Source organism: Eucyclogobius newberryi, unplaced genomic scaffold, assembly GCF_026437365.1.
Source record: "Eucyclogobius newberryi isolate DKJ021-1_F unplaced genomic scaffold, fEucNew1.0.hap1 SCAF_3, whole genome shotgun sequence".
Taxonomy (NCBI): domain Eukaryota; kingdom Metazoa; phylum Chordata; class Actinopteri; order Gobiiformes; family Gobiidae; genus Eucyclogobius; species Eucyclogobius newberryi.
In genome coordinates, this window is record NW_027315945.1 from 40,427,278 (window position 1) to 40,494,529 (window position 67,252).

The window sequence follows — 67,252 nt, forward strand, 5'->3', positions numbered from 1 at the left end:
GCTCTGTGTGTTTCTCCTCCCGTGCAGCAGGAGGCGCTCTGTGTGTTTCTCCTCCCGTGCAGCAGGAGGCGCTCTGTGTGTTTCTCCTCTCGTGCAGCAGGAAGCGCTCTGTGTGTCTCTCCTCCTGCAGCAGGAGGTGCTCTGTGTGTTTCACCTCCCGTGCAACAGGAGGCGCTCTGTGTGTTTCTCCTCTCGTGCAGAGGGAGGCGCTCTGTGTGTTTCTCCTCTCGAGCAGCAGGAGGCGCTCTGTGTGTTTCTCCTCCTGCAGCAGGAGGTGCTCTATGTGTTTCTCCTCCCGTGCAGCAGGAGGCGCTCTGTGTGTTTCTCCTCTCGTGCAGAGGGAGGCGCTCTGTGTGTTTCTCCTCTCGAGCAGCAGGAGGCGCACTGTGTGTTTCTCCTCTCGTGCAGCAGGAGGCGCTCTGAGTGTTTCTCCTCCCGCGCAGCAGGAGGCGCTCTGTGTGTTTCTCCTCCTTCAGCAGGGGGCGCTCTGTGCGATTCTCCTCCCAAGCAACAGGTGGCGCTCTGTGTGTTTCTCCTCCCGTGCAGCAGGAGGCGCTCTGTGCGTTTCTCCTCCCGTGCAGAAGGAGGCGCTTGTGTGTTTCTCCTCTCGTGCAGCAGGAAGCGCTCTGTGTGTCTCTCCTCCTGCAGCAGGAGGTGCTCTGTGTGTTTCACCTCCCGTGCAACAGGAGGCGCTCTGTGTTTTTCTCCTCCTGCAGCAGGAGGTGCTCTATGTGTTTCTCCTCCCGTGCAGCAGGAGGCGCTCTGTGTGTTTCTCCTCCTGCAGCAGCAGGAGGCGCTCTGTATGTTTATCCTCCTGCAGCAGGAGGAGCTCTGTGTGTTTCTCCTCCTGCAGCAGCAGGAGGTGCTCTGTGTGTTTCTCCTCCTGCAGCAGGAGGCGCTCTGTGTGTTTCTCCTCCTGCAGCAGCAGGAGGCGCTCTGTGTGTTTCTCCTCCTCCTGCAGCAGGAGGCGCTCTGTGTTTATCCTCCTGCAGCAGCAGGAGGCGCTCTGTGTGTTTATCCTCCTGCAGCAGCAGGAGGCGCTCTGTGTGTTTCTCCTCCCGTGCAGCAGGAGGCGCTCTGTGTGTTTCTCCTGCAACAGCAGGAGGCGCTCTGTGTGTTTCTCCTCCTGCAGCAGCAGGAGGCGCTCTGTGAGTTTCTCCTCCCGAGCAGCAGGAGACGCTCTGTGTGTTTTTCCTCCTGCAGCAGGAGGCGCTCTGTGTGTTTCTCCTCCCGAGCAGCAGGAGGCGCTCTGTGTGTTTCTCCTCCCGTGCAGCAGGAGGCGCTCTGTGTGTTTCTCCTCATGTGCAGCAGGAGGCGCTCTGTGTGTTTCTCCTCCCGTACAGCAGGAGGCGCTATGTGTGTTTCTCCTCCTGCAGCAGCAGGAGGCGCTCTGTGTGTTTCTCCTACTGCAGCAGCAGGAGGCGCTCTGTGTGTTTATCCTCCTGCAGCAGCAGGAGGCGCTCTGTGTGTTTCTCCTCCTGCAGCAGGAGGCGCTCTATGTGTTTCTCCTCCAGTGTAGCAGGAGGCGCTCTGTGTGTTTCTCCTCCGGCGCAGCAGGAGGTGCTCTGTGTGTTTCACCTCCCGTGCAACAGGAGGCGCTCTGTGTTTTTCTCCTCCTGCAGCAGGAGGTGCTCTATTTGTTTCTCCTCCCGTGCAGCAGGAGGCCCTCTGTGTGTTTCTCCTCTCGTGCAGCAGGAGGCGCTCTGTGTGTTTCTCCTCTCTAGCAGCAGGAGGCGCTCTGTGTGTTTCTCCTCTCGTGCAGCAGGAGGCACTCTGAGTGTTTCTCCTCCCGCGCAGCAGGAGTCGCTCTGTGTGTTTCTCCTCCTTCAGCAGGGGGCGCTCTGTGCGATTCTCCTCCCAAGCAACAGGTGGCGCTCTGTGTGTTTCTCCTCCCGTGCAGCAGGAGGCGCTCTGTGCGTTTCTCCTCCCGTGCAGCAGGAGGCGCTTGTGTGTTTCTCCTCTCGTGCAGCAGGAAGCGCTCTGTGTGTCTCTCCTCCTGCAGCAGGAGGTGCTCTGTGTGTTTCACCTCCCGTGCAACAGGAGGCGCTCTGTGTTTTTCTCCTCCTGCAGCAGGAGGTGCTCTATGTTTTTCTCCTCCCGTGCAGCAGGAGGCGCTCTGTGTGTTTCTCCTCTCGTGCAGCAGGAGGCGCTCTGTGTGTTTCTCCTCTCATGCAGCAGGAGGCGCTCTGAGTGTTTCTCCTCCCGTGCAGCAGGTGGCGCTCTGTGTGTTTCTCCTCCCGTGCAGCAGGAGGCGCTCTGTGTGTTTGTCCTCTCGTGCAGCAGGAGGCGCTCTGTGTGTTTCTCCTCCCGTGCAACAGGAGGCGCTCTGTGTGTTTCTCATCTCTTGCAGCAGGAGGCGCTCTGTGTGTTTCTCCTCTCGTGCAGCAGGAGGCGCTCTCAGTGTTTCTCCTCCCGCGCAGCAGGAGGCGCTCTGTGTGTTTCTCCTCCTTCAGCAGGGGGCGCTCTGTGCGATTCTCCTCACAAGCAACAGGTGGCGCTCTGTGTGTTTCTCCTCCCGTGCAGCAGGAGGCGCTCTGTGTGTTTCTCCTCCCGTGCAGCAGGAGGCGCTCTGTGTGTTTCTCCTCCCGTGCAGCAGGAGGCGCTCTGTGTGTTTCTCCTCTCGTGCAGCAGGAAGCGCTCTGTGTGTCTCTCCTCCTGCAGCAGGAGGTGCTCTGTGTGTTTCACCTCCCTTGCAACAGGAGGCGCTCTGTGTGTTTCTCCTCTCGTGCAGAGGGAGGCGCTCTGTGTGTTTCTCCTCTCGAGCAGCAGGAGGCGCTCTGTGTGTTTCTCCTCCTGCAGCAGGAGGTGCTCTATGTGTTTCTCCTCCCGTGCAGCAGGAGGCGCTCTGTGTGTTTCTCCTCTCGTGCAGAGGGAGGCGCTCTGTGTGTTTCTCCTCTCGAGCAGCAGGAGGCGCACTGTGTGTTTCTCCTCTCGTGCAGCAGGAGGCGCTCTGAGTGTTTCTCCTCCCGCGCAGCAGGAGGCGCTCTGTGTGTTTCTCCTCCTTCAGCAGGGGGCGCTCTGTGCGATTCTCCTCCCAAGCAACAGGTGGCGCTCTGTGTGTTTCTCCTCCCGTGCAGCAGGAGGCGCTCTGTGCGTTTCTCCTCCCGTGCAGCAGGAGGCGCTTGTGTGTTTCTCCTCTCGTGCAGCAGGAAGCGCTCTGTGTGTCTCTCCTCCTGCAGCAGGAGGTGCTCTGTGTGTTTCACCTCCCGTGCAACAGGAGGCGCTCTGTGTTTTTCTCCTCCTGCAGCAGGAGGTGCTCTATGTGTTTCTCCTCCCGTGCAGCAGGAGGCGCTCTGTGTGTTTCTCCTCCTGCAGTAGCAGGAGGCGCTCTGTATGTTTATCCTCCTGCAGCAGGAGGCGCTCTGTGTGTTTCTCCTCCTGCAGCAGCAGGAGGTGCTCTGTGTGTTTCTCCTCCTGCAGCAGGAGGCGCTCTGTGTGTTTCTCCTCCTGCAGCAGCAGGAGGCGCTCTGTGTGTTTCTCCTCCTCCTGCAGCAGGAGGCGCTCTGTGTTTATCCTCCTGCAGCAGCAGGAGGCGCTCTGTGTGTTTATCCTCCTGCAGCAGCAGGAGGCGCTCTGTGTGTTTCTCCTCCCGTGCAGCAGGAGGCGCTCTGTGTGTTTCTCCTGCAACAGCAGGAGGCGCTCTGTGTGTTTCTCCTCCTGCAGCAGCAGGAGGCGCTCTGTGAGTTTCTCCTCCCGAGCAGCAGGAGACGCTCTGTGTGTTTTTCCTCCTGCAGCAGGAGGCGCTCTGTGTGTTTCTCCTCCCGAGCAGCAGGAGGCGCTCTGTGTGTTTCTCCTCCCGTGCAGCAGGAGGCGCTCTGTGTGTTTCTCCTCATGTGCAGCAGGAGGCGCTCTGTGTGTTTCTCCTCCCGTACAGCAGGAGGCGCTATGTGTGTTTCTCCTCCTGCAGCAGCAGGAGGCGCTCTGTGTGTTTCTCCTACTGCAGCAGCAGGAGGCGCTCTGTGTGTTTATCCTCCTGCAGCAGCAGGAGGCGCTCTGTGTGTTTCTCCTCCCGTGCAGCAGGAGGCACTCTGTCTGTTTCTCCTCCCTTGCAGCAGGAGGCGCTCTGTGTGTTTCTCCTCCCGTGCAGCAGGAGGCGCGCTGTGTTTTTCTCTTCCCGTGCAGCAGGAGGCGCTCTGTGTGTTTCTCCTCTCGAGCAGCAGGAGGCGCACTGTGTGTTTCTCCTCTCGTGCAGCAGGAGGCGCTCTGAGTGTTTCTCCTCCCGCGCAGCAGGAGGCGCTCTGTGTGTTTCTCCTCCTTCAGCAGGGGGCGCTCTGTGCGATTCTCCTCCCAAGCAACAGGTGGCGCTCTGTGTGTTTCTCCTCCCGTGCAGCAGGAGGCGCTCTGTGCGTTTCTCCTCCCGTGCAGCAGGAGGCGCTTGTGTGTTTCTCCTCTCGTGCAGCAGGAAGCGCTCTGTGTGTCTCTCCTCCTGCAGCAGGAGGTGCTCTGTGTGTTTCACCTCCCGTGCAACAGGAGGCGCTCTGTGTTTTTCTCCTCCTGCAGCAGGAGGTGCTCTATGTGTTTCTCCTCCCGTGCAGCAGGAGGAGCTCTGTGTGTTTCTCCTCTCGTGCAGCAGGAGGCGCTCTGTGTGTTTCTCCTCTCATGCAGCAGGAGGCGCTCTGAGTGTTTCTCCTCCCGTGCAGCAGGTGGCGCTCTGTGTGTTTCTCCTCCCGTGCAGCAGGGGGCACGCTGTGTGTTTCTCCTCCCGTGCAGCAGGAGGCGCTCTGTGTGTTTCTCATCTCTTGCAGCAGGAGGCGCTCTCTGTGTTTCTCCTCTCGTGCAGCAGGAGGCGCTCTCAGTGTTTCTCCTCCCGCGCAGCAGGAGGCGCTCTGTGTGTTTCTCCTCCTTCAGCAGGGGGCGCTCTGTGCGATTCTCCTCACAAGCAACAGGTGGCGCTCTGTGTGTTTCTCCTCCCGTGCAGCAGGAGGCGCTCTGTGCGTTTCTCCTCCCGAGCAGCAGGAGGCGCTCTGTGTGTTTCTCCTCCCGTGCAGCAGGAGGCGCTCTGTGTGTTTCTCCTCTCGTGCAGCAGGAAGCGCTCTGTGTGTCTCTCCTCCTGCAGCAGGAGGTGCTCTGTGTGTTTCACCTCCCGTGCAACAGGAGGCGCTCTGTGTGTTTCTCCTCCTGCAGCAGGAGGTGCTCTATGTGTTTCTCCTCCCGTGCAGCAGGAGGCGCTCTGTGTGTTTCTCCTCTCGTGCAGCAGGAGGCGCTCTGTGTTTTTCTCCTCCTGCAGCAGGAGGTTCTCTATGTGTTTCTCCTCCCGTGCAGCAGGAGGCGCTCTGTGTGTTTCTCCTCTCTTGCAGCAGGAGGTGCTCTGTGTGTTTCTCCTCCTGCGCAGCAGGAGACGCTCTGTGTGTTTCTCCTCCTTCAGCAGGGGGCGCTCTGTGTGTTTCTCCTCCTGCAGCAGGAGGCGCTCTGTGTGTTTCTCCTCCTGCAGCAGCAGGAGGCGCTCTGTATGTTTATCCTCCTGCAGCAGGAGGCGCTCTGTGTGTTTCTCCTCCTGCAGCAGCAGGAGGTGCTCTGTGTGTTTCTCCTCCTGCAGCAGGAGGCGCTCTGTGTGTTTCTCCTCCTGCAGCAGCAGGAGGCGCTCTGTGTGTTTCTCCTCCTCCTGCAGCAGGAGGCGCTCTGTGTTTATCCTCCTGCAGCAGCAGGAGGCGCTCTGTGTGTTTATCCTCCTGCAGCAGCAGGAGGCGCTCTGTGTGTTTCTCCTCCCGTGCAGCAGGAGGCGCTCTGTGTGTTTCTCCTGCAACAGCAGGAGGCGCTCTGTGTGTTTCTCCTCCTGCAGCAGCAGGAGGCGCTCTGTGAGTTTCTCCTCCCGAGCAGCAGGAGACGCTCTGTGTGTTTTTCCTCCTGCAGCAGGAGGCGCTCTGTGTGTTTCTCCTCCCGAGCAGCAGGAGGCGCTCTGTGTGTTTCTCCTCCCGTGCAGCAGGAGGCGCTCTGTGTGTTTCTCCTCATGTGCAGCAGGAGGCGCTCTGTGTGTTTCTCCTCCCGTACAGCAGGAGGCGCTATGTGTGTTTCTCCTCCTGCAGCAGCAGGAGGCGCTCTGTGTGTTTCTCCTACTGCAGCAGCAGGAGGCGCTCTGTGTGTTTCTCCTCCCGAGCAGCGGGAGGCGCTCTGTGTGTTTCTCCTCCCGTGCAGCAGGAGGCACTCTGTGTGTTTCTCCTCTCATGCAGCAGGAGGCGCTCTGAGTGTTTCTCCTCCCGTGCAGCAGGTGGCGCTCTGTGTGTTTCTCCTCTCGTGCAGCAGGAGGCGCTCTGTGTGTTTCTCCTCTCATGCAGCAGGAGGCGCTCTGAGTGTTTCTCCTCCCGTGCAGCAGGTGGCGCTCTGTGTGTTTCTCCTCCCGTGCAGCAGGGGGCACGCTGTGTGTTTCTCCTCCCGTGCAGCAGGAGGCGCTCTGTGTGTTTCTCATCTCTTGCAGCAGGAGGCGCTCTCTGTGTTTCTCCTCTCGTGCAGCAGGAGGCGCTCTCAGTGTTTCTCCTCCCGCGCAGCAGGAGGCGCTCTGTGTGTTTCTCCTCCTTCAGCAGGGGGCGCTCTGTGCGATTCTCCTCACAAGCAACAGGTGGCGCTCTGTGTGTTTCTCCTCCCGTGCAGCAGGAGGCGCTCTGTGCGTTTCTCCTCCCGAGCAGCAGGAGGCGCTCTGTGTGTTTCTCCTCCCGTGCAGCAGGAGGCGCTCTGTGTGTTTCTCCTCTCGTGCAGCAGGAAGCGCTCTGTGTGTCTCTCCTCCTGCAGCAGGAGGTGCTCTGTGTGTTTCACCTCCCGTGCAACAGGAGGCGCTCTGTGTGTTTCTCCTCCTGCAGCAGGAGGTGCTCTATGTGTTTCTCCTCCCGTGCAGCAGGAGGCGCTCTGTGTGTTTCTCCTCTCGTGCAGCAGGAGGCGCTCTGTGTTTTTCTCCTCCTGCAGCAGGAGGTTCTCTATGTGTTTCTCCTCCCGTGCAGCAGGAGGCGCTCTGTGTGTTTCTCCTCTCTTGCAGCAGGAGGTGCTCTGTGTGTTTCTCCTCCTGCGCAGCAGGAGACGCTCTGTGTGTTTCTCCTCCTTCAGCAGGGGGCGCTCTGTGTGTTTCTCCTCCTGCAGCAGGAGGCGCTCTGTGTGTTTCTCCTCCTGCAGCAGCAGGAGGCGCTCTGTATGTTTATCCTCCTGCAGCAGGAGGCGCTCTGTGTGTTTCTCCTCCTGCAGCAGCAGGAGGTGCTCTGTGTGTTTCTCCTCCTGCAGCAGGAGGCGCTCTGTGTGTTTCTCCTCCTGCAGCAGCAGGAGGCGCTCTGTGTGTTTCTCCTCCTCCTGCAGCAGGAGGCGCTCTGTGTTTATCCTCCTGCAGCAGCAGGAGGCGCTCTGTGTGTTTATCCTCCTGCAGCAGCAGGAGGCGCTCTGTGTGTTTCTCCTCCCGTGCAGCAGGAGGCGCTCTGTGTGTTTCTCCTGCAACAGCAGGAGGCGCTCTGTGTGTTTCTCCTCCTGCAGCAGCAGGAGGCGCTCTGTGAGTTTCTCCTCCCGAGCAGCAGGAGACGCTCTGTGTGTTTTTCCTCCTGCAGCAGGAGGCGCTCTGTGTGTTTCTCCTCCCGAGCAGCAGGAGGCGCTCTGTGTGTTTCTCCTCCCGTGCAGCAGGAGGCGCTCTGTGTGTTTCTCCTCATGTGCAGCAGGAGGCGCTCTGTGTGTTTCTCCTCCCGTACAGCAGGAGGCGCTATGTGTGTTTCTCCTCCTGCAGCAGCAGGAGGCGCTCTGTGTGTTTCTCCTACTGCAGCAGCAGGAGGCGCTCTGTGTGTTTCTCCTCCCGAGCAGCGGGAGGCGCTCTGTGTGTTTCTCCTCCCGTGCAGCAGGAGGCACTCTGTCTGTTTCTCCTCCCTTGCAGCAGGAGGCGCTCTGTTTGTTTCTCCTCCCGTGCAGCAGGAGGCGCGCTGTGTTTTTCTCTTCCCGTGCAGCAGGAGGCGCTCTGTGTGTTTCTCCTCCCGAGCAGCAGGAGGCGCTCTGTGTGTTTCTCCTCATGCAGCAGGAGGCGCTCTGTGTGTTTCTCCTCCCGCGCATCAGGAGGCGCTCTGTGTGTTTCTCCTCCCGTGCAGCAGGATGCGCTCTGTGTGTTTCTCCTCCCGTGCAGCAGGATGCGCTCTGTGTGTTTCTCCTCCCGTGCAGCAGGATGCGCTCTGTGTGTTTCTCCTCCTGCAGCAGGAGGCGCTCTATGTGTTTCTCCTCCAGTGTAGCAGGAGGCGCTCTGTGTGTTTCTCCTCCGGCGCAGCAGGAGGTGCTCTGTGTGTTTCACCTCCCGTGCAACAGGAGGCACTCTGTGTTTTTCTCCTCCTGCAGCAGGAGGTGCTCTATTTGTTTCTCCTCCCGTGCAGCAGGAGGCCCTCTGTGTGTTTCTCCTCTCGTGCAGCAGGAGGCGCTCTGTGTGTTTCTCCTCTCTAGCAGCAGGAGGCGCTCTGTGTGTTTCTCCTCTCGTGCAGCAGGAGGCACTCTGAGTGTTTCTCCTCCCGCGCAGCAGGAGTCGCTCTGTGTGTTTCTCCTCCTTCAGCAGGGGACGCTCTGTGCGATTCTCCTCCCAAGCAACAGGTGGCGCTCTGTGTGTTTCTCCTCCCGTGCAGCAGGAGGCGCTCTGTGCGTTTCTCCTCCCGCGCAGCAGGAGGCGCTTGTGTGTTTCTCCTCTCGTGCAGCAGGAAGCGCTCTGTGTGTCTCTCCTCCTGCAGCAGGAGGTGCTCTGTGTGTTTCACCTCCCGTGCAACAGGAGGCACTCTGTGTTTTTCTCCTCCTGCAGCAGGAGGTGCTCTATGTGTTTCTCCTCCCGTGCAGCAGGAGGCGCTCTGTGTGTTTCTCCTCTCGTGCAGCAGGAGGCGCTCTGTGTGTTTCTCCTCTCATGCAGCAGGAGGCGCTCTGAGTGTTTCTCCTCCCGTGCAGCAGGTGGCGCTCTGTGTGTTTCTCCTCCCGTGCAGCAGGAGGCGCTCTGTGTGTTTGTCCTCTCGTGCAGCAGGAGGCGCTCTGTGTGTTTCTCCTCCCGTGCAACAGGAGGCGCTCTGTGTGTTTCTCATCTCTTGCAGCAGGAGGCGCTCTGTGTGTTTCTCCTCTCGTGCAGCAGGAGGCGCTCTCAGTGTTTCTCCTCCCGCGCAGCAGGAGGCGCTCTGTGTGTTTCTCCTCCTTCAGCAGGGGGCGCTCTGTGCGATTCTCCTCACAAGCAACAGGTGGCGCTCTGTGTGTTTCTCCTCCCGTGCAGCAGGAGGCGCTCTGTGTGTTTCTCCTCCCATGCAGCAGGAGGCGCTCTGTGTGTTTCTCCTCCCGTGCAGCAGGAGGCGCTCTGTGTGTTTCTCCTCTCGTGCAGCAGGAAGCGCTCTGTGTGTCTCTCCTCCTGCAGCAGGAGGTGCTCTGTGTGTTTCACCTCCCGTGCAACAGGAGGCGCTCTGTGTGTTTCTCCTCCTGCAGCAGGAGGTGCTCTATGTGTTTCTCCTCCCGTGCAGCAGGAGGCGCTCTGTGTGTTTCTCCTCTCGTGCAGAGGGAGGCGCTCTGTGTTTTTCTCCTCCTGCAGCAGGAGGTTCTCTATGTGTTTCTCCTCTCTTGCAGCAGGAGGTGCTCTGTGTGTTTCTCCTCCTTCAGCAGGGGGCGCTCTGTGCGATTCTCCTCCCAAGCAACAGATTGTGCTCTGTGTGTTTCTCCTCCCGTGCAGCAGGAGGCGCTCTGTGCGTTTCTCCTCCCGAGCAGCAGGAGGCGCTCTGTGTGTTTCTCCTCTCGTGCAGCAGGAAGCGCTCTGTGTGTCTCTCCTCCTGCAGCAGGAGGCGCTCTGTGTGTCTCTCCTCCTGCAGCAGGAGGTGCTCTGTGTGTTTCACCTCCCGTGCAGCAGGAGGCGCTCTGAGGGTTTCTCCTCTCGTGCAGCAGGAAGCGCTCTGTGTGTTTCTCCTCTCATGCAGCAGGAGGCGCTCTGTGTGTTTCTCCTCCTGCAGCAGCAGGAGGCGCTCTGTGTGTTTCTCCTCTCATGCAGCAGGAGGCGCTCTGTGTGTTTCTCCTCCTGCAGCAGCAGAAGGCGCTCTGTGTGTTTCTCCTCTCATGCAGCAGGAGGCGCTCTGTGTGTTTCTCCTCCTGCAGCAGGAGGCGCTCTGTGTGTTTCTCCTCCCGCGCAGCAGGAGGTGCTCTGTGTGTCTCTCCTCCCGTGCAGCACGAGGCGCTCTGTGTGTTTCTCCTCCCGCGCAGCAGGAGGTGCTCTGTGTGTTTCACTTCCCGTGCAACAGGAGGCGCTCTGTGTTTTTCTCCTCCTGCAGCAGGAGGTGCTCTATGTGTTTCTCCTCCCATGCAGCAGGAGGCGCTCTGTGTGTTTCTCCTCTTGTGCAGCAGGAGGCGCTCTGTGTGTTTCTCCACCCATGCAGCAGGAGGCGCTCTGTGCGTTTCTCCTCCCATGCAGCAGGAGGCGCTCTGTGTGTTTCTCCTCCCGTGCAGCAGGAGGCGCTCTGTGTGTTTCTCCTCTCGTGCAGCAGGAAGCGCTCTGTGTCTCTCCTCCTGCAGCAGGAGGTGCTCTGTGTGTTTCACCTCCCGTGCAACAGGAGGCGCTCTGTGTGTTTCTCCTCCTGCAGCAGGAGGTGCTCTATGTGTTTCTCCTCCCGTGCAACAGGAGGCGCTCTGTGTGTTTCTCATCTCTTGCAGCAGGAGGCGCTCTGTGTGTTTCTCCTCTCGTGCAGCAGGAGGCGCTCTCAGTGTTTCTCCTCCCGCGCAGCAGGAGGCGCTCTGTGTGTTTCTCCTCCTTCAGCAGGGGGCGCTCTGTGCGATTCTCCTCACAAGCAACAGGTGGCGCTCTGTGTGTTTCTCCTCCCGTGCAGCAGGAGGCGCTCTGTGTGTTTCTCCTCCCGTGCAGCAGGAGGCGCTCTGTGTGTTTCTCCTCCCGTGCAGCAGGAGGCGCTCTGTGTGTTTCTCCTCTCGTGCAGCAGGAAGCGCTCTGTGTGTCTCTCCTCCTGCAGCAGGAGGTGCTCTGTGTGTTTCACCTCCCGTGCAACAGGAGGCGCTCTGTGTGTTTCTCCTCCTGCAGCAGGAGGTGCTCTATGTGTTTCTCCTCCCGTGCAGCAGGAGGCGCTCTGTGTGTTTCTCCTCTCGTGCAGAGGGAGGCGCTCTGTGTTTTTCTCCTCCTGCAGCAGGAGGTTCTCTATGTGTTTCTCCTCCCGTGCAGCAGGAGGCGCTCTGTGTGTTTCTCCTCTCTTGCAGCAGGAGGTGCTCTGAGTGTTTCTCCTCCTGCGCAGCAGGAGGCGCTCTGTGTGTTTCTCCTCCTTCAGCAGGGGGCGCTCTGTGCGATTCTCCTCCCAAGCAACAGATTGTGCTCTGTGTGTTTCTCCTCCCGTGCAGCAGGAGGCGCTCTGTGCGTTTCTCCTCCCGAGCAGCAGGAGGCGCTCTGTGTGTTTCTCCTCTCGTGCAGCAGGAAGCGCTCTGTGTGTCTCTCCTCCTGCAGCAGGAGGCGCTCTGTGTGTCTCTCCTCCTGCAGCAGGAGGTGCTCTGTGTGTTTCACCTCCCGTGCAGCAGGAGGCGCTCTGAGGGTTTCTCCTCTCGTGCAGCAGGAAGCGCTCTGTGTGTTTCTCCTCTCATGCAGCAGGAGGCGCTCTGTGTGTTTCTCCTCCTGCAGCAGCAGGAGGCGCTCTGTGTGTTTCTCCTTTCATGCAGCAGGAGGCGCTCTGTGTGTTTCTCCTCCTGCAGCAGCAGAAGGCGCTCTGTGTGTTTCTCCTCTCATGCAGCAGGAGGCGCTCTGTGTGTTTCTCCTCCTGCAGCAGGAGGCGCTCTGTGTGTTTCTCCTCCCGCGCAGCAGGAGGTGCTCTGTGTGTTTCACTTCCCGTGCAACAGGAGGCGCTCTGTGTTTTTCTCCTCCTGCAGCAGGAGGTGCTCTATGTGTTTCTCCTCCCATGCAGCAGGAGGCGCTCTGTGTGTTTCTCCTCTTGTGCAGCAGGAGGCGCTCTGTGTGTTTCTCCACCCATGCAGCAGGAGGCGCTCTGTGCGTTTCTCCTCCCATGCAGCAGGAGGCGCTCTGTGTGTTTCTCCTCCCGTGCAGCAGGAGGCGCACTGTGTGTTTCTCCTCTCGTGCAGCAGGAAGCGCTCTGTGTCTCTCCTCCTGCAGCAGGAGGTGCTCTATGTGTTTCTCCTCCCGTGCAGCAGGAGGCGCTCTGTGTGTTTCTCTTCTCGTGCAGCAGGAGAAGCTCTGTTTGTTTCTCCTCCCGCGCAGCAGGAGGTGCACTATGTGTTTCTCCTCCCGTGCAGCACGAGGCGCTCTGTGTGTTTCTCCTCCCGCGCAGCAGGAGGTGCTCTGTGTGTTTCACCTCCCGTGCAACAGGAGGCGCTCTGTGTTTTTCTCCTCCTGCAGCAGGAGGTGCTTTTTTTGTTTCTCCTCCCGTGCAGCAGGAGGCGCTCTGTGTGTTTCTCCTCTCGTGCAGCACGAGGCGCTCTGTGTGTTTCTCCTCTTGAGCAGCAGTAGGCGCTCTGTGCGTTTTTCCTCCCGTGCAGCAGGAGGCGCTCTGTGCGTTTTTCCTCCCGTGCAGCAGGAGGCGCTCTGTGTGTTTCTCCTCCTGCAGCAGGAGGCTCTCTGTGTGTTTCTCCTCCTGCAGCAGCAGGAGGTGCTCTGTGTGTTTCTCCTCCTGCAGCAGGAGGCGCTCTGTGTGTTTCTCCTCCTCCTGCAGCAGGAGGCGCTCTCTGTGTTTATCCTCCTGCAGCAGCAGCAGGCGCTCTGTGTGTTTATCCTCCTGCAGCAGCAGGAGGCGCTCTGTGTGTTTCTCCTCCCGTGCAGCAGGAGGCGCTCTGTGTGTTTCTCCTGCAACAGCAGGAGGCGCTCTGTGTGTTTCTCCTCCTGCAGCAGCAGAAGGCGCTCTGTGAGTATCTCCTCCCGAGCAGCAGGGGACGCTCTGTGTGTTTTTCCTCCTGCAGCAGGAGGTGCTCTGTGTGTTTCTCCTCCCGAGCAGCAGGAGGCGCTCTGTGTGTTTCTCCTCCTGCAGCAGGAGGCGCTCTGTGTGTTTCTCCTCCTGCAGCAGGAGGCGCTCTGTGTGTTTCTCCTCCTGCAGCAGCAGGAGGCGCTCTGTGTGTTTCTCCTCCTGCAGCAGGAGGCGCTCTGTGTGTTTCTCCTCCTGCAGCAGCAGGAGGTGCTCTGTGTGTTTCTCCTCCTGCAGCAGGAGGCGCTCTGTGTGTTTCTCCTCCTGCAGCAGCAGGAGGCGCTCTGTGTGTTTCTCCTCCTCCTGCAGCAGGAGGCGCTATCTGTGTTTATCCTCCTGCAGCAGCAGGAGGCGCTCTGTGTGTTTATCCTCCTGCAGCAGCAGGAGGCGCTCTGTGTGTTTCTCCTCCTGCAGCAGCAGGAGGTGCTCTGTGTGTTTCTCCTCCTGCAGCAGGAGGCGCTCTGTGTGTTTCTCCTCCTGCAGCAGCAGGAGGCGCTCTGTGTGTTTCTCCTCCTCCTGCAGCAGGAGGCGCTCTCTGTGTTTATCCTCCTGCAGCAGCAGGAGGCGCTCTGTGTGTTTATCCTCCTGCAGCAGCAGGAGGCGCTCTGTGTGTTTCTCCTCCCGTGCAGCAGGAGGCGCTCTGTGTGTTTCTCTTCCCGTGCAGCAGGAGGCGCTCTGTGTGTTTCTCCTCCCGTGCAGCAGGGGGCGCGCTCCTCCTCTCTCCGCCTCCTCCAGGACAGTTGGAGGAGAACATGGCCGCGGCCTCCGGCTTCAGGCGCCGCTTTTTGCGGAATAAAAGTCACATTTTATCTTTTTGCGGAAGAAATTCAGCCCGAGACGCGAGAGTCACAGAGATTCTGAACCACAAGCTCTGCCTCGAGCTGGTCAGGTACTAAACCAGGACTAAACCCGGACTAAACCAGGACTAAACCATGACTAAACCATGACTAAACCATGACTAAACCATGACTAAACCATGACTAAACCAGGACTAAACCATGACTAAACCAGGACTAAACCCGGACTAAACCCGGACTAAACCAGGACTAAACCAGGACTAAACCAGGACTAAACCAGGACTAAACCAGGACTAAACCAGGACTAAACCAGGTCCAAACCAGGTCCAAACCAGGTCCAAACCAGGTCTAAACCAGGACTAAACCAGGTCTAAACCAGGTCTAAACCAGGTCTAAACCAGGACTAAACCAGGTCTAAACCAGGACTAAACCAGGACTAAACCAGGTCTAAACCAGGTCTAAACCAGGACTAAACCAGGACTAAACCAGGTCTAAACCAGGTCTAAACCAGGACTAAACCAGGACTAAACCAGGACTAAACCAGGACTAAACCATGACTAAACCCGGACTAAACCCGGACTAAACCATGACTAAACCATGACTAAACCATGACTAAACCATGACTAAACCAGGACTAAACCATGACTAAACCCGGACTAAACCCGGACTAAACCAGGACTAAACCAGGACTAAACCCGGACTAAACCATGACTAAACCATGACTAAACCATGACTAAACCATGACTAAACCAGGACTAAACCCGGACTAAACCCGGTCCAAACCAGGTCCAAACCAGGTCCAAACCAGGTCCAAACCAGGTCTAAACCAGGACTAAACCAGGTCTAAACCAGGTCTAAACCAGGACTAAACCAGGACTAAACCAGGTCTAAACCAGGACTAAACCAGGACTAAACCAGGACTAAACCAGGTCTAAACCAGGTCTAAACCAGGTCTAAACCAGGACTAAACCAGGACTAAACCAGGACTAAACCAGGACTAAACCAGGTCTAAACCAGGTCTAAACCAGGACTAAACCAGGTCTAAACCAGGACTAAACCAGGTCTAAACCAGGTCTAAACCAGGTCTAAACCAGGTCTAAACTAGGACTAAACCAGGTCTAAACCAGGTCTAAACCAGGTCTAAACCAGGACTAAACCAGGTCTAAACCAGGTCTAAACTAGGACTAAACCAGGTCTATCTCTTGCTCTGGTCCAGGTCCAGAGACTATGAGGGCTTCGTGTGTTCTCTGCTGCTCCCGGATGAAGCTCGGCGCTCGTCTCTGGCTCTGAGGGCCTTTAATGTGGAGCTGGCTCAGGTACCAACAAACTCCACCACCGGGACTCTGACCTCTGACCTTTGACCTCTGACTTCCTCTTGTTTCCCTCTTTTGAAGGTGAAGGACTCCATTTCCCAGAAGACCATTGGCCTGATGCGGATGCAGTTCTGGAAAACGGCCATCGAAGAGATTTATCGCGACGAGCCTCCGAACCAACCGGTCAGCGCCGAACTGTGGAGGGTGAGTCTGACCGGAGGGTCACGGGTTCGACTCCCCCCTGACCTCCAGAGGGTGACTGGTTCAACTCCCCCCTGACCTCCAGAGGGTCACGGGTTCAACTCCCCCATGACCACCAGAGGGTGACTGGTTCAACTCCCCCCTGACCTCCAGAGGGTCACGGGTTCGACTCCCCCATGACCACCAGAGGGTCACGATTTCGACTCCCCCCTGACCTCCAGAGGGTCACGGGTTCGACTCCCCCCTGACCTCCACCAGAGGGTGACGGGTTCATCTCCCCCCTGACCTCCACCAGAGGGTGACGGGTTCATCTCCCCCCTGACCTCCGCCAGAGGGTGACGGGTTCGACTCCCCCCTGACCTCCACCAGAGGGTGACGGGTTCATCTCCCCCCTGACCTCCACCAGAGGGTGACGGGTTCGACTCCCCCCTGACCTCCAGAGGGTCACGGGTTCGACTCCCCCCTGACCTCCACCAGAGGGTGACGGGTTCATCTCCCCCCTGACCTCCACCAGAGGGTGACGGGTTCATCTCCCCCCTGACCTCCGCCAGAGGGTGACGGGTTCGACTCCCCCCTGACCTCCACCAGAGGGTGACGGGTTCATCTCCCCCCTGACCTCCACCAGAGGGTGACGGGTTCGACTCCCCCCTGACCTCCAGAGGGTCACGGGTTCGACTCCCCCCTGACCTCCACCAGAGGGTGACGGGTTCATCTCCCCCCTGACCTCCACCAGAGGGTGACGGGTTCGACTCCCCCCTGACCTCCACCAGAGGGTGACGGGTTCGACTCCCCCCTGACCTCCACCAGAGGGTGACGGGTTCGACTCCCCCCTGACCTCCACCAGAGGGTGACGGGTTCGACTCCCCCCTGACCTCCAGAGGGTCACGGGTTCGACTCCCCCCTGACCTCCACCAGAGGGTGACGGGTTCATCTCCCCCCTGACCTCCACCAGAGGGTGACGGGTTCGACTCCCCCCTGACCTCCACCAGAGGGTGACGGGTTCGACTCCCCCCTGACCTCCACCAGAGGGTGACGGGTTCGACTCCCCCCTGACCTCCAGCTGCACAGTGAGCGTCACACGGTTCTTCTGCTTCTGTTTCAGGCCGTGAGGAAACATCTGCTCACAAAGCGCTGGCTGCTGCGGATCGTCGCAGAGAGAGTGAGATAAAACGTCTCTAAATCGCACGTGTGTCTTGTTCTTCTGCATAACTGAGCGAGGCTGCTGTTCAGGAGAAGGACCTGGAGGACCGAGCGTACAGGAGCCTGCTGGAGCTGGAGTCGTACGCTGAGAACACGCAGTCGTCTCTGCTCTACCTGCTGCTGGAGGCGCTCGGTCAGACACTCTGCTCTTCACGTGTTCCACAGCCTCAGAACCTCCATCTTCTGTGAGAGGAACATCTCAGGAGCGGGACGTTCTGCAGCGTGTCGTGTTTTCTACACAAATAAGGAGTTTTCTGTGTAAAAACGGCCCAAGTGTCACATATTTGGGCCGTTTACTGTAAAACATGGACAGAGCAGCTTTAAATGTCTTAATTTGTCCATTTATTAGACCCCAAACCATTTACAGAGCAGATTTTGGACCTGGTTTGGACCTGGTTTAGACCTGGTTTAGACCTGGTTTAGTCCTGGTTTGGATCTGGTTTAGATCTGGTTTAGATCTGGTTTAGATCTGGTTTAGATCTGGTTTAGTCCTGGTTTAGTACTGGTTTAGATCTTGTTTGGACCTGGTTTGGACCTGGTTTAGTACTGGTTTAGTCCCTGTTTAGTCCCTGTTTAGTCCTGGTTTAGACCTGGTTTAGATCTGGTTTAGATCTGGTTTAGACCTGGTTTAGTCCTGGTTTAGATCTGGTTTAGATCTTGTTTGGACCTGGTTTAGACCTGGTTTAGTCCTGGTTTGGATCTGGTTTAGATCTGGTTTAGTCCTGGTTTAGACCTGGTTTAGACCTGGTTTAGTACTGGTTTGGATCTGGTTTAGACCTGGTTTAGATTTGGTTTAGTCCAGGTTTAGTCCTGGTTTAGATCTGGTTTAGATCTTGTTTAGAAATGGTTTAGACCTGGTTTAGATCTTGTTTGGACCTGGTTTAGTCCTGGTTTAGATCTGGTTTAGATCTTGTTTGGACCTGGTTTAGACCTGGTTTAGACCTGGTTTAGATCTGGTTTAGACCTGGTTTAGTCCTGGTTTAGATCTGGTTTAGATCTTGTTTGGACCTGGTTTAGACCTGGTTTAGACCTGGTTTAGATTTGGTTTAGATTTGGTTTAGTCCTGGTTTAGACCTGGTTTAGACCTGGTTTAGTCCTGGTTTAGACCTGGTTTAGACCTGGTTTAGTCCTGGTTTAGTCCTGGTTTAGTCCTGGTTTAGTCCTGGTTTAGTCCTGGTTTGGATCTGGTTTAGATCTGGTTTAGATCTGGTTTAGATCTGGTTTAGTCCTGGTTTAGATCTGGTTTAGATCTTGTTTGGACCTGGTTTGGACCTGGTTTAGTACTGGTTTAGTCCCTGTTTAGTCCCTGTTTAGTCCTGGTTTAGACCTGGTTTAGATCTGGTTTAGATCTGGTTTAGACCTGGTTTAGTCCTGGTTTAGATCTGGTTTAGATCTTGTTTGGACCTGGTTTAGACCTGGTTTAGTCCTGGTTTGGATCTGGTTTAGATCTGGTTCAGACCTGGTTTAGATCTGGTTTAGATCTGGTTTAGTCCTGGTTTAGATCTGGTTTAGTCCTGGTTTAGTCCTGGTTTAGACCTGGTTTAGACCTGGTTTAGATTTGGTTTAGTCCAGGTTTAGTCCTGGTTTAGACCTGGTTTAGACCTGGTTTAGTCCTGGTTTAGACCTGGTTTAGACCTGGTTTAGTCCTGGTTGACAGATTGCTCAGTCTCATTTACATAATGGTTCCTCCGCACCTCCTGCTCCACCAGAGCTGCATCTGTGACTGAGACTCAAACAAATGAACCTTTTACAAGGCATGAAATCCAGGTCCAAACCAGGTCCAAACCAGGTCGTCCAAACCAGGTCCAAACCAGGTCCAAACCAGGTCCAAACCAGGACTAAACCAGGTCCAAACCAGGTCCAAAACAGGACTCAACCAGGACTAAACAAAAGTCTTTTCCTGCAGGTTTGAAGAACGTCCACGCGGATCACGCGGCGAGTCACATCGGCAAAGCTCACGGGATCGTGACGTGTTTGAGAGCGACGCCGTATCACAGCAGCCGCCGCCGGGTTTATCTGCCCATGGACGTGTGCGTGAAGGTGCAGCCCGTCCAGAACATCTGACCCACCACCTGACCCTCCTGACCCTAACCACGCCTCCTGACCCTAACCACGCCTCCTGACCCTACTAAAGACACCTCCTGACCCTACTAAAGACACCTCCTGACCCTACTAAAGACACCTCCTGACCCTACTAAAGACACCTCCTGACCCTAACCACGCCTCCTGACCCTAACCACGCCTCCTGACCCTAACCACGCCTCCTGACCCTAACCACGCCTCCTGACCCTAAAGACGCCTCCTCCTGACCCTAAAGACGCCTCCTCCTGACCCTAAAGACGCCTCCTCCTGACCCTAAAGACGCCTCCTCCTGACCCTAACGCCTCCTCCTCCTGACCCTAACGACGCCTCCTCCTGACCCTAACGACGCCTCCTCCTGACCCTAAAGACGCCTCCTCCTGACCCTAAAGACGCCTCCTCCTGACCCTAAAGACGCCTCCTCCTGACCCTAACGACGCCTCCTCCTGACCCTAAAGACGCCTCCTCCTGACCCTAACGACGCCTCCTCCTGACCCTAACGACGCCTCCTCCTGACCCTAAAGACGCCTCCTCCTGACCCTAACGACGCCTCCTCCTGACCTTAAAGACGCCTCCTCCTGACCCTAAAGACGCCTCCTCCTGACCCTAAAGACGCCTCCTCCTGACCCTAAAGACGCCTCTTGACCCTAACGACGCCTCTTGACCCTAACGACGCCTCTTGACCCTAACGACGCCTCTTGACCCTAACGACGCCTCTTGACCCTAACGACGCCTCTTGACCCTAACGACGCCTCTTGACCCTAACGACGCCTCCTGACCCTAACGACGCCTCCTGACCCTAACGACGCCTCCTGACCCTAACGACGCCTCCTGACCCTAACGACGCCTCCTGACCCTAACGACGCCTCCTGACCCTAAAGACGCCTCCTCCTGACCCTAAAGACGCCTCCTCCTGACCCTAACGACGCCTCCTCCTGACCCTAAAGACGCCTCCTCCTGACCCTAAAGACGCCTCCTCCTGACCCTAACGACGCCTCCTCCTGACCCTAAAGACGCCTCCTCCTGACCCTAAAGACGCCTCCTCCTGACCCTAACGACGCCTCCTCCTGACCCTAAAGACGCCTCCTCCTGACCCTAAAGACGCCTCCTCCTGACCCTAACGACGCCTCCTCCTGACCCTAACGACGCCTCCTCCTGACCCTAACGACGCCTCCTCCTGACCCTAACGACGCCTCTTGACCCTAACGACGCCTCTTGACCCTAAAGACGCCTCCTCCTGACCCTAACGACGCCTCCTCCTGACCCTAACGACGCCTCCTGACTCTAACGACGCCTCCTGACCCTAACGACGCCTCCTGACCCTAAAGACGCCTCCTCCTGACCCTAAAGACGCCTCCTCCTGACCCTAAAGACGCCTCCTCCTGACCCTAACGACGCCTCCTCCTGACCCTAACGACGCCTCCTCCTGACCCTAAAGACGCCTCCTCCTGACCCTAAAGACGCCTCCTCCTGACCCTAAAGACGCCTCCTCCTGACCCTAAAGACGCCTCCTCCTGACCCTAACGACGCCTCCTCCTGACCCTAAAGACGCCTCCTCCTGACCCTAAAGACGCCTCCTCCTGACCCTAAAGACGCCTCCTCCTGACCCTAAAGACGCCTCCGCCTGACCCTAACGACGCCTCCTCCTGACCCTAAAGACGCCTCCTCCTGACCCTAAAGACGCCTCCTCCTGACCCTAACGACGCCTCCTCCTGACCCTAACGACGCCTCCTCCTGACCCTAAAGACGCCTCCTCCTGACCCTAAAGACGCCTCCTCCTGACCCTAAAGACGCCTCCTCCTGACCCTAAAGACGCCTCCTCCTGACCCTAACGACGCCTCCTCCTGACCCTAAAGACGCCTCCTCCTGACCCTAAAGACGCCTCCTCCTGACCCTAAAGACGCCTCCTCCTGACCCTAAAGACGCCTCCGCCTGACCCTAACGACGCCTCCTCCTGACCCTAAAGACGCCTCCTCCTGACCCTAAAGACGCCTCCTCCTGACCCTAACGACGCCTCCTCCTGACCCTAAAGACGCCTCCTCCTGACCCTAACGACGCCTCCTCCTGACCCTAACGACGCCTCTTGACCCTAACGACGCCTCTTGACCCTAACGACGCCTCTTGACCCTAACGACGCCTCTTGACCCTAACGACGCCTCTTGACCCTAACGACGCCTCTTGACCCTAACGACCCTGTGTGTTTCAGCACGGAGCGTCTCAGGAGGACTTCATCCGCGGCGCCAGAGACGGATCGGTCAGAGACGTGGTTTTCGACATCGCCGGTCAAGCCCACGCCCATCTGCAGCACGTACGGTCACTGTCGCTGTCCCGCAGCACGTACGGTCACTGTCCCACTGTCCCGCAGCACGTACGGTCACTGTCCCACTGTCCCGCAGCACGTACGGTCACTGTCCCACTGTCCCGCAGCACGTACGGTCACTGTCCCGTCACTCTTAAGACTCTTCCACTCTGAGGGTCTCATCACAGACTCAGACCTGTTTTAGCTGTGTCTTAGCCCTGTTTTAGCTGTGTCTTAGCCCTGGTTTAGCTGCGTTTTAGCCCTGGTTTAGCTGCGTCTTAGCCCTGGTTTAGCTGCGTCTTAGCCCTGGTTTAGCTGCGTCTTAGCCCTGGTTTAGCTGCGTCTTAGCCCTGGTTTAGCTGCGTCTTAGCCCTGGTTTAGCTGCGTTTTAGCTATGTTTTAGCCCTGGTTTAGCTGCGTCTTAGCCCTGGTTTAGCTGCGTTTTAGCCCTGGTTTAGCTGCGTCTTAGCCCTGGTTTAGCTGCGTCTTAGCCCTGGTTTAGCTGCGTCTTAGCCCTGGTTTAGCCCTGGTTTAGCTGCGTTTTAGCCCTGGTTTAGCTATGTTTTAGCTCTGGTTTAGCTGCGTCTTAGCCCTGGTTTAGCTGCGTTTTAGCCGTGGTTTAGCTGCGTCTTAGCCCTGGTTTAGCTGCGTCTTAGCCCTGGTTTAGCTGCGTCTTAGCCCTGGTTTAGCTGCGTCTTAGCCCTGGTTTAGCCCTGGTTTAGCTGCGTTTTAGCCCTGGTTTAGCTATGTTTTAGCCCTGGTTTAGCTGCGTCTTAGCCCTGTTTTAGCTGCGTTTTAGCCCTGGTTTTGCTGCGTTTTAGCCCTGGTTTTGCTGCGTTTTAGCCCTGGTTTAGCTGCGTCTTAGCCCTGGTTTAGCCCTGGTTTAGCTGCGTTTTAGCCCTGGTTTAGCTGGGTCTTGGCCCTGGTTTAGCTGTGTCTTAGCCCTGGTTTAGCTGTGTCTTAGCCCTGGTTTAGCTGTGTCTTAGCCCTGGTTTAGCTGCGTTTTAGCCCTGGTTTAGCTGCGTCTTAGCCCTGGTTTAGCCCTGGTTTAGCTGCGTTTTAGCCCTGGTTTAGCTGGGTCTTGGCCCTGGTTTAGCTGTGTCTTAGCCCTGGTTTAGCTGTGTCTTAGCCCTGGTTTAGCTGCGTCTTAGCCCTGGTTTAGCTGCGGTTTAGCCCTGTTTTAGCCCTGGTTTAGCTACGTTTTAGCCCTGGTTTAGCCATGTTTTAGTCCTCGTTTAGCCATGTTTTAGCCCTGGTTTAGCCCTGGTTTAGCTGCGTCTTAGCGCTGGTTTAGCTGCGTCTTAGCGCTGGTTTAGCTGCGTCTTAGCCCTGGTTTAGCTGCGTCTTAGCCCTGGTTTAGCTGCGTCTTAGCGCTGGTTTAGCTGCGTCTTAGCGCTGGTTTAGCTGCGTCTTAGCCCTGGTTTAGCCGCGTTTAGCCCTGGTTTAGCCCTGGTTTAGTCCAGGTTATCTGGCTCTGTCATGTTAGGGCATCTGACTCTGTCGATTTAAGAAGTAATTCACGGTTCATTGAAGCGTAAACACCTGGAAACTAAAAAGAGCTCAATTAATCAAGACAATTAAACCAGTAATTAGACTCAAGACTGAGGCTATTTCAAGTGTCTAAACTAGGTCTAAACCGGGTCTAAACTAGGTCTAAACCGGGTCTAAACCGGGTCTAAACCGGGTTTAAACCGGGTTTAAACCAGGACTAAACCGGGTTTAAACCAGGACTAAACCGGGTTTAAACCAGGACTAAACCAGGACTAAACCAGGACTAAACCAGGACTAAACCAGGACTAAACCAGGACTAAACCGGGTCTAAACCGGGTCTAAACCGGGTCTAAATGCTGTGTTGTTTCAGGCTCGCTCGTTCACACAGAACGTTCCTCCTGAAGCTGCTCCTGCTTTTTTACACACGGTAAGAAACACAAGTATTACAGTATTCAATATTTCAAGAAGGCTCAGTTAGAGCTTCTCTTGTCACTTGAGTCTCAGCTCAGTTCTATTTGGTACAAAACCTTTGGTCATAAAGTTTTACCAGTTTAAGTTTGTAACATCTGTGTTTAGTTTGTTCTGATCAGCTCCTTCCATGTGGTAAGAACAGATTTGAGCCAGAGATTCTTCACTTCCTCCTCATGACTCAAGCGTCTGTCATCTGCAGTAAGAACTGTACAGGAACCCCCGGCACCACATGACTCTCAGTATAAGACCTGTACAGGAACCCCCGGCACCACATGACTCTCAGTATAAGACCTGTACAGGAACCCCCGGCACCACATGACTCTCAGTATAAGACCTGTACAGGAACCCCCGGCACCACATGACTCTCAGTATAAGATCTGTACAGGAACCCCCGGCACCACATGACTCTCAGTATAGGACCTGTACAGGAACCCCCGGCACCACATGACTCTCAGTATAAGACCTGTACAGGAACCCCCGGCACCACATTACTCTCAGTATAAGACCTGTACAGGAACCCCCGGCACCACATGACTCTCAGTATAAGACCTGTACAGGAACCCCCGGCACCACATGACTCTCAGTATAAGACCAGTACAGGAACCCTCGGCACCACATGACTCTCAGTATAAGACCAGTACAGGAACCCTCGGCACCACATGACTCTCAGTATAAGACCTGTACAGGAACCCCCGGCACCACATGACTCTCAGTATAAGACCAGTACAGGAACCCCCGGCACCACATGACTCTCAGTATAAGACCAGTACAGGAACCCTCGGCACCACATGACTCTCAGTATAAGACCAGTACAGGAACCCTCGGCACCACACCTGAAATAAAGTCCTTTAACAGTCAGTTTGTTTCCAGACTTTGGCCAGAAACATCTTCTGCTTTAGATTGTTTCTGATGGTTCCAAGTACAAAGTGAAGAGGAGGAGAGACCAGGCACAGCCCTGTCCGACTCCTCTGTCCAGAGCCTTGTTGACTCAGCTTGTGTTTCCAGGTGTGTTTAGAGGATTATCTCCAGAGGCTGAGGAGGGCCGACTTTGACGTGTTCCACCCGAGTCTCCAGAAGAGGAACCCTCTGCTGCCCATCCAGCTGTACCTGCGCTCCTGGAGGAAGACCTACTGAGCTACACCTACTGAGCTGCTCTGCTCCTGGAGGAAGACCTACTGAGCTACACCTACTGAGCTGCTCTGCTCCTGGAGGACCACCTACTGAGCTACACCTACTGAGCTGCTCTGCTCCTGGAGGACCACCTACTGAGCTGCTCTGCTCCTGGAGGACCACCTACTGAGCTGCTCTGCTCCTGGAGGAACACCTGGAGTACATGAGTGTCTTCTCTGCAGATTCGTCTTTCCATAGCTGTTTATGCTAAACGTGCTAAATGTGCTAAACACGCTTCATTCACACGAGCTCGTTGAAGTTTAAAACCTTCATCAGACTTTATTTAATTAGAGTCTGTTTCATCTCTGACGCAGGAGAGAGTCAAGACTTTTGTAAAAGTCTTAAATCTGTAAATAATTTACTTTGAACTTTTGTGTCTTATTTTGAAGGAAAATGAAGTTATTAAAAATGTAAAATAATAAATGTCCAACTTTTTTTTGTACAAATAAGTGAAGGACAAATGTTTGTGTCCAGCAGTTTTGAGCCGCGCAGGAGCCGCTCAGGAGCCGCATCTCAAACAGCCCGCGCAGGAGTCGCTCAGGAGCCGCATCTTGAACAGCCCGCGCAGGAGCCGCATCTCGAACAGCCCGCGCAGGAGCCGCTCAGGAGCCGCATCTTGAACAGCCCGCGCAGGAGCCGCATCTCAAACAGCCCGCGCAGGAGTCGCGCAGGAGCCGAGTTGTTCTCAGACCTTCTCGCAAGGATTCTGAGTGTCGTAGAACCGTAGTTACATTCGTAACTTTCGTTCTATTTCTGCTGACCGCCAGAAGGGGGCGGAGCTAAAGCCGTGGAGCACAAACCTGACTGAGAAGAACCCTCTGAAGCGAAGAGAACCCTCTGAAGCGAAGAGAACCCTCTGAAGCGAAGAGAACCCTCTGAAGTGAAGAGAACCCTCTGAAGCGAAGAGAACCCTCTGAAGTGAAGAGAACCCTCTGAAGCGAAGAGAACCCTCTGAAGCGAAGAGAACCCTCTGAAGTGAAGAGAACCCTCTGAAGCGAAGAGAACCCTCTGAAGCGAAGAGAACCCTCTGAAGCGAAGAGAACCCTCTGAAGCGAAGAGAACCCTCTGAAGCGAAGAGAACCCTCTGAAGCGAAGAGAACCCTCTGAAGCGAAGAGAACCCTCTGAAGTGAAGAGAACCCTCTGAAGCGAAGAGAACCCTCTGAAGCGAAGAGAACCCTCTGAAGCGAAGAGAACCCTCTGAAGTGAAGAGAACCCTCTGAAGCGAAGAGAACCCTCTGAAGTGAAGAGAACCCTCTGAAGTGAAGAGAACCCTCTGAAGTGAAGAGAACCCTCTGAAGTGAAGAGAACCCTCTGAAGTGAAGAGAATTCTCTGAAGCGAAGAGAACCCTCTGAAGCGAAGAGAACCCTCTGAAGTGAAGAGAACCCTCTGAAATGAAGAGAACCCTCTGAAGCGAAGAGAACCCTCTGAAGTGAAGAGAACCCTCTGAAGTGAAGAGAACCCTCTGAAGTGAAGAGAACCCTCTGAAGTGAAGAGAACCCTCTGAAGTGAAGAGAACCCTCTGAAGCGAAGAGAACGCTCTGAAGCGAAGAGAACCCTCTGAAGCGAAGAGAACCCTCTGAAGCGAAGAGAACCCTCTGAAGCGAAGAGAACCCTCTGACCCTCTGAAGTGAAGAGAACCCTCTGAAGTGAAGAGAACCCTCTGAAGCGAAGAGAACCCTCTGAAGCGAAGAGAACCCTCTGAAGCGAAGAGAACCCTCTGAAGCGAAGAGAACCCTCTGAAGCGAAGAGAACCCTCTGAAGCGAAGAGAACCCTCTGAAGCGAAGAGAACCCTCTGAAGCGAAGAGAACCCTCTGAAGCGAAGAGAACCCTCTGAAGCGAAGAGAACCCTCTGAAATGAAGAGAACCCTCTGAAGCGAAGAGAACCCTCTGAAGCGAAGAGAACCCTCTGAAGTGAAGAGAACCCTCTGAAATGAAGAGAACCCTCTGAAGCGAAGAGAACCCTCTGAAGTGAAGAGAACCCTCTGAAGTGAAGAGAACCCTCTGAAGTGAAGAGAACCCTCTGAAGTGAAGAGAACCCTCTGAAGTGAAGAGAACCCTCTGAAGCGAAGAGAACGCTCTGAAGCGAAGAGAACGCTCTGAAGCGAAGAGAACCCTCTGAAGCGAAGAGAACCCTCTGAAGCGAAGAGAACCCTCTGACCCTCTGAAGTGAAGAGAACCCTCTGAAGTGAAGAGAACCCTCTGAAGCGAAGAGAACCCTCTGAAGCGAAGAGAACCCTCTGAAGCGAAGAGAACCCTCTGAAGCGAAGAGAACCCTCTGAAGCGAAGAGAACCCTCTGAAGCGAAGAGAACCCTCTGAAGCGAAGAGAACCCTCTGAAGCGAAGAGAACCCTCTGAAGCGAAGAGAACCCTCTGAAGCGAAGAGAACCCTCTGAAGCGAAGAGAACCCTCTGAAGCGAAGAGAACCCTCTGAAATGAAGAGAACCCTCTGAAGCGAAGAGAACCCTCTGAAGCGAAGAGAACCCTCTGAAGCGAAGAGAACCCTCTGAAGCGAAGAGAACCCTCTGAAGTGAAGAGAATTCTCTGAAGCGAAGAGAACCCTCTGAAGCGAAGAGAACCCTCTGAAGCGAAGAGAACCCTCTGAAGTGAAGAGAACCCTCTGAAGTGAAGAGAACCCTCTGAAGTGAAGAGAACCCTCTGAAGTGAAGAGAACGCTCTGAAGCGAAGAGAACCCTCTGAAGCGAAGAGAACCCTCTGAAGCGAAGAGAACCCTCTGAAGCGAAGAGAACCCTCTGAAGCGAAGAGAACCCTCTGACCCTCTGAAGTGAAGAGAACCCTCTGAAGCGAAGAGAACCCTCTGAAGCGAAGAGAACCCTCTGAAGCGAAGAGAACCCTCTGAAGCGAAGAGAACCCTCTGAAGCGAAGAGAACCCTCTGAAGCGAAGAGAACCCTCTGAAGCGAAGAGAACCCTCTGAAGCGAAGAGAACCCTCTGAAGCGAAGAGAACCCTCTGAAGCGAAGAGAACCCTCTGAAGCGAAGAGAACCCTCTGAAGCGAAGAGAACCCTCTGAAGCGAAGAGAACCCTCTGAAGCTAACACTGCGGCGGCGCTAACCCCGAGGGAAGCGCTAACACTGCTAACACAGGGGGAACATCAACAGCACTTTGCTTACGACCGCCACCGGACGAGAGGGTGAACAGACGGACTAAACGTTTGTATAAGACGAAACTCAGTGGAAAAGGTCAAAGAAACAAACTCACTCTTTTAAAAGCTTTAAAGGCGCTGGTATAGCTGGCAGCCCGGTGTAAACGCTCTCTCTTCTTTCTCACACTTATTGTGCTTTATCTCCTATATTTTGTAAATATTGTTAGTATATTTTTTCTATTTTACTGTACGATAGGCACACGCGCTGGAATAGTTTTTTAATTCAACTGTTTTAGACTTTTTTCGGCTGGATTTGAGCGTTTTTCGTTGCGTTCGTTGTGTTGTTGTGACGTGAGCTAGCTCCGAGCGAGCCCACCAGCCCCCCCCCGCGCCCTCCGGCCGCGCTAAAGTACGGCGTGTCGTCGGTACACGTTTATATACACGTTTATATGAAAGAGGAACTTCACGAACGATCGGGACATGCACTGGAATCGCTTTAAATTAACTTGTTTTGACTTTATTCGGCTGGATTGAGTGTTTTCGTCGTGTCGTGGCGATGTGTCTTGGCTCCGGCCCCGCCCCCCGGCTCCGGCTCCGCCCCCCGGCTCCGGCCCCGCCCCCCGGCCGGCGCCGTACCGCGTTTCCACAAAGGAGGAACTCATGAAACTGCGGAGAACAGTCGTCTTACCCGGAGATCGTCACGTTATCCCGGCGCAATACTGACCTAACCTAATACTGATGTGCAATTCTGTCATATGTGCAATTACTGTGAAATTCATGTGCAATCTATGTGCTGTCGTGACACATATTCATGTGCAATTACTGTTGTGATCACATGACATGGTATTTATTTATTTATTTGTCTATGGGAGTTTTTATTTATTTATAGGAGATCTTCTACTGAAAGTGTTTTTCAGACTTCCTATAAGTGATCTGTTCTTCTGGATCTACCTCTGTATCTACCTGCGTTGCACCAATGAAATTTCCCCATGTGGGACAATAAAGGAATATCTTATCTTATCTTATCTTATTGTTGTACAAAAAAGGTCTTAAGGTTTTAATGCCTCAAACGTGAATATGATGTATAAAAGTGTGATGTCAAGAACCAGACCACAGGGGGCAGTGAGGAGCAGGTTAAAGGCTTCTTCTGCGGTAGATTTGAAATAAATACTTTTATAAATACATATAATAAATAACCCAGAGAGCATTTTCTGTGTAAAAATGACACATATTTGGGACATTTAGATGTGAAAAATGGACGGATTAAAGAACTAACGCTGCAGCTCGAGGGCTTTTTGTGTTTGAAATGGTCAGACATGACGTCAAGTTTGTAATCTTAAGTTCGGGAGCAGGACCACGCCCCTTTCCCGCCCCTTACTGCGGCATCCAGGTCACACACATCAGCGTTGGTGACTTCGTGCCCCTCCCTCCCACACTCTTCTAATTATGATTCTAATTCATGTCCCAGACGGGGACGAGGCCCAGAAGACCCCAAACTGCATCCACCTCAGAAGACCCGTGTTGATCATGTTCCTCGTGTAAACACTTTGCATCGTCGTCAGGGGTCAGGGGTCAGGGGTCATGTGATTCTTTTTCTTCGCAGCAGGTTTAGTTCTGAAAAAAAAAAAGAACCATTTTAAAAACACATCTGCCTCTACTTTTAGCTTCATGCTAAAAGTACCAAATGAAGAAGCTTTAAGTAACCATAGTAACACACTAGTCCAGTCAATATCAGGACTAAACCAGGTCTAAACCAGGTCTGAACCAGGTCTAAACCAGGACTAAACCAGGACTAAACCAGGGCTAAACCAGGTCTGAACCAGGTCTAAACCAGGACTAAACCAGGGCTAAACCAGGTCTGAACCAGGTCTAAACCAGGTCTAAACCAGGTCTAAACCAGGTCTAAACCAGGACTAAACCAGGACTAAACCAGGACTAAACCAGGACTAAACCTGTGGAGCTGTAGATTATTTGTCTCGTTCACTTCACAGTTGAACATGAGTCACTTACGGCTGTTCAGAAGTTCCCGGCTTCTTTTTGGGGCCCGGGGCCTGTTTGTCGCGGCGCAGGATGTACTTCACAACGGCCTTTTTCAGCAGAGAGGTGTCACTCTTCTGTGAGCGGAGCCACGTCACGTATCTACACCAGAGTGCACCAGAGTACACCAGAGTACATCAGAGTACACCAGAGTACACCAGAGTACACCAGAGTACACCAGAGTACACCAGAGTACACCAGAGTACATCAGAGTACACCAGAGTACACCAGAGTACACCAGAGTACATCAGAGTACACCAGAGTACATCAGAGTACACCAGAGTACATCAGAGTACACCAGAGTACACCAGAGTACACCAGAGTACACCAGAGTACATCAGAGTACACCAGAGTACACCAGAGTACACCAGAGTACACCAGAGTACACCAGAGTACATCAGAGTACACCAGAGTACACCAGAGTACACCAGAGTACATCAGAGTACACCAGAGTACATCAGAGTACACCAGAGTACATCAGAGTACACCAGAGTACACCAGAGTACACCAGAGTACACCAGAGTACATCAGAGTACACCAGAGTACATCAGAGTACACCAGAGTACATCAGAGTACACCAGAGTACACCAGAGTACACCAGAGTACATCAGAGTACACCAGAGTACATCAGAGTACACCAGAGTACACCAGAGTACATCAGAGTACACCAGAGTACACCAGAGTACACGTCAGAGTACACCAGAGTACACATCAAAGTACACCAGAGTACAGCAGAGTACACCAGAGTACACCAGAGTACATCAGAGTACACCAGAGTACACCAGAGTACAGCAGTGTACACCAGAGTACACCAGAGTACACCAGAGTACATCAGAGTACACCAGAGTACATCAGAGTACACCAGAGTACATCAGAGTACACCAGAGTACACCAGAGTACACCAGAGTACATCAGAGTACACCAGAGTACACCAGAGTACACCAGAGTACACGTCAGAGTACACCAGAGTACATCAGAGTACACATCAAAGTACACCAGAGTACAGCAGAGTACACATCAGGAGTACACCAGAGTACATCAGAGTATACGTCAGAGTACACCAGAGTACAGCAGAGTACACATCAGAGTACATCAGAGTACACGTCAAAGTACACGTCAAAGTACATCAGAGTACACCAGAGTACACCAGAGTACATCAGAGTACATCAGAGTACATCAGAGTACACCAGAGTACATCAGAGTACACCAGAGTACACCAGAGCACACCAGAGTACACCAGAGTACACCAGAGTACATCAGAGTACACCAGAGTACACCAGAGTACATCAGAGTACACCAGAGTACATCAGAGTACACCAGAGTACATCAGAGTACACCAGAGTACACCAGAGTACACCAGAGTACATCAGAGTACACCAGAGTACATCAGAGTACACCAGAGTACACCAGAGTACATCAGAGTACACCAGAGTACACCAGAGTACACGTCAGAGTACACCAGAGTACACATCAAAGTACACCAGAGTACAGCAGAGTACACCAGAGTACACCAGAGTACATCAGAGTACACATCAAAGTACACCAGAGTACAGCAGAGTACACATCAGGAGTACACCAGAGTACATCAGAGTATACGTCAGAGTACACCAGAGTACAGCAGAGTACACATCAGAGTACATCAGAGTACACGTCAAAGTACACGTCAAAGTACATCAGAGTACACCAGAGTACACCAGAGTACATCAGAGTACACCAGAGTACATCAGAGTACATCAGAGTACATCAGAGTACACCAGAGTACATCAGAGTACACCAGAGTACACCAGAGTACACCAGAGTACATCAGAGTACACCAGAGTACACCAGAGTACATCAGAGTACACCAGAGTACATCAGAGTACACCAGAGTACACATCTCCATGGAGACCAGCAGATATTGGACTTCCATAGTTTTCTTTCATAATAAAGGATAAATGCGAAGCGTGTGAACTCGAGGAGGCTTTGGTTTCTTACCCTTTCTTATCTTCGTCTTGAGACTCGTACAAGTTTTTACAAGTGAGACATTTGTACTTTCCAAATCCAAGAGGGACGTTTCCACGGCGATAACACAGGTTCAGGTACTTAACCAGAGCGTCCTGACAAATGAACAAAACATGACGTTATAAAAACACATCTGGGAAATGACAAGGCAAAAGAACATAAATCATAAATAATGGAAGAAAAGCTGTTTCGTGAGAATAAAAGAGGAGGATGTGACTAAAGAGCAGCACAGGGAGAACACTCAAACCTGAAACAACATGCAGGAATTAGAATCTATTAGTTCCATTTAAATGTACTCTTATAGATGTAAAGTATTGATCCGGTTTGTCCCGTGTGAGCGCCCACACACAGACGTGGCGCGGTCGTCCCGGGTAAGACCCATGGAACTGTAAAGAGCCTGTGCTCAGTAGCCATGGAAACCAAACACACAATAATTTTGTTTGATTAAAATGCATTGGGCCCAGAGGTGCAGTACCACAGAGCAGCCACTAGTCCAACCGGCTCGGACAGAGGGGGCGTGTCTGCGGGGGCGGGGCTTTGGTTTAAACCCCAGTTGAGGGAGTGGTCTCACAGCAGGAAGGTCCTGTCTTTGCATGTTCTCCCTGTGAAACAGGACACGCCCACTTAGAGGGGAGGAGCCTATTGCACATGAGGAAACCTTCGCAGACACAGAGAGAACATGCAGTCACTGCCCACACACTGACCACTCACTGACCACTCACTGACCACTCACTGACCACTCACTGACCACTCACTGACTACTCACTGACTACTCACTGACCACACACTGACTACTCACTGACCACACACTGACCACTCACTGACCACACACTGACTACTCACTGACCACTCACTGACCACTCACTGACCACTCACTGACTACTCACTGACCACACACTGACTACTCACTGACTACTCACTGACCACACACTGACCACACACTGACCACTCACTGACTACTCACTGACTACTCACTGACTAGTCACGCGCAGCCCGTTTGGAACAGGACCCTTGGCAGTACCTTTCTGGTCCTGAAGTCCGTCTGACCCGGGTCGTTCTTTCGGTCCTTCTTGTGGGCGTCGACCAGGTAAAGGGCGTAGCCCGGCTCGTTCTGCAGAATCCACTCAAAGCTTTTATCTGGGTGTTTTCCAAACAGCAGCTGTGTCTGCGACAGCGCGGACTTCTCAGGCCTCTTTGAGCCTTCGGCCTGGATGATAGAAGAAGACGGGCCAGGCGCACTGTCCCTGGGGGATCCCTTAAAACAGCAGAAAACATGCATAAACTGGACTAAAACCTTGGAGTGAAATGATGTCACATGAGTCAGAAACAGAAGTAAAGCTCATTATAAAGCTCATAATTGTTCATCACGTGTAAAGTTCTTCACTGACATGTGACCTGGAGGATGGAGGAGTCAGTACCTTCTTTTTGGTGGTTTCTTTTTGGTGGTATCTTGTCTCCCGCCTTCTTCCTTTTCACAGCCGGCTCGTCTTCACTCAGGCTTTTGTCACTCTTCTTCATCTGCCTCTTTTTCACTGAGCCATTGGTTTGGACGCGAGAGGACGACGCCCCCTTTGAAATAACGAGTGAGTGAGTGAGTGAGTGTGAGTCAGTGTGAGTGAGTGCGTGCGAGTGAGGGAGGTACATGCACCATAAACACACTATTACATGTGTATAAGTCTAAACACACTATTACATGGTGTATAAGTCTAAACACACTATTACATGGTGTATAAGTCTAAACACACTATTACATGGTGTATAAGTCTAAACACACTATTACATGGTGTATAAGTCTAAACATACTATTACATGGTGTATAAGTCTAAACACACTATTACATGGTGTATAAGTCTAAACACACTATTACATGGTGTATAAGTCTAAACACACTATTACATGGTGTATAAGTCTAAACACACTATTACATGGTGTATAAGTCTAAACACACTATTACACGGTGTATAAGTCTAAACACACTATTACATGGTGTATAAGTCTAAACGTCCACAGGGCTGTGTACTTTCTCCTCTGCTCTTTTCCCTATAAACGAACTGCTGCACCTCCAGCCACGCCTCCGTCAAACTAATCAAGTTTGCGGACGACACCACCCTCATCACCATGACGACACCACCCTCATCACCATGACGACACCACCCTTATCGCCGTGACGACACCACCCTCATCGCCGTGACGACACCACCCTCATCGCCATGACGACACCACCCTCATCGCCATGACGACACCACCCTCATCCCCGTGACGACACCACCCTCATCGGCGTGACGACACCACCCTCATCGCCATGACGACACCACCCTCATCCCCGTGACGACACCACCCTCATCAGCGTGACGACACCACCCTCATCGCCATGACGACACCACCCTCATCGCCATGACGACACCACCCTCATCGCCATGACGACACCACCCTCATCGGGCTCATCTGGGACGGGGATGAGTCTCTACAGGAGGTGGAGCAGCTGGTGCAGCGGGAACAACCTGGAGCTCAACGCCCAGAAGACGGTGGAGATGGTCGTGGACTTCAGGAAAGTCACAGCCCCCCAGCCCCGCCCCCTCATCATCTCGCGCTCCCCCATCTCTACTGGAGGGTCAAACGCTCTGGAGGCTATAAACTTTGTGTGCATCACATTGGCTGCAAGCTTTGTTTGTAACTGTGTATGATGCATTGTCCCTGTCAAATAAATAAATACATTTAAAATAAATTTAAAAAAGTAAAAGCCTAAACATACTATTACATGCATGACACAGCTGTCCGTGTCATGTCTGAGGTCTGCAGTGTAGTGGGTGAAGAGAAAGGGCGCAAGGACAGTGCCCTGGGGCCCCCACACCGCGGGGCCCCCACACCGCGGGTCCCCCACACCGCGGGTCCCCCACACCGCGGGTCCCCCACACCGCGGGTCCCCCACACTGCAGGGCCCCCACAAGGTAAATAAAGGTAAATAAATCAAGCTGGAGTTGTGATGTGGCTGAATTAATGATGGATAAAAGGATGTTGCTCTCCTAGCTAACCCCATACCCCTGACTCTAACCCTTAACCCTTAACCCTAACCCCTAACTCTAACCCTTAACCCTAACTCTAACCCTTAACCCTAACCCCTAACTCTAACCCTTAACCCTAACCCCTAACTCTAACCCTTTACCCTTAACCCTAACTCTAACCCTTAACCCTAACCCCTAACTCTAACCCTTAACCCTAACCCCTAACTCTAACCCCTAACCCCTAACCCCTAACACCTGACTCTAACCCTTAACCCTAACCCCATACCCCTAACTCTAACCCCTAACTCTAACCCCTAACCCTTAACCCTAACCCCATACCCCTAACTCTAACCCCTAACTCTAACCCATAACTCTAACCCCTAACCCTAACCCCTAACTCTAACCCTTAACCCCTAACCCCTAACCCCTAACCCCTAATCCCTAACCCTAACCCATAACTCTAACCCTTAACCCTAACCCCTAACTCTAACCCCTAACCCCTAACTCTAACCCTTAACCCTAACCCCTAACTCTAACCCTTAACCCTTAACCCTTAATCCTTATCCCCATACCCCTAACTCTAACCCCTAACCCCTAACTCTAACCCCTAACCCTTAATCCCTAACCCATAACTCTAACCCTAACCCCTAACTCTAACCCTTAACCCTAACCCCTAACCCTAACCCCTACCCCTAACCCTAACTCTAACCCTTAACCCTAACCCCTAACTCTAACCCCTAACCCTAACTCTAACCCCTAACCCCTGACTCTAACCCTTAACCCTAACCCCATACCCCTAACTCTAACCCTTAACCCTAACCCCATACCCCTAACTCTAACCCCTAACTCTAACCCCTAACCCTTAACCCTAACCCCATACCCCTAACTCTAACCCCTAACTCTAACCCCTAACTATAACCCCTAACCCTAACCCCTAACTCTAACCCTAACCCCTAACCTCTAACCCCTAACCCCTAATCCCTAACCCATAACTCTAACCCTTAACCCTAACCCCTAACTCTAACCCCTAACCCCTAACTCTAACCCTTAACCCTAACCCCTAACTCTAACCCTTAACCCTTAATCCTTAACCCCATACCCCTAACTCTAACCCCTAACCCTTAACCCTAACCCCATACCCCTAACTCTAACCCCTAACCCATAACTCTAACCCTTAACCCTAACCCCTAACTCTAACCCTTAACCCTAACCCCTAACCCTAACCCCTAACCCCTAACTCTAACCCTAACCCCTAACCCTAACCCTAACCCCTAACCCCTAACTCTAACCCTAACCCTAACCCTAACCCCTAACTCTAACCCTTAACCCTTAACCCTAGCCCCTAACCCCTAACTCTAACCCTAACCCCTAACCCTAACCCCTAACTCTAACCCTTAACCCTTAACCCTAACCCTAACCCCTAACTCTAACCCTAACCCCTAACCCTAACCCCTAACTCTAACCCTAACCCTAACCCTAACTCTAACCCTTAACCCCTAACTCTAACCCTAACCCTAACCCTAACACCCTGCTGCTAAGGCCCTGCTGCTGAGGTTTGAGTCGTCGAATTCTTCTGTGACGTGGTCGTCATGGCAACGGGCTTCTTCTGTCTGTGCTTTATGTTTTTTCTCTTACATTTGAGAGGAAGAGAACGACCGCTGTGTCACTACTGCACTCCAGCCCCTCCCCTCCGCGGCCCCTCCTCTCCGCGGCCCCTCCCCTCCGCGGCCCCTCCCCTTCACGGCCACTCCCCTCCGCGGCCCCTCCCCTTCGCGGCCCCTCCCCTTCGCGGCCCCTCCCCTTCACGGCCACTCCCCTCCGCGGCCCCTCCCCTTCGCGGCCCCTCCCCTTCGCGGCCCCTCCCCTTCACGGCCACTCCCCTCCGCGGCCCCTCCCCTTCGCGGCCACTCCCCTCCGCGGCCCCTCCCCTTCGCGGCCCCTCCCCTTTGCGGCCCCTCCCCTTCGCGGCCCCTCCCCTTCACGGCCACTCCCCTCCGCGGCCCCTCCCCTTCGCGGCCCCTCCCCTTTGCGGCCCCTCCCCTTCGCGGCCCCTCCCCTTCACGGCCACTCCCCTCTGCGGCCCGGGGCGGGTCAAACGCTCTGGTGGGCTGCAGCTGGGCCGGTGAGATAAAACTGAGAGAGGAACACAGTCTGACTCATTATTTGTGTCTTTAATAAAGTTTGAATCCTCAAAATGAGACGATCAAACGGAAGAAAAGTGTTTGAACTCAGACTTAAGCTGTTCGAATGAGAAGAGAGTTTAGAGAGAAACACAAACACACACGGAACCTCCTCCTCATCAACACGAGGAAGACAAAGGAGACAAAGGAGATGGTGGTGGACTTCCACAGAGGCCACGCCCCCTCACCAGTGAACAGGGACGGGACAGGCCACGCCCCCCTCACCAGTGAACAGGGACGGGACAGGCCACGCCCCCCTCACCAGTGAACAGGGACGGGACATTGAGAGAGTGACTCATACAAGGACCTGGTGTTCATCTGAACCACAAACTGGACTCATAACACAGACTGAACAGGAAGAGCCAGAGTCAGCTCCTCCTCCTGAGGAGACTCAGGTCTTTTGGAGTGACAGGGCCGCTCCTGACAGGGCCGCTCCTGTCACTCCTGAAGACCTTCTCTGACTCTGTGGTGCATCAGCTCCTGTAGGTGTGGTCATCACAGAGAGGGAGAGGAAGAAGCTGGACAAAGCTCCGTCCTGGGCTGTCCTCTGGACTCGGTGCAGGAGGTGGGGGACAGGAGGGTCCTGGCTAAACTCACATCTATGCTGGACCATGAATGTCGCCCTCTGCAGGACACTCTGTCCCCTACAGGACACTCTGTCCACTCTGGAGAGCAGCTTCAGTGAGAGACTGATCCACCCTCGCTGTGTGAAGGAAAGGTTTCGCAGGTCTTTCCTTCTGCTGCTGTCAGACTCTACAACAAACACTGTTATACCCATGTGCAATACTGACATACCCATGTGGCATACCCATGTGCAATACTGACATACCCATGTGCAATACTGGCATACCCATGTGCAATACTGACGTACCCATGTGCATTACTGTCATACCCATGTGCAATACTGTCATAATCATGTGCAATACTGTCATACCCATGTGCAATACTGTCATACACATGTGCAATACTGTCATACCCATGTACAATACTGTCATACCCATGTACAATACTGTCATACCCATGTGCAATACTGTCATACCCATGTGCAATACTGTCATACACATGTGCAATACTGTCATACCCATGTACAATACTGTCATACTCATGTGCAATACTGTCATACCCATGTGCAATACTGTCATACCCATGTAATTACTGACATACCCATGTGCAATACTGACATACCCATGTGGCATACCCATGTGCAATACTGACATACCCATGTGCAATACTGGCATACCCATGTGCAATACTGACGTACCCATGTGCAATACTGTCATACCCATGTGCAATACTGTCATAATCATGTGCAATACTGTCATACCCATGTGCAATACTGTCATACACATGTGCAATACTGTCATACCCATGTACAATACTGTCATACCCATGTACAATACTGTCATACCCATGTGCAATACTGTCATACCCATGTGCAATACTGTCATACACATGTGCAATACTGTCATACCCATGTGCAATACTGTCATACCCATGTGCAATACTGTCATACCCATGTGCAATACTGTCATACCCATGTAATTACTGACATACCCATGTGCAATACTGTCATACCCATGTGCAATACTGACATACACATGTACAATACTGACATACCCATGTGCAATACTGTCATACCCATGTGCAATACTGACATACACATGTGCAATACTGACATACCCATGTGCAATACTGACATACCCATGTGGCATACCCATGTGTAATACTGACATACCCATGTGCAATACTGTCATACCCATGTGCAATACTGACATACCCATGTGCAATACTGTCATACCCATGTGCAATACTGTCATAATCATGTGCAATACTGTCATGCCCATGTGCAATACTGTCATACCCATGTGCAATACTGTCATACCCATGTACAATACTGTCATACCCATGTGCAATACTGTCATACCCATGTGCAATACTGTCACACCCATGTGCAATACTGATATATCATGTGCAATACTGACATACCCATGTGATTACTGACATACCCATGTGCAATACTGTCATACCCATGTGCAATACTGACATACACATGTGCAATACTGACATACCCATGTGCAATACTGACATACCCATGTGGCATACCCATGTGTAATACTGACATACCCATGTGCAATACTGTCATACCCATGTGCAATACTGACATACCCATGTGCAATACTGGCATACCCATGTGCAATACTGTCATACCCATGTGCAATACTGTCATACCCATGTGCAATACTGTCATAATCATGTACAATACTGACACACCCATGTTCAATACTGTCATACCCATGTGATTACTGACATACCCATGTGCAATACTGTCATACCCATGTGCAATACTGACATACACATGTGCAATACTGACATACCCATGTGCAATACTGTCATACCCATGTGCAATACTGACATACACATGTGCAATACTGACATACCCATGTGCAATACTTACATACCCATGTGGCATACCCATGTGTAATACTGACATACCCATGTGCAATACTGTCATACCCATGTGCAATACTGACATACCCATGTGCAATACTGTCATACCCATGTGCAATACTGTCATAATCATGTGCAATACTGTCATGCCCATGTGCAATACTGTCATACCCATGTGCAATACTGTCATACCCATGTACAATACTGTCATACCCATGTGCAATACTGTCATACCCATGTGCAATACTGTCATAATCATGTGCAATACTGTCATACCCATGTACAATACTGTCATACCAATGTGCAATACTGTCATACCCATGTGCAATACTGTCATAATCATGTACAATACTGACACACCCATGTGCAATACTGTCATACCCATGTGATTATTGACATACCCATGTGCAATACTGTCATACCCATGTGCAATACTGACACACCCATGTGCAATACTGTCATACCCATGTGCAATACTGACATACCCATGTGCAATACTGTCATACCCATGTGCAATACTGACATACCCATGTGCAATACTGACATACAGATGTGCAATACTGACATACCCATGTGCAATACTGACATACCCATGTGCAATACTGACATACACATGTGCAATACTGACATACCCATGTGCAATACTGTCATACCCATGTGCAATACTGTCATACCCATGTGCAATACTGACATACACATGTGCAATACTGACATACCCATGTGCAATACTGTCATACCCATGTGCAATACTGACATACACATGTGCAATACTGACATACCCATGTGCAATACTGTCATACCCATGTGCAATACTGTCATACCCATGTGCAATACTGACATACACATGTGCAATACTGACATACACATGTGCAATACTGACATACCCATGTGCAATACTGACATACCCATGTGCAATACTGTCATACCCATGTGCAATACTGACATACACATGTGCAATACTGACATACCCATGTGCAATACTGTCATACCCATGTGCAATACTGTCATACCCATGTGCAATACTGACATACACATGTGCAATACTGACATACACATGTGCAATACTGACATACCCATGTGCAATACTGACATACCCATGTGCAATACTGTCATACCCATGTGCAATACTGACATACACATGTGCAATACTGACATACCCATGTGCAATACTGACATACACATGTGCAATACTGACATACCCATGTGCAATACTGTCATACCCATGTGCAATACTGACATACACATGTGCAATACTGACATACACATGTGCAATACTGTCATACCCATGTGCAATACTGAAATGGGTATGACACGTGACATTACAAAGTGAGTACAAGTGTTTTGTGACTTCTTTGTTTTCTTTTTTCTGGCTTTTCTGTGGAACATTTTCTTCACAAATGGACTGAAAATGCCTCTTCTTGTCTCATCCAAACATTCGTACCTCAAACACATGTAAACCTCATTAGGCTTGTTAAGAGCCTGTTGCCGAGGTGATGCGTCTGCTTCATTTACATTTGTTTAAATCCGCTCTAAACCTGAAGTCACGTCTTTCACACGATTCAGACCAACGAGGTTCAAAGATGATTTATTACATTTATAATAATTAGTGGAGGCTTTATGGAGCTCTGGCCATTCATGGGTTTAGTCCTGGTTTAGACCTGGTTTAGACCTGGTTTAGTCATGGTTTAGTCCTGGTTTAGTCCTGGTTTAGTCCTGGTTTAGACCTGGTTTAGATCTGGTTCAGTCCTGGTTTAGTCCTAGTTTAGACCTGGTTTAGACCTGGTTTAGACCTGGTTTAGACCTGGTTTAGTCCTGGTTTGGACCTGGTTTAGTCCTGGTTTAGACCTGGTTTAGACCTGGTTTGGACCTGGTTTAGTCCTGGTTTAGACCTGATTTGGACCTGGTTTAGTCCTGGTTTAGACCTGGTTTAGTCCTGGTTTAGACCTGGTTTAGACCTGGTTTGGACTTGGTTAAGACCTGTCGTCCAGCTCCTCCTGTCGTCCTGCTCCTCCTGTCGTCCTGCTCCTCCTGTCGTCCTGCTCCTCCTCTCGTCCTGCTCCTCCTCTCGTCCTGCTCCTCGTGTCGTCCTTCTCCTCCTGTCGTCCTGCTCCTCCTGTCGTCCTGCTCCTCATGTCGTCCTGCTCCTCCTGTCGTCCTGCTCCTCCTGTCGTCCTGCTCCTCGTGTCGTCCTGCTCCTCCTGTCGTCCTGCTCCTCGTGTCGTCCTGCTCCTCCTGTCGTCCTGCTCCTCGTGTCGTCCTGCTCCTCGTGTCGTCCTGCTCCTCGTGTCGTCCTGCTCCTCCTGTCGTCCTGCTCCTCGTGTCGTCCTGCTCCTCGTGTCGTCCTGCTCCTCCTGTCGTCCTGCTCCTCCTGTCGTCCTCCTCCTTGTGTTGTCCTGCTCCTCCTGTCGTCCTGCTCCTCGTGTCGTCCTCCTCCTCGTGTCGTCCTGCTCCTCCTGTCGTCCTGCTCCTCCTGTCGTCCTCCTCCTTGTGTTGTCCTGCTCCTCCTGTCGTCCTGCTCCTCGTGTCGTCCTCCTCCTCGTGTCGTCCTGCTCCTCCTGTCGTCCTGCTCCTCCTGTCGTCCTGCTCCTCCTGTCGTCCTGCTCCTCCTGTCGTCCTCCTCCTTGTGTTGTCCTGCTCCTCCTGTCGTCCTGCTCCTCGTGTCGTCCTCCTCCTCGTGTCGTCCTGCTCCTCCTGTCGTCCTCCTCCTCATGTCGTCCTGCTCTTCCTGTCGTCCTGCTCCTCCTGTCGTCCTGCTCCTCGTGTCGTCCTGCTCCTCCTGTCGTCCTGCTCCTCCTGTCGTCCTGCTCCTTGTGTCGTCCTGCTACTCGTGTCGTCCTGCTCCTCCTGTCGTCCTGCTCCTCCTGTCGTCCTGCTCCTCGTGTCGTCCTGCTCCTCGTGTCGTCCTGCTCCTCGTGTCGTCCTGCTCCTCCTGTCGTCCTGCTCCTCCTGACGTCCTCCTCCTCGTGTCGTCCTGCTCCTCCTGTCGTCCTGCTCCTCGTGTCGTCCTCCTCCTCGTGTCGTCCTGCTCCTCCTGTCGTCCTGCTCCTCGTGTCGTCCTGCTCCTCGTGTCGTCCTCCTCCTCGTGTCGTCCTGCTCCTCCTGTCGTCCTGCTCCTCCTGTCGTCCTGCTCCTCGTGTCGTCCTGCTACTCGTGTCGTCCTGCTCCTCCTGTCGTCCTGCTCCTCCTGTCGTCCTGCTCCTCATGTCGTCCTGCTCCTCGTGTCGTCCTGCTCCTCGTGTCGTCCTGCTCCTCCTGTCGTCCTGCTCCTCGTGTCGTCCTGCTCCTCGTGTCGTCCTGCTCCTCCTGTCGTCCTGCTCCTCCTGTCGTCCTCCTCCTTGTGTTGTCCTGCTCCTCCTGTCGTCCTGCTCCTCGTGTCGTCCTCCTCCTCGTGTCGTCCTGCTCCTCCTGTCGTCCTGCTCCTCCTGTCGTCCTGCTCCTCCTGTCGTCCTGCTCCTCCTGTCGTCCGGCTCCTCCTGTCGTCCTCCTCCCCGTGTCGTCCTGCTCCTCCTGTCGTCCTGCTCCTCGTGTCGTTCTGCTCCTCCTGTCGTTCTGCTCCTACTGTCGTCCTCCTCCTCATGTCGTCCTGCTCTTCCTGTCGTCCTGCTCCTCCTGTCGTCCTGCTCCTCGTGTCGTCCTGCTCCTCCTGTCGTCCTGCTCCTCCTGTCGTCCTGCTCCTCGTGTCGTCCTGCTACTCGTGTCGTCCTGCTCCTCCTGTCGTCCTGCTCCTCCTGTCGTCCTGCTCCTCGTGTCGTCCTGCTCCTCGTGTCGTCCTGCTCCTCGTGTCGTCCTGCTCCTCCTGTCGTCCTGCTCCTCCTGACGTCCTCCTCCTCGTGTCGTCCTGCTCCTCCTGTCGTCCTGCTCCTCCTGTCGTCCTGCTCCTCGTGTCGTCCTGCTCCTCGTGTCGTCCTGCTCCTCCTGTCGTCCTGCTCCTCCTGTCGTCCTCCTCCTCGTGTCGTCCTGCTCCTCCTGTCGTCCTGCTCCTCCTGTCGTCCTGCTCCTCGTGTCGTCCTGCTACTCGTGTCGTCCTGCTCCTCCTGTCGTCCTGCTCCTCCTGTCGTCCTGCTACTCGTGTCGTCCTGCTCCTCCTGTCGTCCTGCTCCTCCTGTCGACCTGCTCCTCGTGTCGTCCTGCTCCTCCTGTCGTCCTGCTCCTCCTGTCGTCCTGCTCCTCGTGTCGTCCTGCTCCTCCTGTCGTCCTGCTCCTCGTGTCGTCCTGCTCCTCGTGTCGTCCTGCTCCTCCTGTCGTCCTGCTCCTCCTGTCGTCCTCCTCCTTGTGTTGTCCTGCTCCTCCTGTCGTCCTGCTCCTCGTGTCGTCCTCCTCCTCGTGTCGTCCTGCTCCTCCTGTCGTCCTGCTCCTCCTGTCGTCCTGCTCCTCCTGTCGTCCTGCTCCTCCTGTCGTCCGGCTCCTCCTGTCGTCCTCCTCCCCGTGTCGTCCTGCTCCTCCTGTCGTCCTGCTCCTCGTGTCGTTCTGCTCCTCCTGTCGTTCTGCTCCTCCTGTCGTCCTCCTCCTCATGTCGTCCTGCTCTTCCTGTCGTCCTGCTCCTCCTGTCGTCCTGCTCCTCGTGTCGTCCTGCTCCTCCTGTCGTCCTGCTCCTCCTGTCGTCCTGCTCCTTGTGTCGTCCTGCTACTCGTGTCGTCCTGCTCCTCCTGTCGTCCTGCTCCTCCTGTCGTCCTGCTCCTCGTGTCGTCCTGCTCCTCGTGTCGTCCTGCTCCTCCTGTCGTCCTGCTCCTCCTGTCGTCCTGCTCCTCCTGTCGTCCTGCTCCTCCTGTCGTCCTGCTCCTCGTGTCGTCCTGCTCCTCGTGTCGTCCTGCTCCTCCTGTCGTCCTGCTCCTCCTGTCGTCCTCCTCCTCGTGTCGTCCTGCTCCTCCTGTCGTCCTGCTCCTCCTGTCGTCCTGCTCCTCGTGTCGTCTTGCTACTCGTGTCGTCCTGCTCCTCCTGTCGTCCTGCTCCTCCTGTCGTCCTGCTCCTCGTGTCGTCCTGCTCCTCGTGTCGTCCTGCTCCTCGTGTCGTCCTGCTCCTCCTGTCGTCCTGCTCCTCCTGACGTCCTCCTCCTCGTGTCGTCCTGCTCCTCCTGTCGTCCTGCTCCTCCTGTCGTCCTCCTCCTCGTGTCGTCCTGCTCCTCGTGTCGTCCTGCTCCTCGTGTCGTCCTCCTCCTCGTGTCGTCCTGCTCCTCCTGTCGTCCTGCTCCTCCTGTCGTCCTGCTCCTCCTGTCGTCCTGCTCCTCCTGTCGTCCGGCTCCTCCTGTGGTCCTCCTCCCAGTGTCGTCCTGCTCCTCCTGTCGTCCTGCTCCTCGTGTCGTTCTGCTCCTCCTGTCGTTCTGCTCCTCCTGTCGTCCTCCTCCTCATGTCGTCCTGCTCTTCCTGTCGTCCTGCTCCTCCTGTCGTCCTGCTCCTCGTGTCGTCCTGCTCCTCCTGTCGTCCTGCTCCTCCTGTCGTCCTGCTCCTTGTGTCGTCCTGCTACTCGTGTCGTCCTGCTCCTCCTGTCGTCCTGCTCCTCCTGTCGTCCTGCTCCTCGTGTCGTCCTGCTCCTCGTGTCGTCCTGCTCCTCGTGTCGTCCTGCTCCTCCTGTCGTCCTGCTCCTCCTGACGTCCTCCTCCTCGTGTCGTCCTGCTCCTCCTGTCGTCCTGCTCCTCCTGTCGTCCTGCTCCTCGTGTCGTCCTGCTCCTCGTGTCGTCCTGCTCCTCCTGTCGTCCTGCTCCTCCTGTCGTCCTCCTCCTCGTGTCGTCCTGCTCCTCCTGTCGTCCTGCTCCTCCTGTCGTCCTGCTCCTCGTGTCGTCCTGCTACTCGTGTCGTCCTGCTCCTCCTGTCGTCCTGCTCCTCCTGTCGTCCTGCTCCTCGTGTCGTCCTGCTCCTCGTGTCGTCCTGCTCCTCGTGTCGTCCTGCTCCTCCTGTCGTCCTGCTCCTCCTGACGTCCTCCTCCTCGTGTCGTCCTGCTCCTCCTGTCGTCCTGCTCCTCCTGTCGTCCTCCTCCTCGTGTCGTCCTGCTCCTCGTGTCGTCCTGCTCCTCGTGTCGTCCTGCTCCTCCTGTCGTCCTGCTCCTCCTGACGTCCTCCTCCTCGTGTCGTCCTGCTCCTCCTGTCGTCCTGCTCCTCCTGTCGTCCTGCTCCTCGTGTCGTCCTGCTCCTCGTGTCGTCCTGCTCCTCCTGTCGTCCTGCTCCTCGTGTCGTCCTCCTCCTCGTGTCGTCCTGCTCCTCCTGTCGTCCTGCTCCTCCTGTCGTCCTGCTCCTCGTGTCGTCCTGCTACTCGTGTCGTCCTGCTCCTCCTGTCGTCCTGCTCCTCGTGTCGTCCTGCTCCTCGTGTCGTCCTGCTCCTCGTGTCGTCCTGCTCCTCGTGTCGTCCTGCTCCTCCTGTCGTCCTGCTCCTCGTGTCGTCCTGCTCCTCGTGTCGTCCTGCTCCTCCTGTCGTCCTGCTCCTCCTGTCGTCCTCCTCCTTGTGTTGTCCTGCTCCTCCTGTCGTCCTGCTCCTCGTGTCGTCCTCCTCCTCGTGTCGTCCTGATCCTCCTGTCGTCCTGCTCCTCCTGTCGTCCTGCTCCTCCTGTCGTCCTGCTCCTCCTGTCGTCCGGCTCCTCCTGTCGTCCTCCTCCCCGTGTCGTCCTGCTCCTCCTGTCGTCCTGCTCCTCGTGTCGTTCTGCTCCTCCTATCGTTCTGCTCCTCCTGTCGTCCTCCTCCTCATGTCGTCCTGCTCTTCCTGTCGTCCTGCTCCTCCTGTCGTCCTGCTCCTCGTGTCGTCCTGCTCCTCCTGTCGTCCTGCTCCTCCTGTCGTCCTGCTCCTCGTGTCGTCCTGCTACTCGTGTCGTCCTGCTCCTCCTGTCGTCCTGCTCCTCCTGTCGTCCTGCTCCTCGTGTCGTCCTGCTCCTCGTGTCGTCCTGCTCCTCGTGTCGTCCTGCTCCTCCTGTCGTCCTGCTCCTCCTGACGTCCTCCTCCTCGTGTCGTCCTGCTCCTCCTGTCGTCCTGCTCCTCCTGTCGTCCTGCTCCTCGTGTCGTCCTGCTCCTCGTGTCGTCCTGCTCCTCCTGTCGTCCTGCTCCTCCTGTCGTCCTCCTCCTCGTGTCGTCCTGCTCCTCCTGTCGTCCTGCTCCTCCTGTCGTCCTGCTCCTCGTGTCGTCCTGCTACTCGTGTCGTCCTGCTCCTCCTGTCGTCCTGCTCCTCCTGTCGTCCTGCTCCTCCTGTCGTCCTGCTCCTTGTGTCGTCCTGCTACTTGTGTCGTCCTGCTCCTCCTGTCGTCCTGCTCCTCCTGTCGACCTGCTCCTCGTGTCGTCCTGCTCCTCCTGTCGTCCTGCTCCTCCTGTCGTCCTGCTCCTCGTGTCGTCCTGCTCCTCCTGTCGTCCTGCTCCTCGTGTCGTCCTGCTCCTCGTGTCGTCCTGCTCCTCCTGTCGTCCTGCTCCTCCTGTCGTCCTCCTCCTTGTGTTGTCCTGCTCCTCCTGTCGTCCTGCTCCTCGTGTCGTCCTCCTCCTCGTGTCGTCCTGCTCCTCCTGTCGTCCTGCTCCTCCTGTCGTCCTGCTCCTCCTGTCGTCCTGCTCCTCCTGTCGTCCGGCTCCTCCTGTCGTCCTCCTCCCCGTGTCGTCCTGCTCCTCCTGTCGTCCTGCTCCTCGTGTCGTTCTGCTCCTCCTGTCGTTCTGCTCCTCCTGTCGTCCTCCTCCTCATGTCGTCCTGCTCTTCCTGTCGTCCTGCTCCTCCTGTCGTCCTGCTCCTCGTGTCGTCCTGCTCCTCCTGTCGTCCTGCTCCTCCTGTCGTCCTGCTCCTTGTGTCGTCCTGCTACTCGTGTCGTCCTGCTCCTCCTGTCGTCCTGCTCCTCCTGTCGTCCTGCTCCTCGTGTCGTCCTGCTCCTCGTGTCGTCCTGCTCCTCGTGTCGTCCTGCTCCTCCTGTCGTCCTGCTCCTCCTGACGTCCTCCTCCTCGTGTCGTCCTGCTCCTCCTGTCGTCCTGCTCCTCCTGTCGTCCTGCTCCTCGTGTCGTCCTGCTCCTCGTGTCGTCCTGCTCCTCCTGTCGTCCTGCTCCTCCTGTCGTCCTCCTCCTCGTGTCGTCCTGCTCCTCCTGTCGTCCTGCTCCTCCTGTCGTCCTGCTCCTCGTGTCGTCCTGCTACTCGTGTCGTCCTGCTCCTCCTGTCGTCCTGCTCCTCCTGTCGTCCTGCTCCTCGTGTCGTCCTGCTCCTTGTGTCGTCCTGCTCCTCGTGTCGTCCTGCTCCTCCTGTCGTCCTGCTCCTCCTGACGTCCTCCTCCTCGTGTCGTCCTGCTCCTCCTGTCGTCCTGCTCCTCCTGTCGTCCTCCTCGTGTCGTCCTGCTCCTCCTGTCGTCCTGCTCCTCCTGTCGTCCTGCTCCTCCTGTCGTCCTGCTCCTCCTGTCGTCCTGCTCCTCGTGTCGTCCTCCTCCTCGTGTCGTCCTGCTCCTCCTGTCGTCCTGCTCCTCGTGTCGTCCTGCTCCTCGTGTCGTCCTGCTCCTCGTGTCGTCCTGCTCCTCCTGTTGTCCTGCTCCTCCTGACGTCCTCCTCCTCGTGTCGTCCTGCTCCTCCTGTCGTCCTGCTCCTCCTGTCGTCCTGCTCCTCGTGTCGTCCTGCTCCTCGTGTCGTCCTGCTCCTCCTGTCGTCCTGCTCCTCCTGTCGTCCTCCTCCTCGTGTCGTCCTGCTCCTCCTGTCGTCCTGCTCCTCCTGTCGTCCTGCTCCTCCTGTCGTCCTGCTCCTCCTGTCTTCCTGCTCCTCCTGTCGTCCTGCTCCTCGTGTCGTCCTGCTCCTCGTGTCGTCCTGCTCCTCCTGTCGTCCTGCTCCTCCTAACGTCCTCCTCCTCGTGTCGTCCTGCTCCTCCTGTCGTCCTGCTCCTCCTGTCGTCCTGCTCCTCGTGTCGTCCTGCTCCTCGTGTCGTCCTGCTCCTCCTGTCGTCCTGCTCCTCCTGTCGTCCTCCTCCTCGTGTCGTCCTGCTCCTCCTGTCGTCCTGCTCCTCCTGTCGTCCTGCTCCTCGTGTCGTCCTGCTCCTCCTGTCGTCCTGCTCCTCCTGTCGTCCTGATCCTCCTGTCGTCCTCCTCCTCGTGTCGTCCTGCTCCTCCTGTCGTCCTGCTCCTCCTGTCGTCCTGCTCCTTGTGTCGTCCTGCTCCTCGTGTCGTCCTGCTCCTCCTGTCGTCCTGCTCCTTGTGTCGTCCTGCTACTCGTGTCGTCCTGCTCCTCCTGTCGTCCTGCTCCTCCTGTCGTCCTGCTCCTCCTGTCGTCCTGCTCCTCGTGTCGTCCTGCTCCTCGTGTCGTCCTGCTCCTCGTGTCGTCCTGCTCCTCCTGTCGTCCTGCTCCTCCTGTCGTCCTCCTCCTCGTGTCGTCCCGCTCCTCCTGTCGTCCTGCTCCTCCTGTCGTCCTGCTCCTCCTGTCGTCCTGCCCCTCCTGTCGTCCAGCTCCTCGGCGGCGTTTATAAAAATGTCCTTTGACTCTGAAGTGATGAAATCTCCATAACCGTGTGACATAACGAGCTCTCGGAGAACGCGCCTCGTCTCGGACGCGGCTCGTCTCGGACACTTGAACACACTCGAGTGTCGCTGCGGCAACGCTTCTGCTCGCCGTCCTCTTTGTCGTCAAGGAAATTACACTCGGGACATAGGAGTGCGAGGGAGGGCATCTGTGTCCTTTTGTGTCCGTTGGCTCTTCGATAATCACTGTTTGTCGGGTTTTATCGGTTGTAACACTCTGGAAACGACAGGGGCCCCGTGTCACGGCCCCGAAGAACCCCCCAAAACACCGAGAAGAGCCAAGTGTGAAGACCAAATGTGAGCAGAAGAGACGCCTGAGAGATGAAGGTTCAAGGCTGAGGGCCCGTCCATCAAGGCTGAGGGCCCGTCCATCAAGGCTGAGGGCCCGTCCATCAAGGCTGAGGGCCCGTCCATCAAGGCTGAGGGCCCGTCCATCAAGGCTGAGGGCCCGTCTATCAAGGCTGAGGGCCCGTCCATCAAGGCTGAGGGCCCGTCCATCAAGGCTGAGGTCCATTAAGGCTGAGGGCCCGTCCATCAAGGCTGAGGGCCCGTCCATCAAGGCTGAGGGCCCGTCCATCAAGGCTGAGGTCCATCAAGGCTGAGGGCCCGTCTATCAAGGCTTAGGGCCCGTCCATCAAGGCTGAGGGCCCGTCCATCAAGGCTGAGGTCCATCAAGGCTGCGGGCCCGTCTATCAAGGCTTAGGGCCCGTCCATCAAGGCTGAGGGCCCGTCCATCAAGGCTGAGGGTCCGTCTAACAAGGCTGAGGGCCCGTCCATCAAGGCTGAGGTCCATCAAGGCTGAGGGCCCGTCCATCAAGGCTGAGGGCCCGTCCATCAAGGCTGAGGGCCCGTCCATCAAGGCTGAGGTCCATCAAGGCTGAGGGCCCGTCTATCAAGGCTTAGGGCCCGTCCATCAAGGCTGAGGCCCCGTCCATCAAGGCTGAGGGCCCGTCTAACAAGGCTGAGGGCCCGTCCATCAAGGCTGAGGGCCCGTCCATCAAGGCTGAGGTCCATCAAGGCTGAGGGCCCGTCTATCAAGGCTTAGGGCCTGTCCATCAAGGCTGAGGGCCCGTCCATCAAGGCTGAGGGCCCGTCTAACAAGGCTGAGGGCCCGTCCATCAAGGCTGAGGTCCATCAAGGCTGAGGGCCCGTCCATCAAGGCTGAGGGCCCGTCCATCAAGGCTGAGGGCTCGTCCATCAAGGCTGAGGGCCCGTCTATCAAGGCTGAGGGCCCGTCCATCACTCCCACGTTCTCCCTCTCGTCCTCCTCCTCGTCCACCCTCTCGTCCTCGTCCTCCCTCTCGTCCTCCGCGTCGTCCTCCTCCTCGTCCTCCCTCTCGTCCTCGTCCTCCCTCTCGTCCTCCTCCTCGTCCTCCTCCTCGTCCTCCCTCTTGTCCTCCCTCTCGTCCTCGTCCTCCTCCTCGTCCTCCCTCTCGTCCTCCTCCTCGTCTTCCCTCTCGTCCTCGTCCTCGTCCTCCCTCTCGTCCTCGTCCTCCTCCTCGTCCTCCCTCTCGTCCTCCTCCTCGTCCTCTCTCTCGTCCTCCTCCTCGTCCTCCTCCTCGTCCTCCCTCTCGTTCTCCTCCTCGTGCTCCTCCTCGTCCTCCCTCTCGTCCTCGTTCTCGTCCTCCCTCTCGTCCTCGTCCTCCTCCTCGTCCTCCCTCTCGTCCTCCTCCTCTTCCTCGTCCTCCTCGTCCTCCCTCTCGTCCTCCCTCTCGTCCTCGTCCTCCTCCTCGTCCTCCCTCTCGTCCTCCTCCTCGTCTTCCCTCTCGTCCTCGTCCTCCTCCTCGTCCTCCTCCTCGTCCTCCCTCTCGTCCTCCTCCTCCCTCTCGTCCTCCTCCTCGTCCTCGTCCTCCTCCCTCTCGTTCTCCTCCTCGTCCTCCTCCTTGTCCTCCCTCTCGTCCTCGTCCTCCTCCTCGTCCTCCCTCTCGTCCTCGTCCTCCTCCTTGTCCTCCCTCTCGTCCTCCTCCTCGTCCTCCCTCTCGTCCTCCTCCTCGTCCTCCTCCTCGTCCTCCCTCTCGTCCTCCCTCTCGTCCTCGTCCTCCCTCTCGTCCTCCTCCTCGTCCTCGTCCTCATCCTCCTCCTCGTCCTCCTCCTCGTCCTCTCTCTCGTCCTCGTCCTCCTCCTCGTCCTCCCTCTCGTCCTCCTCCTCGTCCTCCTCCTCGTCCTCCTCCTCGTCCTCCCTCTCGTCCTCATCCTCCCTCTCGTCCTCCTCCTCGTCCTCCTCCTCGTCCTCCCTCTCGTCCTCCTCCTCGTCCTCCTCCTCGTCCTCCCTCTCGTCCTCGTCCTCCTCCTCGTCCTCCTCCTCGTCCTCCCTCTCGTCCTCGTCCTCCTCCTCGTCCTCCCTCTCGTCCTCCTCCTCGTCCTCCTCCTCGTCCTCCTCCTCGTCCTTCCTCTTGTCCTCGTCCTCCTCCTCGTCCTCCTCCTCGTCTTCCCTCTCGTCCTCCCTCTCGTCCTCCTCCTCGTCCTCCTCCTCGTCCTCCCTCTCGTCCTCGTCTTCGTCCTCCTCCTCGTCCTCGTCCTCCCTCTCGTCCTCCTCCTCGTCCTCCTCCACGTCCTCCCTCTCGTCCTCGTCCTCCTCCTCGTCCTCCCTCTCGTCCTCCTCCTCGTCCTCCTCCTCGTCCTCCCTCTCGTCCTCGTCCTCCTCCTCGTCCTCCCTCTCGTCCTCCTCCTCGTCCTCCTCCTCGTCCTCCTCCTCGTCCTCCCTCTCGTCCTCGTCCTCCTCCTCGTCCTCCCTCTCGTCCTCCTCCTCGTCCTCCTCCTCGTCCTCCTCCTTGTCCTCCCTCTCGTCCTCGTCCTCGTCCTCCTCCTCCCTCTCGTCCTCCCTCTCGTCCTCCTCCTCGTCCTCGTCCTCCTCCTCCCTCTCGTCCTCCTCCTCGTCCTCCTCCTCGTCCTCCTCCTCGTCCTTCCTCTTGTCCTCGTCCTCCTCCTCGTCCTCCTCCTCGTCTTCCCTCTCGTCCTCCCTCTCGTCCTCCTCCTCGTCCTCCTCCTCGTCCTCCTCCACGTCCTCCCTCTCGTCCTCGTCCTCCTCCTCGTCCTCCCTCTCGTCCTCGTCCTCCTCCTCGTCCTCCCTCTCGTCCTCCTCCTTGTCCTCCTCCTCGTCCTCCTCCTCGTCCTCCCTCTCGTCCTCGTCCTCGTCCTCCTCCTCGTCCTCCCTCTCGTCCTCCTCCTCGTCCTCCTCCTCGTCCTCCCTCTCGTCCTCGTCCTCCTCCTCCCTCTCGTCCTCCCTCTCGTCCTCCTCCTCGTCCTCCTCCTCGTCCTCCTCCTCGTCCTCCTCCTCGTCCTCCCTCTCGTCCTCGTCCTCGTCCTCCTCCTCCCTCTCGTCTTCCCTCTCGTCCTCCTCCTCGTCCTCGTCCTCCTCCTCCCTCTCGTCCTCCTCCTCGTCCTCCTCCTCGTCCTCCTCCTCGTCCTTCCTCTTGTCCTCGTCCTCCTCCTCGTCCTCCTCCTCGTCTTCCCTCTCGTCCTCCCTCTCGTCCTCCTCCTCGTCCTCCTCCTCGTTCTCCCTCTCGTCCTCATCTTCGTCCTCCTCCTCGTCCTCGTCCTCTCTCTCGTCCTCCTCCTCGTCCTCCTCCACGTCCTCCCTCTCGTCCTCGTCCTCCTCCTTGTCCTCCCTCTCGTCCTCCTCCTCGTCCTCCTCCTCGTCCTCCCTCTCGTCCTCCTCCTCGTCCTCCTCCTCGTCCTCCTCCTCGTCCTCCCTCTCGTCCTCGTCCTCCTCCTCCCTCTCGTCCTCCCTCTCGTCCTCCTCCTCGTCCTCCTCCTCGTCCTCCCTCTCGTCCTCGTCCTCCTCCTCGTCCTCCTCCTCTTCCTCCTCCTCGTCCTCCTCCTCGTCCTCCTCCTCGTCCTCCTCCTCGTCCTCCCTCTCGTCCTCGTCCTCCTCCTCGTCCTCCCTCTCGTCCTCCTCCTCGTCCTCCTCCTCGTCCTCCTCCTTGTCCTCCCTCTCGTCCTCGTCCTCGTCCTCCTCCTCCCTCTCGTCCTCCCTCTCGTCCTCCTCCTCGTCCTCGTCCTCCTCCTCCCTCTCGTCCTCCTCCTCGTCCTCCTCCTCGTCCTCCTCCTCGTCCTTCCTCTTGTCCTCGTCCTCCTCCTCGTCCTCCTCCTCGTCTTCCCTCTCGTCCTCCCTCTCGTCCTCCTCCTCGTCCTCCTCCTCGTCCTCCTCCACGTCCTCCCTCTCGTCCTCGTCCTCCTCCTCGTCCTCCCTCTCGTCCTCGTCCTCCTCCTCGTCCTCCCTCTCGTCCTCCTCCTTGTCCTCCTCCTCGTCCTCCTCCTCGTCCTCCCTCTCGTCCTCGTCCTCGTCCTCCTCCTCGTCCTCCCTCTCGTCCTCCTCCTCGTCCTCCTCCTCGTCCTCCCTCTCGTCCTCGTCCTCCTCCTCCCTCTCGTCCTCCCTCTCGTCCTCCTCCTCGTCCTCCTCCTCGTCCTCCTCCTCGTCCTCCTCCTCGTCCTCCCTCTCGTCCTCGTCCTCGTCCTCCTCCTCCCTCTCGTCTTCCCTCTCGTCCTCCTCCTCGTCCTCGTCCTCCTCCTCCCTCTCGTCCTCCTCCTCGTCCTCCTCCTCGTCCTCCTCCTCGTCCTTCCTCTTGTCCTCGTCCTCCTCCTCGTCCTCCTCCTCGTCTTCCCTCTCGTCCTCCCTCTCGTCCTCCTCCTCGTCCTCCTCCTCGTCCTCCCTCTCGTCCTCATCTTCGTCCTCCTCCTCGTCCTCGTCCTCGTCCTCTCTCTCGTCCTCCTCCTCGTCCTCCTCCACGTCCTCCCTCTCGTCCTCGTCCTCCTCCTTGTCCTCCCTCTCGTCCTCCTCCTCGTCCTCCTCCTCGTCCTCCCTCTCGTCCTCGTCCTCCTCCTCGTCCTCCCTCTCGTCCTCCTCCTTGTCCTCCTCCTCGTCCTCCTCCTCGTCCTCCCTCTCGTCCTCGTCCTCGTCCTCCTCCTCGTCCTCCCTCTCGTCCTCCTCCTCGTCCTCCTCCTCGTCCTCCTCCTCGTCCTCCCTCTCGTCCTCGTCCTCCTCCTCCCTCTCGTCCTCCCTCTCGTCCTCCTCCTCGTCCTCCTCCTCGTCCTCCCTCTCGTCCTCGTCCTCCTCCTCGTCCTCCTCCTCTTCCTCCTCCTCGTCCTCCCTCTCGTCCTCGTCCTCGTCCTCCTCCTCGTCCTTCTGCAGCTTCAGTCCAGAGACACTGGAGGAATGGATCGTCTTTCTTTTTATTATATTTTGTTCATATATTTGTCCTTGGATGGTTTCCAGGCCTTGATTGTTTTTGCTGAATGTCTCTATGCTCTCTCCCATTTCACACTAAAACTGTCCAATGAACAGAATCCAAAGGAATCATTTTAGAGCTATGAACGGGTCAAATGTGAATGTAAAACGGGTCAAATGTGAATGTAAAACGGGTCAAATGTGAATGTAAAACGGGTCAAATGTAAATGTGACCTACACGATGAAGGATCTTTGGTCAACAGATCCTTCATCGACGCCTGGACGTTGGGGAGGGGTTTGAGGGCCCGGCAGGGTCTCTCAAAGCAAACGGGTCCTTGGTGACGGGTCAGACCAAGAGCGGTTCAGCAATAAGGCCAATAATGTCGCCCCCGGATCGGCGTCACCGAGGCCCCATCCTGGAGCCAGGCCTGGGATGGGTGCTTGATGGCGACCGGGGACTCCTTTGTTCTACTGGGGGACTTCAACGCCCACGTGGACAATGACAGTGACTCCTGGAGAGGGGCGGAGCCTCGATCTGAACCTGAGCGGTCAGTTATTGGACTTCTGTGCCACAGACTGTCCAGAACGAACACCATGTTCAACACAAGGTCCATCAGGTCACATGACACCAGGACACAGGAGGTCAATGATCCACTTTGTTGTCGTGTCATCTGACCTCTGACCTCTGACCTCCGACCCTGTGTCTTGGACACTCAGGTGAAGAGAGGGGCGGAGCTGTAGAGTGAGAGGGGGCGGAGCTGTAGAGTGAGAGGGGCGGAGCTGTAGAGCACCACCTGGTGGTGAGTTGGATCCGGAGGAGGAAGCTGGACAGACTTGGCTGACCCAAGTGCATTGTGGGAGTCAGTTGGGAACGTCTTGTGGAGCCTCTGTCAGGAGAGTCTTCACCTCACACCAAGCCCCCGGAAGATCCATGCCTCACACGTCCAGGAGACTCCTCCCATGTCCCGGGGGACGCTGGGGACATTGAGTCTGAGAGGACCATGTTCTCCACCTTCATTGTTGATGCGGCTACTCGGAGCTGTGGTCACATGGTCTCCAGTGACCCCCGACCCCGGTAGTGGACACCGGAAGTGAGGGATGTGGTCAGACTGAAGAAGGAGACCTACAGGTCACTCTGGCTGTAGGTCTCCTGAGGTCATCGACAGGTATCGACAGGTCAAGCGGGAGCAGCTCGTGCTGTCGCAGAGGCAAAAACCCGGGACTGGGAGGAGTTTGAGGAGGAGTTTGGGGAGGAGTTTGAGGAGGAGTTTGAGGAGGAGTTTGAGGAGGAGTTTGGGGAGGAGTTTGGGGAGGAGTTTGGGGAGGAGTTTGAGGAGGAGTTTGGGGAGGAGTTTGAGGAGGAGTTGGGGAGGAGTTTGGGGAGGAGTTTGAGGAGGAGTTTGGGGAGGAGTTTGGGGAGGAGTTTGGGGAGGAGTTTGAGGAGGAGTCTGGGGAGGAGTTTGGGGAGGAGTTTGAGGAAGAGTTTGGGGAGGAGTTTGAGGAGGAGTTTGAGGAGGAGTTTGAGGAGGTGTTTGGGGAGGAGTTTGAGGAGGAGTTTGGGGAGGAGTTTGGGGAGGAGTTTGAGGTGGAGTTTGGGGAGGAGTTTGAGGAGGAGTTTGGGGAGGAGTTTGAGGAGGAGTTTGAGGAGGTGTTTGGGGAGGAGTTTGAGGAGGAGTTTGGGGAGGAGTTTGGGGAGGAGTTTGAGGAGGAGTTTGAGGAGGTGTTTGGGGAGGAGTTTGGGGAGGAGTTTGAGGAGGAGTTTGGGGAGGAGTTTGAGGAGGAGTTTCGGGAGGAGTTTGGGGAGGAGTTTGGGGAGGAGTTTGAGGAGGAGTTTGGGGAGGAGTTTGAGGAGGAGTTTCGGGAGGAGTTTGGGGAGGAGTTTGGGGAGGAGTTTGGGGAGGAGTTCAGGGAGGAGTTTGAGGAGGAGTTTGGGGAGGAGTTTGAGGAGGAGTTTGAGGAGGAGTTTGAGGAGGAGTTTGGGGAGGAGTTTGGGGAGGAGTTTGGGGAGGAGTTTGAGGAGGAGTTTGGGGAGGAGTTTGAGGAGGAGTTGGGGAGGAGTTTGGGGAGGAGTTTGAGGAGGAGTTTGAGGAGGAGTTTGGGGAGGAGTTTGGGGAGGAGTTTGAGGAGGAGTTTGAGGAGGTGTTTGGGGAGGAGTTTGGGGAGGAGTTTGAGGAGGAGTTTGGGGAGGAGTTTGAGGAGGAGTTTCGGGAGGAGTTTGGGGAGGAGTTTGGGGAGGAGTTTGGGGAGGAGTTCAGGGAGGAGTTTGAGGAGGAGTTTGGGGAGGAGTTTTGGGAGGAGTTTGGGGAGGAGTTTGGAGAGGAGTTTGAGGAGGAGTTTGGGGAGGAGTTTGAGGAGGAGTTTGGGGAGGAGTTTGGGGAGGAGCTTGAGGAGGAGTTTGAGGAGGAGTTTGGGGAGGAGTTTGGGGAGGAGTTTGGGGAGGAGTTTGGGGAGGAGTTTGAGAAGGAGTTTGGGGAGGAGTTTGAGGAGGAGTTTGGGGAGGAGTTTGGGGAGGAGTTTGAGCAGGAGTTTGAGGAGGAGTTTAGGGAGGAGTTTGGGGAGGAGTTTGAGGAGGAGTTTGAGGAGGAGTTTGAGGAGGAGTTTGGGGAGGAGTTTGGGGAGGAGTTTCGGGAGGAGTTTGAGGAGGAGTTTGAGGAGGAGTTTGAGGAGGAGTTTGGGGAGGAGTTTGGAGAGGAGTTTGAGGAGGAGTTTGAGGAGCAGTTTGGGGAGGAGTTTGAGGAGGAGTTTGAGGAGGAGTTTGGGGAGGAGTTTGAGGAGGAGTTTGGGGAGGAGTTTGAGGAGGAGTTTAGGGAGGAGTTTGGGGAGGAGTTTGATGAGGAGTTTGGGGAGGAGTTTGAGGAGGAGTTTGGGGAGGAGTTTGGGGAGGAGTTTGAGGAGGAGTTTGGGGAGGAGTTTGGGGAGGAGTTTGAGGAGGAGTTTGGGGAGGAGTTTGGGGAGGAGTTTGAGGAGGAGTTTGGGGAGGAGTTTGGGGAGGAGCTTGAGGAGGAGTTTGAGGAGGAGTTTGGGGAGGAGTTTGGGGAGGAGTTTGGGGAGGAGCTTGAGGAGGAGTTTGAGGAGGAGTTTCGGGAGGAGTTTGAGGAGGAGTTTGGGGAGGAGTTTGGGGAGGAGTTTGAGGAGGAGTTTGAGGAAGGAGTTTAGGGAGGAGTTTGGGGAGGAGTTTGAGGAGGAGTTTGAGGAAGGAGTTTAGGGAGGAGTTTGAGGAGGAGTTTGAGGAGGAGTTTGAGGAGGAGTTTGGGGAGGAGTTTGAGGAAGAGTTTGAGGAGGAGTTTAAGGAGGAGTTTGAGGAGGAGTTTGGGGAGGAGTTTGAGGAGGAGTTTGAGGAGGAGTTTGAGGAGTTTGGGGAGGAGTTTGGGGAGGAGTTTGAGGAGGAGTTTCGGGAGGAGTTTGGGGATGAGTTTGGGGAGGAGTTTCGCGAGGAGTTTGAGGAGGAGTTTGAGGAGGAGTTTGGGGAGGAGTTTGGGGAGGAGTTTGGGGAGGAGTTTGAGGAGGAGTTTGGGGAGGAGTTTGAGGAGGAGTTGGGGAGGAGTTTGGGGAGGAGTTTGAGGAGGAGTTTGGGGAGGAGTTTGGGGAGGAGTTTGGGGAGGAGTTTGAGGAGGAGTCTGGGGAGGAGTTTGGGGAGGAGTTTGAGGAAGAGTTTGGGGAGGAGTTTGAGGAGGAGTTTGAGGAGGAGTTTGAGGAGGTGTTTGGGGAGGAGTTTGAGGAGGAGTTTGGGGAGGAGTTTGGGGAGGAGTTTGAGGTGGAGTTTGGGGAGGAGTTTGAGGAGGAGTTTGGGGAGGAGTTTGAGGAGGAGTTTGAGGAGGTGTTTGGGGAGGAGTTTGAGGAGGAGTTTGGGGAGGAGTTTGGGGAGGAGTTTGAGGAGGAGTTTGAGGAGGTGTTTGGGGAGGAGTTTGGGGAGGAGTTTGAGGAGGAGTTTGGGGAGGAGTTTGAGGAGGAGTTTCGGGAGGAGTTTGGGGAGGAGTTTGGGGAGGAGTTTGAGGAGGAGTTTGGGGAGGAGTTTGAGGAGGAGTTTCGGGAGGAGTTTGGGGAGGAGTTTGGGGAGGAGTTTGGGGAGGAGTTCAGGGAGGAGTTTGAGGAGGAGTTTGGGGAGGAGTTTGAGGAGGAGTTTGAGGAGGAGTTTGAGGAGGAGTTTGGGGAGGAGTTTGGGGAGGAGTTTGGGGAGGAGTTTGAGGAGGAGTTTGGGGAGGAGTTTGAGGAGGAGTTGGGGAGGAGTTTGGGGAGGAGTTTGAGGAGGAGTTTGAGGAGGAGTTTGGGGAGGAGTTTGGGGAGGAGTTTGAGGAGGAGTTTGAGGAGGTGTTTGGGGAGGAGTTTGGGGAGGAGTTTGAGGAGGAGTTTGGGGAGGAGTTTGAGGAGGAGTTTCGGGAGGAGTTTGGGGAGGAGTTTGGGGAGGAGTTCAGGGAGGAGTTTGAGGAGGAGTTTGGGGAGGAGTTTTGGGAGGAGTTTGAGGAGGAGTTTGATGAGGAGTTTGGGGAGGAGTTTGAGGAGGAGTTTGGGGAGGAGTTTGAGGAGGAGTTTGAGGAGGAGTTTGGGGAGGAGTTTGGGGAGGAGCTTGAGGAGGAGTTTGAGGAGGAGTTTGGGGAGGAGTTTGGGGAGGAGTTTGGGGAGGAGTTTGGGGAGGAGTTTGAGAAGGAGTTTGGGGAGGAGTTTGAGGAGGAGTTTGGGGAGGAGTTTGAGGAGGAGTTTGAGGAGGAGTTTGAGGAGGAGTTTGGGGAGGAGTTTGGGGAGGAGTTTGGGGAGGAGTTTGAGGAGGAGTTTGGGGAGGAGTTTGAGGAGGAGTTGGGGAGGAGTTTGGGGAGGAGTTTGAGGAGGAGTTTGGGGAGGAGTTTGGGGAGGAGTTTGGGGAGGAGTTTGAGGAGGAGTCTGGGGAGGAGTTTGGGGAGGAGTTTGAGGAAGAGTTTGGGGAGGAGTTTGAGGAGGAGTTTGAGGAGGAGTTTGAGGAGGTGTTTGGGGAGGAGTTTGAGGAGGAGTTTGGGGAGGAGTTTGGGGAGGAGTTTGAGGTGGAGTTTGGGGAGGAGTTTGAGGAGGAGTTTGGGGAGGAGTTTGAGGAGGAGTTTGAGGAGGTGTTTGGGGAGGAGTTTGAGGAGGAGTTTGGGGAGGAGTTTGGGGAGGAGTTTGAGGAGGAGTTTGAGGAGGTGTTTGGGGAGGAGTTTGAGGAGGAGTTTGAGGAGGAGTTTGGGGAGGAGTTTGAGGAGGAGTTTCGGGAGGAGTTTGGGGAGGAGTTTGGGGAGGAGTTTGAGGAGGAGTTTGGGGAGGAGTTTGAGGAGGAGTTTCGGGAGGAGTTTGGGGAGGAGTTTGGGGAGGAGTTTGGGGAGGAGTTCAGGGAGGAGTTTGAGGAGGAGTTTGGGGAGGAGTTTGAGGAGGAGTTTGAGGAGGAGTTTGAGGAGGAGTTTGGGGAGGAGTTTGGGGAGGAGTTTGGGGAGGAGTTTGAGGAGGAGTTTGGGGAGGAGTTTGAGGAGGAGTTGGGGAGGAGTTTGGGGAGGAGTTTGAGGAGGAGTTTGAGGAGGAGTTTGGGGAGGAGTTTGGGGAGGAGTTTGAGGAGGAGTTTGAGGAGGTGTTTGGGGAGGAGTTTGGGGAGGAGTTTGAGGAGGAGTTTGGGGAGGAGTTTGAGGAGGAGTTTCGGGAGGAGTTTGGGGAGGAGTTTGGGGAGGAGTTTGGGGAGGAGTTCAGGGAGGAGTTTGAGGAGGAGTTTGGGGAGGAGTTTTGGGAGGAGTTTGAGGAGGAGTTTGATGAGGAGTTTGGGGAGGAGTTTGAGGAGGAGTTTGGGGAGGAGTTTGAGGAGGAGTTTGGGGAGGAGTTTGGGAGGAGTTTGAGGAGGAGTTTGGGGAGGAGTTTGGGGAGGAGTTTGAGGAGGAGTTTGGGGAGGAGTTTGGGGAGGAGCTTGAGGAGGAGTTTGAGGAGGAGTTTGGGGAGGAGTTTGGGGAGGAGTTTGGGGAGGAGTTTGGGGAGGAGTTTGAGGAGGAGTTTCGGGAGGAGTTTGAGGAGGAGTTTGGGGAGGAGTTTGGGGAGGAGTTTGAGGAGGAGTTTGAGGAAGGAGTTTAGGGAGGAGTTTGGGGAGGAGTTTGGGGAGGAGTTTGAGGAGGAGTTTGAGGAAGAGTTTGGGGAGGAGTTTGGGGAGGAGTTTGAGGAGGAGTTGGGGAGGAGTTTGGGGAGGAGTTTGAGGAGGAGTCTGGGGAGGAGTTTGGGGAGGAGTTTGAGGAAGAGTTTGGGGAGGAGTTTGGGGAGGAGTTTGAGGAGGAGTTTCGGGAGGAGTTTGGGGATGAGTTTGGGGAGGAGTTCTGGGAGGAGTTTGGGGAGGAGTTTGAGGAGGAGTTTCGGGAGGAGTTTGGGGAGGAGTTTGAGGAAGAGTTTGGGGAGGAGTTTGGGGAGGAGTTTGAGGAGGAGTTTCGGGAGGAGTTTGGGGAGGAGTTTGGGGAGGAGTTTGAGGAGGAGTTTGGGGAGGAGTTTGAGGAGGAGTTTGAGGAGGACTTTGAGGAGGAGTTTGGGGAGGAGTTTGGGGAGGAGTTTGAGGAGGAGTTTGGGGAGGAGTTTGGGGAGGAGTTTGGGGAGGAGCTTGAGGAGGAGTTTGAGGAGGACTTTAGGGAGGAGTTTGGGGAGGAGTTTGAGGAGGACTTTGAGAAGGAGTTTGGGGAGGAGTTTGGGGAGGAGTTTGAAGAGGAGTTTGAGGAGGAGTTTGGGGAAGAGTTTGGGGAGGAGCTTGAGGAGGAGTTTGAGGAGGAGTTTCGAGAGGAGTTTGGGGAGGAGTTTGAGGTGGAGTTTGGGGAGGAGTTTGAGGAGGAGTTTGGGGAGGAGTTTGAGGAGGAGTTTGAGGAGGTGTTTGGGGAGGAGTTTGAGGAGGAGTTTGGGGAGGAGTTTGGGGAGGAGTTTGAGGAGGAGTTTGAGGAGGTGTTTGGGGAGGAGTTTGGGGAGGAGTTTGAGGAGGAGTTTGGGGAGGAGTTTGAGGAGGAGTTTCGGGAGGAGTTTGGGGAGGAGTTTGGGGAGGAGTTTGGGGAGGAGTTCAGGGAGGAGTTTGAGGAGGAGTTTGGGGAGGAGTTTTGGGAGGAGTTTGAGGAGGAGTTTGATGAGGAGTTTGGGGAGGAGTTTGAGGAGGAGTTTGGGGAGGAGTTTGAGGAGGAGTTTGAGGAGGAGTTTGGGGAGGAGTTTGGGGAGGAGCTTGAGGAGGAGTTTGAGGAGGAGTTTGGGGAGGAGTTTGGGGAGGAGTTTGGGGAGGAGTTTGGGGAGGAGTTTGAGAAGGAGTTTGGGGAGGAGTTTGAGGAGGAGTTTGGGGAGGAGTTTGGGGAGGAGTTTGAGCAGGAGTTTGAGGAGGAGTTTAGGGAGGAGTTTGGGGAGGAGTTTGAGGAGGAGTTTGAGGAGGAGTTTGAGGAGGAGTTTTGGGAGGAGTTTGGGGAGGAGTTTCGGGAGGAGTTTGAGGAGGAGTTTGAGGAGGAGTTTGAGGAGGAGTTTGGGGAGGAGTTTGGAGAGGAGTTTGAGGAGGAGTTTGAGGAGCAGTTTGGGGAGGAGTTTGAGGAGGAGTTTGAGGAGGAGTTTGGGGAGGAGTTTGAGGAGGAGTTTGGGGAGGAGTTTGAGGAGGAGTTTAGGGAGGAGTTTGGGGAGGAGTTTGATGAGGAGTTTGGGGAGGAGTTTGAGGAGGAGTTTGGGGAGGAGTTTGGGGAGGAGTTTGAGGAGGAGTTTGGGGAGGAGTTTGGGGAGGAGTTTGAGGAGGAGTTTGGGGAGGAGTTTGGGGAGGAGTTTGAGGAGGAGTTTGGGGAGGAGTTTGGGGAGGAGCTTGAGGAGGAGTTTGAGGAGGAGTTTGGGGAGGAGTTTGGGGAGGAGTTTGGGGAGGAGCTTGAGGAGGAGTTTGAGGAGGAGTTTCGGGAGGAGTTTGAGGAGGAGTTTGGGGAGGAGTTTGAGGAGGAGTTTGGGGAGGAGTTTGGGGAGGAGTTTGAGGAGGAGTTTGAGGAAGGAGTTTAGGGAGGAGTTTGGGGAGGAGTTTGAGGAGGAGTTTGAGGAAGGAGTTTAGGGAGGAGTTTGAGGAGGAGTTTGAGGAGGAGTTTGAGGAGGAGTTTGGGGAGGAGTTTGAGGAAGAGTTTGAGGAGGAGTTTAAGGAGGAGTTTGAGGAGGAGTTTGGGGAGGAGTTTGAGGAGGAGTTTGAGGAGGAGTTTGAGGAGTTTGGGGAGGAGTTTGGGGAGGAGTTTGAGGAGGAGTTTCGGGAGGAGTTTGGGGATGAGTTTGGGGAGGAGTTTCGCGAGGAGTTTGAGGAGGAGTTTGATGAGGAGTTTGGGGAGGAGTTTGAGGAGGAGTTTGGGGAGGAGTTTGGGAGGAGTTTGAGGAGGAGTTTGGGGAGGAGTTTGGGGAGGAGTTTGAGGAGGAGTTTGGGGAGGAGTTTGGGGAGGAGCTTGAGGAGGAGTTTGAGGAGGAGTTTGGGGAGGAGTTTGGGGAGGAGTTTGGGGAGGAGTTTGGGGAGGAGTTTGAGGAGGAGTTTCGGGAGGAGTTTGAGGAGGAGTTTGGGGAGGAGTTTGGGGAGGAGTTTGAGGAGGAGTTTGAGGAAGGAGTTTAGGGAGGAGTTTGGGGAGGAGTTTGGGGAGGAGTTTGAGGAGGAGTTTGAGGAAGAGTTTGGGGAGGAGTTTGGGGAGGAGTTTGAGGAGGAGTTGGGGAGGAGTTTGGGGAGGAGTTTGAGGAGGAGTCTGGGGAGGAGTTTGGGGAGGAGTTTGAGGAAGAGTTTGGGGAGGAGTTTGGGGAGGAGTTTGAGGAGGAGTTTCGGGAGGAGTTTGGGGATGAGTTTGGGGAGGAGTTCTGGGAGGAGTTTGGGGAGGAGTTTGAGGAGGAGTTTCGGGAGGAGTTTGGGGAGGAGTTTGAGGAAGAGTTTGGGGAGGAGTTTGGGGAGGAGTTTGAGGAGGAGTTTCGGGAGGAGTTTGGGGAGGAGTTTGGGGAGGAGTTTGAGGAGGAGTTTGGGGAGGAGTTTGAGGAGGAGTTTGAGGAGGACTTTGAGGAGGAGTTTGGGGAGGAGTTTGGGGAGGAGTTTGAGGAGGAGTTTGGGGAGGAGTTTGGGGAGGAGTTTGGGGAGGAGCTTGAGGAGGAGTTTGAGGAGGACTTTAGGGAGGAGTTTGGGGAGGAGTTTGAGGAGGACTTTGAGAAGGAGTTTGGGGAGGAGTTTGGGGAGGAGTTTGAAGAGGAGTTTGAGGAGGAGTTTGGGGAAGAGTTTGGGGAGGAGCTTGAGGAGGAGTTTGAGGAGGAGTTTCGAGAGGAGTTTGGGGAGGAGTTTGAGGTGGAGTTTGGGGAGGAGTTTGAGGAGGAGTTTGGGGAGGAGTTTGAGGAGGAGTTTGAGGAGGTGTTTGGGGAGGAGTTTGAGGAGGAGTTTGGGGAGGAGTTTGGGGAGGAGTTTGAGGAGGAGTTTGAGGAGGTGTTTGGGGAGGAGTTTGGGGAGGAGTTTGAGGAGGAGTTTGGGGAGGAGTTTGAGGAGGAGTTTCGGGAGGAGTTTGGGGAGGAGTTTGGGGAGGAGTTTGGGGAGGAGTTCAGGGAGGAGTTTGAGGAGGAGTTTGGGGAGGAGTTTTGGGAGGAGTTTGAGGAGGAGTTTGATGAGGAGTTTGGGGAGGAGTTTGAGGAGGAGTTTGGGGAGGAGTTTGAGGAGGAGTTTGAGGAGGAGTTTGGGGAGGAGTTTGGGGAGGAGCTTGAGGAGGAGTTTGAGGAGGAGTTTGGGGAGGAGTTTGGGGAGGAGTTTGGGGAGGAGTTTGGGGAGGAGTTTGAGAAGGAGTTTGGGGAGGAGTTTGAGGAGGAGTTTGGGGAGGAGTTTGGGGAGGAGTTTGAGCAGGAGTTTGAGGAGGAGTTTAGGGAGGAGTTTGGGGAGGAGTTTGAGGAGGAGTTTGAGGAGGAGTTTGAGGAGGAGTTTTGGGAGGAGTTTGGGGAGGAGTTTCGGGAGGAGTTTGAGGAGGAGTTTGAGGAGGAGTTTGAGGAGGAGTTTGGGGAGGAGTTTGGAGAGGAGTTTGAGGAGGAGTTTGAGGAGCAGTTTGGGGAGGAGTTTGAGGAGGAGTTTGAGGAGGAGTTTGGGGAGGAGTTTGAGGAGGAGTTTGGGGAGGAGTTTGAGGAGGAGTTTAGGGAGGAGTTTGGGGAGGAGTTTGATGAGGAGTTTGGGGAGGAGTTTGAGGAGGAGTTTGGGGAGGAGTTTGGGGAGGAGTTTGAGGAGGAGTTTGGGGAGGAGTTTGGGGAGGAGTTTGAGGAGGAGTTTGGGGAGGAGTTTGGGGAGGAGTTTGAGGAGGAGTTTGGGGAGGAGTTTGGGGAGGAGCTTGAGGAGGAGTTTGAGGAGGAGTTTGGGGAGGAGTTTGGGGAGGAGTTTGGGGAGGAGCTTGAGGAGGAGTTTGAGGAGGAGTTTCGGGAGGAGTTTGAGGAGGAGTTTGGGGAGGAGTTTGGGGAGGAGTTTGAGGAGGAGTTTGAGGAAGGAGTTTAGGGAGGAGTTTGGGGAGGAGTTTGAGGAGGAGTTTGAGGAAGGAGTTTAGGGAGGAGTTTGAGGAGGAGTTTGAGGAGGAGTTTGAGGAGGAGTTTGGGGAGGAGTTTGAGGAAGAGTTTGAGGAGGAGTTTAAGGAGGAGTTTGAGGAGGAGTTTGGGGAGGAGTTTGAGGAGGAGTTTGAGGAGGAGTTTGAGGAGTTTGGGGAGGAGTTTGGGGAGGAGTTTGAGGAGGAGTTTCGGGAGGAGTTTGGGGATGAGTTTGGGGAGGAGTTTCGCGAGGAGTTTGAGGAGGAGTTTGATGAGGAGTTTGGGGAGGAGTTTGAGGAGGAGTTTGGGGAGGAGTTTGGGAGGAGTTTGAGGAGGAGTTTGGGGAGGAGTTTGGGGAGGAGTTTGAGGAGGAGTTTGGGGAGGAGTTTGAGGAGGAGCTTGAGGAGGAGTTTGAGGAGGAGTTTGGGGAGGAGTTTGGGGAGGAGTTTGGGGAGGAGTTTGGGGAGGAGTTTGAGGAGGAGTTTCGGGAGGAGTTTGAGGAGGAGTTTGGGGAGGAGTTTGGGGAGGAGTTTGAGGAGGAGTTTGAGGAAGGAGTTTAGGGAGGAGTTTGGGGAGGAGTTTGGGGAGGAGTTTGAGGAGGAGTTTGAGGAAGAGTTTGGGGAGGAGTTTGGGGAGGAGTTTGAGGAGGAGTTGGGGAGGAGTTTGGGGAGGAGTTTGAGGAGGAGTCTGGGGAGGAGTTTGGGGAGGAGTTTGAGGAAGAGTTTGGGGAGGAGTTTGGGGAGGAGTTTGAGGAGGAGTTTCGGGAGGAGTTTGGGGATGAGTTTGGGGAGGAGTTCTGGGAGGAGTTTGGGGAGGAGTTTGAGGAGGAGTTTCGGGAGGAGTTTGGGGAGGAGTTTGAGGAAGAGTTTGGGGAGGAGTTTGAGGAGGAGTTTGGGGAGGAGTTTGAGGAAGAGTTTGAGGAGGAGTTTAAGGAGGAGTTTGAGGAGGAGTTTGGGGAGGAGTTTGAGGAGGAGTTTGAGGAGGAGTTTGAGGAGTTTGGGGAGGAGTTTGGGGAGGAGTTTGAGGAGGAGTTTCGGGAGGAGTTTGGGGATGAGTTTGGGGAGGAGTTTCGCGAGGAGTTTGAGGAGGAGTTTGATGAGGAGTTTGGGGAGGAGTTTGAGGAGGAGTTTGGGGAGGAGTTTGGGAGGAGTTTGAGGAGGAGTTTGGGGAGGAGTTTGGGGAGGAGTTTGAGGAGGAGTTTGGGGAGGAGTTTGAGGAGGAGCTTGAGGAGGAGTTTGAGGAGGAGTTTGGGGAGGAGTTTGGGGAGGAGTTTGGGGAGGAGTTTGGGGAGGAGTTTGAGGAGGAGTTTCGGGAGGAGTTTGAGGAGGAGTTTGGGGAGGAGTTTGGGGAGGAGTTTGAGGAGGAGTTTGAGGAAGGAGTTTAGGGAGGAGTTTGGGGAGGAGTTTGGGGAGGAGTTTGAGGAGGAGTTTGAGGAAGAGTTTGGGGAGGAGTTTGGGGAGGAGTTTGAGGAGGAGTTGGGGAGGAGTTTGGGGAGGAGTTTGAGGAGGAGTCTGGGGAGGAGTTTGGGGAGGAGTTTGAGGAAGAGTTTGGGGAGGAGTTTGGGGAGGAGTTTGAGGAGGAGTTTCGGGAGGAGTTTGGGGATGAGTTTGGGGAGGAGTTCTGGGAGGAGTTTGGGGAGGAGTTTGAGGAGGAGTTTCGGGAGGAGTTTGGGGAGGAGTTTGAGGAAGAGTTTGGGGAGGAGTTTGGGGAGGAGTTTGAGGAGGAGTTTCGGGAGGAGTTTGGGGAGGAGTTTGGGGAGGAGTTTGAGGAGGAGTTTGGGGAGGGGTTTGAGGAGGAGTTTGAGGAGGACTTTGAGGAGGAGTTTGGGGAGGAGTTTGGGGAGGAGTTTGAGGAGGAGTTTGGGGAGGAGTTTGGGGAGGAGTTTGGGGAGGAGCTTGAGGAGGAGTTTGAGGAGGACTTTGGGGAGGAGTTTGGGGAGGAGTTTGAGGAGGACTTTGAGAAGGAGTTTGGGGAGGAGTTTGGGGAGGAGTTTGAAGAGGAGTTTGAGGAGGAGTTTGGGGAAGAGTTTGGGGAGGAGCTTGAGGAGGAGTTTGAGGAGGAGTTTCGAGAGGAGTTTGGGGAGGAGTTTGGGGAGAAGTTTGAGGAGGAGTTTGAGGAGGAGTTTGGGGAGGAGTTTGAGGAGGAGTTTGGGGAAGAGTTTGGGGAGGAGTTTGAGGAGGAGTTTGAGGAGGAGTTTGAGGTGGAGTTTGGGGAGGAGTTTGAGGTGGAGTTTGGGGAGGAGTTTGGGGAGGAGTTTGAGGAGGAGTTTGGGGAGGAGTTTGAGGAGGAGTTTGAGGAGGAGTTTGGGGAGGAGTTTGGGGAGGAGTTTGAGGAGGAGTTTGAGGAGGAGTTTGAGGAGGAGTTTGGGGAGGAGTTTGGGGAGGAGTTTCGGGAGGAGTTTGAGGAGGAGTTTGATGAGGAGTTTGGGGAGGAGTTTGAGGAGTTTGAGGAGGAGTTTGAGGAGGAGCTTGAGGAGGAGTTTAGGGAGGAGTTTGGGGAGGAGTTTGAGGAGGAGTTTGAGGAGGAGTTTAGGAGGAGTTTGGGGAAGAGTTTGAGGAGGAGTTTGAGGAGGAGTTTGGGGAGGAGTTTGAGGAGGAGTTTGGGGAGGAGTTTGGGGAGGAGTTTGGGGAGGAGTTTGAGGAGGAGTTTGAGGAGGAGTTTGGGGAAGAGTTTGGAGAGGAGTTTGAGGAGGAGTTTGAGGAGGAGTTTGGGGAGGAGTTTGAGGAGGAGTTTGGGGAGGAGTTTGGGGAGGAGTTTGGGGAGGAGTTTGAGGAGGAGTTTGGGGAGGAGTTTGAGGAGGAGTTTGGGGAGGATTTTGGGGAGGAGTTTGGGGAGGAGCTTGAGGAGGAGTTTGAGGAGGAGTTTGGGGAGGAGTTTGGGGAGGAGTTTGGGGAGGAGCTTGAGGAGGAGTTTGAGGAGGAGTTTCGGGAGGAGTTTGAGGAGGAGTTTGGGGAGGAGTTTGGGGAGGAGTTTGAGGAGGAGTTTGAGGAAGGAGTTTAGGGAGGAGTTTGGGGAGGAGTTTGGAGAGGAGTTTGAGGAGGAGTCTGAGGAAGAGTTTGGGGAGGAGTTTGGGGAGGAGTTTGAGGAGGAGTTGGGGAGGAGTTTGGGGAGGAGTTTGAGGAGGAGTCTGGGGAGGAGTTTGGGGAGGAGTTTGGGGAGGAGCTTGAGGAGGAGTTTGAGGAGGAGTTTCGGGAGGAGTTTGAGGAGGAGTTTGGGGAGGAGTTTGGGGAGGAGTTTGAGGAGGAGTTTGAGGAAGGAGTTTAGGGAGGAGTTTGGGGAGGAGTTTGGGGAGGAGTTTGAGGAGGAGTCTGAGGAAGAGTTTGGGGAGGAGTTTGGGGAGGAGTTTGAGGAGGAGTTTGAGGAGGAGTTTGGGGAGGAGTTTGGGGAGGAGTTTGAGGAGGAGTTTGAGGAGGAGTTTAGGGAGGAGTTTGGGGAGGAGTTTGGGGAGGAGTTTGAGGAGGAGTTTGAGGAGGAGTTTGAGGAGGAGTTTGGGGAGGAGTTTGGGGAGGAGTTTCGGGAGGAGTTTGGGGAGGAGTTTGGGGAGGAGT

General features: G+C 55.4%; 2 protein-coding genes across 2 annotated transcripts; both read left to right on the top strand.

Annotated features, from left to right (window-relative positions):
• Positions 1-13,587: 13,587 nt before the first annotated feature.
• On the top strand, positions 13,588-24,278 carry ndufaf6 (NADH:ubiquinone oxidoreductase complex assembly factor 6). The gene is made up of 9 exons (XM_072461038.1): positions 13,588-13,740; positions 14,865-14,964; positions 15,043-15,165; positions 16,265-16,321; positions 16,393-16,495; positions 18,269-18,402; positions 20,648-20,749; positions 22,602-22,658; positions 23,708-24,278. Exons 1-9 carry the CDS (start codon positions 13,604-13,606, stop codon positions 23,834-23,836), a joined length of 942 nt encoding a protein of 313 aa, XP_072317139.1. The 5' UTR covers positions 13,588-13,603; the 3' UTR covers positions 23,837-24,278.
• A 26,389-nt stretch (positions 24,279-50,667) lies between these two features.
• LOC140374616 (uncharacterized) lies at positions 50,668-53,588 on the top strand (the record flags this gene model as incomplete). The annotated part of the gene is made up of 2 exons (XM_072461545.1): positions 50,668-52,892; positions 53,510-53,588. Coding segments are annotated over 2 exons (2,304 nt in total), but the record flags the coding sequence as incomplete, so codon positions are not given.
• Positions 53,589-67,252: the final 13,664 nt, after the last annotated feature.

Coding starts and splice junctions, on each gene's coding strand:
- ndufaf6 (XM_072461038.1), top strand. CDS start 13,604: ATGGCCGCGGCCTCCGGCTTCAGGCGCCGCTTTTTGCGGAATAAAAGT. Junction 16,496..18,268: donor CCTGCTGCTGGAGGCGCTCG/GTCAGACACTCT, acceptor CTTTTCCTGCAG/GTTTGAAGAACGTCCACGCG. Junction 22,659..23,707: donor CTCCTGCTTTTTTACACACG/GTAAGAAACACA, acceptor TTGTGTTTCCAG/GTGTGTTTAGAGGATTATCT.